General features: G+C 32.6%; 7 protein-coding genes and 1 long non-coding RNA gene across 11 annotated transcripts; 3 read left to right on the top strand and 5 right to left on the bottom strand.

Moving 5' to 3' along the window:
* Positions 1–5305: 5305 nt before the first annotated feature.
* LOC7466006 (transcription repressor OFP13) lies at positions 5306–6444 on the top strand. The gene has a single exon (XM_002309361.3). The coding sequence runs from the start codon at positions 5587–5589 to the stop codon at positions 6421–6423; it is 837 nt and encodes a 278-aa protein (XP_002309397.1). The 5' UTR covers positions 5306–5586; the 3' UTR covers positions 6424–6444.
* Positions 6445–18554: 12110 nt separating this feature from the next.
* Positions 18555–19630, bottom strand: LOC7485295 (transcription repressor OFP6). Its single transcript, XM_024603581.2, has one exon. The coding sequence runs from the start codon at positions 19415–19417 to the stop codon at positions 18809–18811; it is 609 nt and encodes a 202-aa protein (XP_024459349.2). The 5' UTR covers positions 19418–19630; the 3' UTR covers positions 18555–18808.
* A 5996-nt stretch (positions 19631–25626) lies between these two features.
* LOC7466005 (putative HVA22-like protein g) lies at positions 25627–29437 on the top strand. 3 transcript variants are annotated; one of them, XM_052453489.1, is made up of 8 exons: positions 25627–25783; positions 25869–25967; positions 26105–26178; positions 26346–26444; positions 26884–26940; positions 27025–27088; positions 27182–27394; positions 28061–29437. In XM_052453489.1, the coding sequence occupies exons 3-8, from the start codon at positions 26147–26149 to the stop codon at positions 28358–28360; spliced, it is 765 nt and encodes a 254-aa protein (XP_052309449.1). In that variant the 5' UTR covers positions 25627–25783; positions 25869–25967; positions 26105–26146; the 3' UTR covers positions 28361–29437. The 3 variants fall into 3 exon arrangements, with proteins under 3 accessions (XP_052309449.1, XP_024458865.2, XP_052309448.1); XM_024603097.2 differs by having other exon boundaries at positions 25869–25986; positions 26114–26178; XM_052453488.1 differs by having other exon boundaries at positions 25869–25986.
* Positions 27374–28165, bottom strand: LOC18100614 (uncharacterized). The gene is made up of 2 exons (XR_002982363.2): positions 28016–28165; positions 27374–27811 (listed from the first exon to the last, which is right to left on the bottom strand). It is a non-coding gene; the product is annotated as an uncharacterized LOC18100614 (long non-coding RNA).
* A 6052-nt stretch (positions 29438–35489) lies between the features above and the next one.
* Positions 35490–41091, bottom strand: LOC7466004 (transcription factor E2FA). Of its 2 annotated transcripts, none has more exons than XM_024602539.2 (14): positions 40696–41091; positions 38958–39150; positions 38704–38757; positions 38518–38603; positions 38356–38444; positions 38190–38244; positions 37876–37928; positions 37739–37789; positions 37590–37638; positions 37420–37485; positions 37258–37334; positions 36921–37149; positions 36273–36339; positions 35490–36188 (listed from the first exon to the last, which is right to left on the bottom strand). In XM_024602539.2, exons 1-14 carry the CDS (start codon positions 40888–40890, stop codon positions 36091–36093), a joined length of 1362 nt encoding a protein of 453 aa, XP_024458307.1. In that variant the 5' UTR covers positions 40891–41091; the 3' UTR covers positions 35490–36090. The 2 variants fall into 2 exon arrangements, with proteins under 2 accessions (XP_024458307.1, XP_002308444.3); XM_002308408.4 differs by having other exon boundaries at positions 40684–41090.
* A 1277-nt stretch (positions 41092–42368) lies between these two features.
* Positions 42369–45073, bottom strand: LOC18109089 (transcription termination factor MTEF1, chloroplastic). Its single transcript, XM_052453649.1, has 2 exons — positions 44328–45073; positions 42369–43068 (listed from the first exon to the last, which is right to left on the bottom strand). The coding sequence occupies exons 1-2, from the start codon at positions 44943–44945 to the stop codon at positions 43030–43032; spliced, it is 657 nt and encodes a 218-aa protein (XP_052309609.1). The 5' UTR covers positions 44946–45073; the 3' UTR covers positions 42369–43029.
* Positions 45074–46556: 1483 nt separating this feature from the next.
* LOC7466003 (2-Cys peroxiredoxin BAS1, chloroplastic) lies at positions 46557–49917 on the top strand. Its single transcript, XM_002309359.4, has 7 exons — positions 46557–46926; positions 47075–47149; positions 47505–47586; positions 47681–47760; positions 48598–48723; positions 49300–49413; positions 49578–49917. The coding sequence occupies exons 1-7, from the start codon at positions 46729–46731 to the stop codon at positions 49692–49694; spliced, it is 792 nt and encodes a 263-aa protein (XP_002309395.3). The 5' UTR covers positions 46557–46728; the 3' UTR covers positions 49695–49917.
* A 2763-nt stretch (positions 49918–52680) lies between these two features.
* LOC7485293 (cytokinin riboside 5'-monophosphate phosphoribohydrolase LOG7) lies at positions 52681–57893 on the bottom strand. Its single transcript, XM_002308406.4, has 7 exons — positions 57697–57893; positions 56481–56578; positions 55529–55559; positions 55081–55180; positions 54826–54896; positions 53367–53510; positions 52681–53049 (listed from the first exon to the last, which is right to left on the bottom strand). Exons 1-7 carry the CDS (start codon positions 57802–57804, stop codon positions 52954–52956), a joined length of 648 nt encoding a protein of 215 aa, XP_002308442.1. The 5' UTR covers positions 57805–57893; the 3' UTR covers positions 52681–52953.
* Positions 57894–71524: the final 13631 nt, after the last annotated feature.

Genomic DNA, 71524 nt, shown 5'->3' with positions numbered 1-71524 from the left:
CCAAAATATATTGGTCACTAAAAAGCTCATTTATGGTAGATAGAGGACTCTTAAATACTAAGCTCTTCCCCAAAGATGAGCTCATAAAGGTCGAGCTCTTCCCAAGGTTAAGCTCATGGGGGTTGAGCCTGGGCACATTGCTTGAGATCGTGGGTTTTGGGGCATTTAAAGGGATTTCAGGCTTGTTAAGTTTAGTTTATCAGTAGCCTCCAAATCTTTATGATATTTATATGCAAAGACTTTGTAAAAATATTTGATACGATGAATTTGTCGAATTCTCTTCATATGAGAAGAAGGGTGGAAACCCTGGGTAATATACTAAAGAGCCCATGTGTATAGGCATACACCATAGTTAAAAATGAATTTCTAAGCATGTATGTAGAGGGGAACCATGGAGGAACTCATACTGATCAGAAAAGTTTTATAATGGGCGGGGAAACCCAATGAGAAGGACCCTATACTTAGAAAAAATTTTAAGAGGCGGAAGGGATAGACCCATGTCGACGCCTATACTTAGAAAAAAATTTCGGAAAACCTAAAAAGAGTTAACCTATGCTTAGAAAATTCTCTAAGAGGTTGAAGGGAACCCTATAAAGATGAGCCTTATACTTAGAAAATTTCTAAGTGGCTGAAGGGAACCCATCATGACACCCATACTTACAAAATTTCTAAGGGATGGAGGGCATGAGCCTATTTCTACACCCATACTTTGAAAAATTTCTAAGGGGCGGAGGGGGCGAACCTATAGAGAGTTATGCAATTGCACTAGGAAGGCTTCAAATCCATCCATTCCAATAAGAGCTACGTGATTGCACTAGGGAGGCTTCAAATGCATCCATTTCAAGGAGAGTTGTGCTATCACACCAGTGAAGCTTCAGATTCATCTCTTCTAAAGAGAATTGTGCTATCACACTAGGGAGACTTTAGATTCATCCCTTCCAAAGAGAGTTATGTTATCACACTAGGGAGACTTCAAATCCATCATTTTTAAGGAGAGTTGTTGTGTCTATCCTATCATTGGAGAGTTGTGCAATCACATTAGGGTGGTCAATCTCTTCCTAGGTAAATTGTACAATTGCACTATGATGATTAAGTCAATCTCTTCCAAGGTAAATTGTGCAATTGCACTGGGGAGACCATGACGACCCCTTCCAAGGTAAATTGTGTAATGACATTAGGAAGACTAAGTCAATCCCATCCTTAGAAGGTTGTGGGGCTATTGCCCAAGTCAGTTCTTTCTTTAGGAAGTTGATAAGAGGCCATTAGACATCAATTGAAAAAAATAAAAAGTAATTTTGAATAAGTCATTCATATACAAGAAACTTACATTCTTGTTCCTATTAGCTATGATAAATTTTCATTTGATCAGAGTGTCAGATGTAAGGTAGACTTTTTCTTTTTTGTTGGATGGTTGCTAAAGATACTTGAGATGTTTTACGGTTTAAACCAACATTCCATCTATACTTGTTGAAAGCTTTTCAAAATCTTGAGGCTCTAATTACATTCATGAAGTTGGCAAACACATAGCCTAAATTTGCTTGTCTTACTAAGTCCATGGGCAAGTAAAAACAAGTCATACTCTGACTTAGGACAATCAAATTATTGTATAGCCTTTCCTACTCCTTATTAAAGAGTTGATAAAGCTCTGATGGAGCATATATGCCAATAACTATAGGGAGATCCGTGACACATTCTATTCTAGTAGTGTCTTGATTATTTATCTTTGATGGTGTTTGGGGATGACAATAAAATAGTTTTGAAAGAATAATCAATGATTTTTTTTTTAATCATTTTTCCATAGACAACGCCAATTGATGAGGTCTCAAAAAATCCAAGTAGCTTAGAAGCAAGATTTATGTGTTGGATAATCGATTAATCTTTTGGTTATAGCAATATGATTTATTTTCCATAACTAAAGTGGTTGCTGCCTGGTACTTGGAGCCTGGTTTCTAGTTCTTGCAAAATATCCTATTTGGTAATTTTTTTTTTGAAAACTCTTAGATGCTTAAGTATATTTTAAAAGAGAGGCTGCAGTGATATTTTAGAGAGGGGTGCTCTAAAAATATATATGCAATAGAAAATAAAGATTTTGAACCCTTTACCTAGCGGTTCAAGAGGTATATATAGCCCCTGAACCTTGTCATGTTTCTTGAATTGAGGGGTTAGAGTATCATTTGCTCCTGATAACATATATAAGGGATAAATATCCCTTACACAATGTTAATATTAATAGAAATATGATAAGCTCTTAGAAGACTTTTATATACCTAGAGGTATGAGTATATGATTCAAGATGTATTGGGTTAGTAAAAAGGTTCCATATGATAGATATAAAATTCTTAGATGTTGTGCTCTTTTTCAAGATTGAGCCCATGAAAGCTGGGTTATTCCCAAGATTGAGTCTTCCTTAAGGCTAAGTCCATAGGATCTGGACCCGAGCATGTTGCTTGAGACTGTGAGTTTTTGGATATTCAAAGAATTTTTTAGACCTATTAAATTTAAATTTTTCAATAGATTTTTTTATTGCATAAATTGAGGTATACTAGGATTATTTCATTAAAGAATGGTCCCCTTGAACATGGGAGTAAGGGATAAGGTCCCCTACCATTCCGTAAAAGACAATAATCTTTTAAATTATATTATACACCATTCCCACCCCTGAAATACATTTCGTTCCCTTGAATTAAAGTAAGAAAAACTACTAGGTTACATATTTGCCTCACAAGTCACAACGGTTCAGCTTCATTTAATGTTTAAAACAATACACAAAATTAATATCCCATATCTGTATCCCAACCAGATTTTATAAGCGAACACGGACACAATCTCATCTAGTGCACGAGAAACAAATTAGCAGAGTTCATATGCATGCATGAACTACAAAACATTCTGTGTGAAGCGAAGTGGGGCAGAATGCCGCTCTGTATTTGTTGGGTTGCCATGTGGTTGTAACCTTATACCTAAAATTCTGAGGGCGACTTATGTGTGTAAGATTTTGAACATCAAAATGACTAAGGAAATAATGTTGATAGCACTGGATAACACAAGGGACCACCATAAGATTAAATACAACATGGTCCCCGTACGTGATGCATTATGTGGGCAGTGTTTACGTATACTTTAATGTATTGTACAATTAATAAATTAGGGGGAAAATATCGGTTTGCTCAAAGTCATTTTGATTCACGTATCACACATGTGATGAACAACCACAATTTACGTAATTAGCTAGCGGATACCCCTTAAAAAACACTGCAATATTCGTTTTAAATTTGAAGCTTAAGAACATAATTCACCAAAAGGAACGTTCAAGGTTTAAGCTGTAGCATTGGAATATCTTAAAACTTGTAGCCATTATAATCGCTAAACAGCATTAGGGCAAGCCAAGCTGCAAAAACCATCGAGTAGAATTGTTTTTTAATCCCTGGCTTTGAATGTGATCATAACTTGGTCCTTCATATTTGGAACACCATAATTTAATCCTTGAAACCAATGCCTTATGAAAACATACAATTGTTTTTCCTGTCGATCCCCCAATGTACCATTTAACGATATAATTTCTTGGAGAAAAACCATCGTACTGGGGTTTAAAGGAAAATCAATAGGTATGAATTTTAATAAGATAATGGTTACATTGCATTCAAAATTCAAGGGCTAAAGAATAATCTACTGAAAAACCAGTTGATGCAAAAACCAAGAAACAAGTTGGGTTCTCTCTGTCGGAGGCGCCATATACTGAGAACACAAAAGCTCGCCAATCTATCAAATGGGCGAAGAAACAAAATAACTCTGTCACTCTCAAGTCTCAATCTATTCCCTGGAACGCATATGGAGAGCACGTGAAATATTAGTGTTATTTGTTACAGCACTTGCAAACGATTTTAATCCCTACGAGCTCCGTTTGTTAATTGTTTTTGTTTTGTACTGCCTTTTCTTTTCTTTCAACTTAATTTTGCTTCCCTTCGTACTTAAATTTCTTCTTTCGAGTTATTTTAGTTAACATAAATACACACTCGAGAATCAAATAGTTTTTTAAAAAAATTATAAAAGAAGGTTTGAAAATAGAATACACATTATATTCACAGAATCAATCGAACTACAAATGACTTCTAGAAAGAAATATATTTAGAAACTACTTTCACTATCAAAAAAGTTGTCTAATTGCAATGGAATTATCAAACGAAAGTTTTTTGTTTGTACTTTCCGATGCTAATAACGATAAAATATTTCTGTCAAAAATTTATGATGTAATTACTGACAGATCTAAAATTCTTCACAAGACACTAGCTTACAAAATATATTTTTTTAGTAAATTGATCGGTGATAAGCACAACTTTAACATCGACGAAAAATTTGGTTTATGCAAATCAATTTTCTAGTGGTGTTCAAGGGATCGTTATAAGCAAATGCATATCAAATATTTAGAAAATTATTCAATGAAGTATGTATGTCTCTGATGTTTCTCTCTTCTTTTACACTTAATTTCATGTGAAGTTCATTGTAAAAAAAAAAAAACAAAAAAAAGGGGGTTTGAATTCGATATATTTTATAAAAAGATGCAATGCTAATTTTAAGGGTAATCACACCTTCTTGCAATTATCCCATTTTGATTATTTGGGTTCCACGCACGATAACAAGGTCTCTAATGCATATGGGCAACGAGGCAGGTACTACAAACATGGCTACACAGAGCTGTTCTCTAAAAATTACTATCTATAAAAAAAATCCCTCACGAATATGAGAGAAAACGACCGCACTGTACGAAGTAAATAAATTGTCCCTCTATTTCATGTAAACAGCTGGAGTTAATTTCTTGACACTGCGTCAATGTGAAGGTTGTATGCTGAACCAGCTAGTCGAAAGCCATTGGTTTCGGCGTCAACATTGGGACGGATATGATATTGTTCTAGCTTATTAGTTTCTGCAATCTATGGTTTTGGTTTGAGGAGTTCATGATTTCTTCTTGTGGAATTGATAATTAAGATTCCCTCTTAATTAATAATTAACTACCCGCATAGGGAATAAATGGAAATTTATACTGCTCACCAGCAATTATGAACTTAATGATTGATTGTCAAAAGCTTATTAGATCATTTGAAAAGTTTCAACACTCAAATATATTCAAAATCTTTCACAAGAAAACAGCAAAGCTTAGCTAGGTCACGTAATTGAACTACAAAGGCTGGAAAGACAGGACGATTGTGTAAAAGGAAAAGAGATATGGTAGTAGATAACTCTATTTAATGAGAAAAGGTGCCATAATTTTCAATGGCTTCAACTGAAAGACATTTACTTCAAAAGCTCAAAATTTAATACACAACCAAGAAAATGTACATGTCCCCACCAGCCTCCCCTACTCGGCTAGTCCCCTTTCCCTCCCTCCCTCTCCCTCCTCTCTGCATTTCTTATTCACCACTTGTTTAAAATCTGCTCTCATAACCCAGCTGCCTCTATGAATTACAAACCCATAAAGAAGCTCTACAAAGTTTTTCATTTCTCACCGCCGCCAAAGATCATTTAAACCAAACTTACATTTCTCTCTTAAAGCACATCGATCTTAGGCAAAAATTTAAAACAAACCAGCTGATGGGCAAGAAAATGAAGCTCCCTTTTCTCTCCAAGATTAATACAAACACAGATCAATCAAAAAGGCCTTTATGGCCTTGGCCTACTTATTGTCACCAACCAAGAACCCTCTCTTTTAGTTTTAGAACAAGTGATGGCATGTTCAAGACCATCAACTCAGCTTTCTTAGATGCTACTAACAATGATGTGGTGGACAGCACACCTGAGTCATGGTTCACCAAATCTTGTGAATCAGCTAGCTTCTCAACAGCATCAGATGATCAGTCAGGAGCTATTGACCCTATAGAGACAGTAATCAGAGGTTTAAGGTCAGAGAGGCTGTTCTTTGAACCAGGAGAGACTAATTCAATCTTGGAAGAAGCTAAGGCAGGTGATGAGTTTCCATTTAAAGAAACTGTGGTGCTGTCAATGGAATCTCAAGACCCTTATTTGGATTTCAAGAAGTCAATGGAGGAGATGGTTGAGGCTCATGGTTTAACAGACTGGGAAGGCCTTGAAGAGCTTTTGTCTTGCTACTTGAAAGTGAATGGAGAGAGCAATCATGGGTACATCGTTAGTGCTTTTGTAGATTTGCTTGTTGGTCTTGCTTTTGCTTCTTCTTCTTCCTCCTCTTCTTCTATTACTAGTACTAGCACTACTCAACATCATCATGATTTTTGTTCTTCTTCTCATCATTCTCCTTCTTCTCCTTTGTCTTTATACACTTCTTCTACATCTGATGATGATTCTTCTTCTACTCCTTGCTGTGTATCCTCATTAGAAAATGGGGCTGATATAATTAGTCCCTGTTTAACTTCATTAGAAGCTGAAAATGGGATTAAAAATATTAATCAATAGATGATGCTTCTTAATTACTTACTTCTCTGTTCCATTTCTTTTGCTAAATTTGCACATGGCAGTTAATGTAAGAAAATAAATTTGTATATGGTAAATTTTTATTTTTACGATTTCCCTCCCTCTCTCTGGTAAGGTGCAAATGAGTAGGAAACTTGCACGAGCCTTCATGGAAACGTACTGTTAGGGTTGACATCACGTTCCTTTCGGTGCATTAGAGAATTAGACAAGGGAAATGATCCATGGAAATATATATTCTAATAATTACGATCTTGCTATTTATGGAAAAATCTTACTTGCTACTTTTTTATAGCATGAACCCTGCTAAAAATATGAGAAAAAATTTTTTTTTATTTATTTATAAACAATAGTATTATATTATTGGAGCTATCTTCAAAGGCACAGTGTTATAAATGAGTTGTTATTCTATGGCCATGAGAGCTAGGTGAAACCATGCAACACAATTCACAGACACGCAAGTGTAACCGCTTTGATGGAGCAAAATCGACCATTCAAAGCACTGACAAGATGGGGTTAATCACAATTGACAGCCGTTGGTTTTAAATAAGATAGCCATAGTCATTTTCAATTGATGGGTGCAATTCCAGCACATAATTTGGCGTGTTTCTTTCACTCATATCCTTGCCATCTGCAGCATTTTCCTCCCTAACAAGTCCACAAGCTTTGAACATATATACTATATTTTCAAATTTCCTTGTATTTAATATATGCTCTCATGTGATTTTCTTCTTTACAAAGCTATTTCTCTAATAATATTTATGCCAACAATATTGTTTAATTACAGTAGACAGCCAAGTGATTAAGGACTTCAAGTTGAGATTATATATGTGCATGTGGGAGATAAATAAAATGGAAGAGGATTTTAAAATTTTACATTTGTTGTTGTTGTTGTCGTCGAGAGCTTAGAGTTAAATCTAAGAGTTTTAATCGATATCCATCGTCACACTCTATATATTTCAAAAACTTCATCGAAAATTACGTAGTGCTAACACCGGTGCCTTTGCCTCCTCGGTTTCTTAATTAATTGATTAACATGTAAACCCTGTTTTAAATTCTTAATCAAAGAGACTAAGTAGTAGAGATCAAAATATTCATTTCCCCATCATAACAAGTCAGTATTTAAAGCAACAGATGCTAGTCAAATATCATGCTATTAGAAACATTTTGGATCTCATCGAACATGAAATATATCTGTGCTTCCATATATATATATATATGAATAGTTTGAGAATCGGATAATTGGAAACAGCTTTTAAAAGAGAACACAAAAGAGGGAAAAAAAAAAAAAACTGCCTGCGCAATTCAGCTTTTGTAATGAGGTTAAATAGATTCAGGTAAAAACAAATTAAAAGTTCTTCATGATTTGAAAATACTGAACGAATTTTGTGGGCATGCATACACACCTTATCATAAGAAGATACTGCCTGTAAGATTTTGAATCTCCACCCTCTCAAGAAGACAAAATGTTGAAAGAAAAAACAAGAGGAGGGCATCGTCTTACTCAACTGTGTAAGAGACAGTGTCATTACTGCCAGAGAGGTATTAAGCGGTGCAAAAGGGACCATTGACATATTAAAACTTGCTTATAGGATTTTCCACTAAAAGTCTAAATCAGCTTGGTTTAATTAACTTGCACTAATAATTGAGAGAATTATGATTTATTTAGTTATTCTCTTAACTTCTTTATATACTACCTGAAGAAAAATAATTAATATTTATATATAAATTATAATTATAATTACTTAGACTGTGGAAGCATGTTACTTGTTAGACCAGAATTAGTGCAAGTTAATTAGAAGAAATCGATCAATCTTGATCCAATGCACAAACAGGTGGCCTAACTTTTCTTTTACCAGCAATTGACACGTACTGTTAATTGTGTTTTAATTAACTCTGATTTATTTAAAAGTCCATGGAGATTGAGTTTGACTCGCCTCTTTGTACGCTGATCACCACACATTAGTTTAATCAAAACCATAAAGTTAATTGATTCCCATTGCACTCTTAATCAATTGCTTCTCAAAGCTTATGTTATAGAACACATGATCTCATACATATAATATACAAGGAAGAAAAACCCCTACAGTTGTCAACAATCGATGTTTGAGATTAGAAAAACCTTAGCTTTAATCTCCGAGCTTAAGATTACTGTCTCAGTGATGAAGCTTCTAGTCCTTGTGCCATGGCTATTTAAACATCATTTCACGACAAACAATGTGGAGATAATGCTAATTTAATGCTGGCTGGGTAAGCTCTTACGTTAATAATAATAATATGATGATTCTAATACAGTTGTTAAGAATTTCTTTAGCACCAATGGACACACATCACGAAATTATAATAAGTTTGATAATGATCATGTTGGAAATAGCAAAATGAATGAAAAATTATTTATTTACGAACCCATTTTGTTCGTCTTGCTATGTCTTGTAATTAATACGATTCATCCAAAAGGGTCCAAGATTTCTTGCCATGTTTTCCTCTCCGAAGTTTCGAAATCCCATATTATTAAAATTGCAGTTCTCAAGGAAAATTTCCCATTACCTAAGGAAATGTTGTTCGTCGTCCAAAATGATCAGATACCGAACTTAATTAATTGCTACAAAATTAATATCTATGAATCGGAAATTGAAACTAGTTGTACATCTGATCTTGTTCTTGATTGTTAGGAGAGTTTTCGGTAAACAATCTCCATCGCTAGAGCTGGTGCCAATCAAATAGACATTTGCATTTCAGTCGAGATAAAACACTATCAACCCGATCATCTGTATATATGTACACAAGTTTAGAACTAATATTTGATAGAGGTAAACTTTGGCTTTATTTTCCCAGTCTTGTACTCGTATCGCCCTTTTCTTGCTTGATGAAAGAGAGAACAGGTTCCACCAAGTATTTTACGAAGGCACATTCGTGAAAAAAGAGGAAGAAGCATATTTTTTTTGCTTTCTTTTTAAGGGAAAGCACATTTGATTTAATGTTAAGGTAGGAACCTGGCCCAGGTACCCAAAAACACAAAAAGAGGTGATTACTACTTTCATGAAAAATCTAAACTATTAATGTTATTTTTTTATGCTGCATAGTATGAGCTTGGTCATGTGCACAACGATTGTAGCTAGCACTCAAAAGTCAAAATAGTATTTTAAAATAAACAAGGCTAGCTCCGCTGGATTATATTTTTTGTCTTAGACAAACAAACAAACCCTATAGCCGTTTACTCCGCAGGCTTTTACCTGTCAAAACCTTGGAAGAAACCATTACATATTTCTTAGGCGAAAACAACTAAACTTTGGCATGGTAATTAGTGAGATAATTAATGACTTCATTTCACGAGAGAGATATTAATTTTCACTAATTTCTTGACCAGACAGTATAGAAGTTGGTGTCTTAATTTCTATTTCAATTTTGCTTCGGCATTAATTGCCCCTTGTGCATGAGCCGATGTACAAAAAAACAATTTTAATTACGATATGGTAAACAGGTTGCTTTGACATTCACGGTGAAACCCAGTCATCCAATGATTTATTTATATATAAAACTACATGAGTCATTCAAGTTAGTGTATTGGATAGGTCACGGACATACCAAACTTTTTTCACCACTAAAAAAACATATTCAAGATCAACTTAAAGTAATTTAACAAACTCATAAAATTAAATATAAGATTAGGATAAATTATTTTTTTCAAAAGTAAGACTTAATAAAAAAAATCAAAGTTCAGTAAAAACATCTAAAAACCCCAAACTAATCTGGATTAACTTCACCAACCCACTCTCGGAATAATCAAATAGAAAGAAAAGTGAAAAATAATAAATCTCAAAAGAAAATAATTTAATACTGAAATTGAAAAAAGAAGGTCATAAAAAAATTGAGAAAAAAAATTCTGAGTAAACTCGGGTTAACTAGACTAACCCGTCACTCACGACATTAGATTGAGATAAGAAAAACATTAGACTTCAAAAAAAAAACCTAACAAAAAAGACCCAATTTAAATTAAAAAAAAAAATTATGAAAGAAAATACAAGTTGACCCGGGTTAGCTTGACCCACCCGCTCTCGAAATAACAAAACAGAAAGAGAAGCAAAAAAATGACAAAGCTCAAGGGCGAATAATTTAATGTAAAATGATGAAATTGAAAACAAATAATTAAATTCATAAACAAAAAATGAGGAAAAAAACCAACTTGATTAACCCGTCACTCGTGACATGAGATCGGGATAAAAAAATAGAATTATAGAAGAAGGAGCAAGCAAAAAAGGCCGAAGTTAAATAAAAAAACATTGAGTAAGAAAATACAAGTTAACTCGGGTTAACTTGACAAACATGCACTCAGGATAACCTAACAAAACAAAAGTGAAAAAAATCATATAGCATAAGGGCCAATAATTTAACGCTAAACTATGAAATTGTAAGAAAATATCAATTTCATTAAAAAATGAGGAAAAAATATATGAGGCAATCATGATAACTCAACAAAAATAAAAGTACAACAAACAATGAAGCTAAGAGCTTAATAATCAAATGTCAAATGATGAATTTGAAAAAAAATTAACAAAAAACTACCCTGTTGGAAGGCAACCGCAAAAATATAACAAAAAAAATCAACTATAAAACTATTTAAAACCCAAACAATGCAAACCAAATATGGTATAAAAACAAAGTGAAAGAAAACAATTAGGGGCTAACTTGAAGGAAAAAAACTAAGAAAATGATTTTAAAAAAAAATAATAATTGAAAGAATGAGGACAAAAACTGAATAAAAAATTAAATGTTAAGAAAAAAAAATAATTAAAAATGATTGGAGCCAACCCGGTCCAACCTTCATAACTTATGAAACGGATCATGAGGCTGAATCACAACATAAAAGGCAAGCCTAAAAAAATAACAATGTAAAATTCTCAACCAACCAAAATAATTAGGGATAAACTTGAAAAAAAAAATTGAAAAAATGATTGAAAAAATATAGATTTAAAAAGAAAGAGAATCAAAGTTGACACAAAAAAAATCAAATCATAAGGGATAAAATTGAAAAACAATTTCAATTAATAAAAGGATAAGAACAACTAAAAAAACCAATCAAAAGAATAAGGATCATATCTGAAATAAAAATTAAATGTCAATGGATGAAATTGAAAGACAAATTAATTCAATAAAGTATTCAAAACCAAATACATCACAATTAAAAGAACGAGGACCAAATCTAATATAAAAATTAGGTGTAAAAGGATGAAATTGAAAAAACAATTCACTCAATAAATGATTGAAGACCAAACATATCGCAATTAAAAGACCAAATCTAATATATAAATCAATTGTCTAGGAATGAAATTAAAAACAAATTAACTCAATAAATGATACAAGATCAAATACATTGCAATAAAAAAAATGAGGATCTAATTTAACATAACAAACAAATGGCTATACATTTTTTTTTTGTTGCAATAGCCAACATGTTTTTCTAGAAGGGAAGAGAGGGGAAAACTCTTGGTCGGAGCTCCGCCGCGTGCCAGATGCAAACACGCGCCTCACCACCGTGATAAGGGCGATGAGGTGCATCGAATGCCGCCAAGGAAGGCAGCATTCAATGTTGTTTCGGTATCGTATGTGTTAGACATTTTTTTTAATTAAAATAGTAATTTATAGATATATATTAAAAGACCTAATTGTCTTTGACCCAACATGAGAATTGCAAAACAAATCATAGAAAAATACCTAAAGTTCCCTTGCATTCATAGATAAGAAAGATTAATTTTTAAAGGCATTTAAGTAATTAACAAAAAAGTATTTTTACTATACATTTAAAAAATTAGATGTCAAAATTGTCCCCAATCAATTGACAAATTATATTCGAATCCCCTAGAAAAGATGAATTTACCCTCGCTACCAAGGCAATCGTTAAGTGCAATGAAGGAAACAATGACCAATACATTGTCTGAATCCGCAATGTTTCTGCTCATAATGTACAGTAAATAGCTGAGCCCTTTTAGTTTTTTTTTCTCCAATATGCCTTGTAGCCAATCAGTTAGTTACATGTGACATTGGGTTTGTTTATGTAAATGCTATCAAAAAATTGACAAATACAAACAGAAATACCGACGGAAACAATTATATTGGTAAATTGCGATGAACTAAACTCTTCGCTAATATCTATCGGTGAATCTGTTGATAGTTTTTAAGTTATAACCTAGCAATTGATCCCTTCTCTCCCCCTCCCTCATTTCTTTATCTTCTTCCATTTTTTCTAGAAAAAACAGCAATAGATCACTAGCTACTTGCTCAATTTGTGTGAACCTGAAAAGGAAGGAAGCTGAAATTTTTTTTCTACTAGCTGGCCTAGTCATTTAACTAGAAATTAAGTAACCAAGATTTCCTATTTTTTGTTTTAACTCATTTTAAAAATGTAAATTTTTCTTTTGCATTTTTATTTAGTATATTTAGTTTGATTTTGTGTTTACTTATTTTATAACTTTTGCTTATGAAAATTTATTGTATGAATGCATGATTTGTATATGTTAAGGTTTGTTAAAGATTTTAAAAAATTGCATTTGTTTGTAGTTTGATGAAATTGATTTTGATGTTGTAACTTAGATATTTTTATATTGAAATAAATAATTGCTTATTTAATTAGTGTGTTTTATATTTTATCAATTTTATTGTTAAGTTGAAAATCTCAATAAATATGGAGCAATTTGATTTTTCACAGAAAATTAATAATGATTTAGGGGTACTATCAAAATAGATTGAATAAGTTTAAGTTAAATCAATGTTAGCTAATTTATTTAGTTCATAAAATTTATTAAAACATGTTGCCATTAATATTCTATATAGGTTTGATATAAGTAAATGATGATTATTCTTGGATGTATCGAGTTTCACTCGAAGGGCTACGCATGATGGATTATTGTAGTGGGGTTAAATGTTTTATTAATTACGCACTATTTAATCTAAGAAATAATAGTAGAGGCGGTATTAAATATCCATGTAAGACATGTAAAAATAAAAAAAATTTCAATTCGAATATTGTAACGATGCATCTTCTATAAAAATAGTTAATGAAAAAAATACTTGTGCATTTTGGCTTCGCCTCCAGTTTTGGTAAGAAGCATGATACTCTCTCTTAGCATGCACGTGGCCTCGTATGGCTGTTAGTGTGGTGGTGCCAGCCCCTTCTTTTCTTGTTAAAACTCCTTGGTGTCGCTGGACCCTTTATGTGGATTGACTTTTGTTTAAGCTTGTAGGAATGGGCTGTGATATAGGTTAGGTCCGGGTTTGGTTTCCTTTGCTCTAGCGTTGCTAGGTTTGGGCGTTTGTTTCACATGGGCGTCCTTTCTTATTCCTGGTCCCATGGGCTGAGAAAGATAGGCCATGTTTTGTGTCTGTAACTATGCATATGTACTCGCTTTGGGTTTACGAGTTTAGGCTCGGTCGTTTTATCCTTGTCTTGGGTTATTTTCAATATAAATACATAATAATAAAAAATGAAGAAAAAAATAAAATAAAAAAATCAATTTGAGTTCATATTTTAAAATGGCTAAGTTATTTAAAAAAAATTCATCGTCGCAAACCCTAGCATTGCGAGAATAAAAAAGAAAGAAAATAAAATCTATATTTTGCTCACAAAAACAAAAATTCAAAAAACAAAAAAACAATTTAGTAAAAAATTTATTAAGTTTATTAAAACTTGGCTTAAATTAAAAGGCCTACTAGAGTCAACATACCCGAATTCCAATAAACACAAATATTGGTTTTCCAAAACCAAATATTTTGTTATTCATTTTTAATACTTAGAAAAAATGTATTCATAACAAGCCAATATCTTGAGTGGCATATCCTCCTAATTTCTTTTATAAAAAAAAATATTCTAGTTTAATATTCATTAGCATTAGAATTATGAATATTAAAACTTTCTTATAAAATTCACCAATACAATAATTGATAATATTAGTTTCAGTCTAATATTTACTTACGTTAGAGACTTAGAATTAGAAGTATTGAGTTCCTATAAGACGATTGAATTTCATTAAAGCTCCTTCCATGAACCCCTCCTAGAGTCTAGGTTGGGTTCAATGAGCCAAACTTAGACCTGATGGTTCATTCACTAACATGACTATGGTTATGATCAAGAGTCACTTATTTTAGACTTGTTAATTCACCAAATAATTAGAAGAAGTAAAATAAACCAGATCTAAGAACAAACAGGTTAGAATCATCAACCATGTGTTTAACTCATCCTGGTAAACCTATTATCAACTTATATATAGATCACTAGTATAACACAATAAATTATTAGCAATCCAAGACAAGACCAACAATGTAATCTACCTCAGATATGATGCTTTAGGGGTGATAACATCTTCCATTTAGTGTAATGAGCCCCTTGTTATAGAATCTTTACTAACTAGTTAGGATTTCCAGTAACCATAATATTAAGTGACGACTTCACTTCACAAGATTATAACTTTCCCCTTTGAAAACCAAATAATTTGTTCTTCTTTTTAGTTGTTGTGATCTTGGGTAGCGACACTAGGCTGAGGAAATCTTATCATTTCAGGTTAATTTTTTATTTTTCAACCCATATTTGGGTTATTTGATGTCATAACATCTATGCAGGTTTTTAAATGTTTTTGAGTAAAAAATAGCTGAAAAATAGATTTTTTGATCCAAATATATCTCTCTTGATTTTCTAGCTAAGTCTATGGTGGTTTGATTATGAAAAGAGAACGAATGCAAGCACAATTTACTTTGCTTTTTATAGTTAGGATTAGAGGAAAGACGAGGTGCTCTGACCTTGTATTCCAATGGTTGCAAGAGTAAACTAATCTTTATCACAAGTGGAGATCAGTTATGTTTCAGCTACCATGCATCAAGACTCCCTTGCTTTGGTTCATTGATTTGATTCTTTCTTGAAAGCACACCGCACCACACAGCTACATTATTTAAGAAATGAAAGGAAGGTAGAAATCGACGAACACAGCAATTAATGCCGCTGTGGATGGCATAGTCAAGTGGTTCTGAACTCGACCATTCATTGTTCAGTCTCTATCTCCTTTAACTTGGATTGGATGAATTCGACTGAGATGGCTAATATTTATAGGAGTAGATACAATTAATTACCAATTAACAACAAGGAGGAGTAGGCGGTTTTAGTGTAACCCTCTCTCTTCTTTTGATTTTTTTTAATTTTAATTTTATTTTTCATAATTAATTTTATTAAATATTAAACTTTATAATTTTTTTATAATTCATTTTTTATTAACAAAAGAACTAAAGGAGACCATTTTAGTGTAACCCTCCTAGTAATGTTATTTTGGTGTAGGTATAATGACTTGTTTCAATTTATTTTTTATTGAATTATCTTGATTTTATGACTTAGGTTATGAGTTTGACAAGATAATTTAGTTGACTCGGGTTATATTTTAATCATTTTCTTAATTGATTTTTTTTAATTTCATCTTTTAACACTAAATCTATTGAAAATTAAGATTCATAATTTGTTTTGATTTACTTTATACGAGATAGACATAGTCTTATAACTTAGCATGTAGATTGACAAGTTAATCCGGATAAACCTAAATCTATCTAATATATTGTTATATCAGTATTTATATATAAAAAATCATTTTAAATATTTATCTTGAGTCAAACTATTTTTTTATTAAATATCTAGGTTATCTGTGGGCCCATTAAGAAGATCGGGTTATATCAAATCAATTTGCATATAATTTATTTTAAAAAAATATTAATAATATCTAGATATTATTTTTATATTAAAAAAATAATTTGATATTACCGGCACCACAATGATCTAGTAATTAGCTATTTTTCCACTTAAATAGGTGCTGGCATTTCCTTTGGCCCATTTATAACCATATTTTAGCAAATGATCTAGTATAATCACAACTCCTCGTACAATTTATAGCATTAACCCAACAAGGCCCAAGTTGTTAATTTGGCAGGCTCAACCTGTTTTTTCACAATTTTTTTTTTGAAGTTCTTACTTGAGATAAAAAAAAATTGAAAGGGAAAAAAAACATTTTACTAGATATCTTGATGCGCGCGCGCATATATATATATATATATATATATATATATATATATATATATATATATATATATATAAATTAAGCTTTTTTTCTAAAGTCTATTTTAATATTATAATATGAATAATACTAATATAACGATAGAAGAAGAGGCTATACTCACGGATTTTAGAACCTGTTTGGTTACGTAGAAGCGTCCACGTTTCTTGCGGTTCTATTGTTTCAAGCTGTTTGGTTAACAGCTACCCACATTTTCAAACTCCATGGGACCCACACAAATTGCGTTCCAAACGCAGGATAAGCAAAAGCAACTCGCAGTTGCTTTTGCCATGGCTGCTGTTCAGAAAACACTGCAACCTTTACCAAGAAATTAATTAGCCTTATCTGTCCTCAACATCACGGTCGTTTTTCTTGTGTTTATACTTTATATGCTTGTAAATAATCTTCGTTCATAGGTCTCATAGTGACATATAAGCTTTCTTTTGTAGAATATAAACTGAAGGTTTTCTTTGTCTAAACTTCTGCCAACTGTAATGCTCTATACATCATTATCTTCTAGCATCACATATTAATATATTATCATTATCTTCATTGGCATTAAAATTGAAAAAAATATTTGTAATACTAGGCAATGCAAACATTGGCTTGCATTCGTGATTGCATTAAAGTTATTGCATTCAACAAGTTTGATAGTCATCTTGATTTCGTTCTTTTAGATACTTTTCCTGATGTCGTTCCACAATCACAAACAACTGGACACCAGAGAGCGTCGCGTATGGATTATATTCGTGATGGCATTGCAAATAGTTTGATGGGACAATAATATTTAATTGTAATAACAAATCACGCTTTTATTATTTTACCGGTATTTATGTGGACAAAATGTTTTATTTTCTCTTAATACAAATAATTATTTTATTTATGTCATTTTTCGTCATTTTGAGTACAAAAATAACCGCAATCACAGGTTTAACCAAACATGTTTTTAACAATAATAAAGTCAAACTACACTTTTAACCAAACACTCAAAATATATACACAAATCACAGAGAAAATACCTTTTTTAAAAATCATTTTTTTCCAACCGCAAACACAACAATTACAGTAAAAACAAACACACTCTTAGTAGCCGCCCGAGCAAATTATGCATATAGGTTCCACAAATGGCATGCCATAGAGAGTAGAATTGAAAATCACACAATGAACGGATTTAAAATCTAGTTTTTAAGTTTTCAGGCCAAAATGGACTTGAGATGGCAATATTTGAATCTTCAATTTAGTTAGTTGGTCGTCGTTCGGAGTCATCTTCAACAATTCACAGATCATTATTACTCTTGGAAAAGAGAGCCTGCATCAAGTCAATTCCAGACATAGCCATAAAACTCCATAAATGATACTAAAATCTCTGGAACTCTGTAGGGATAAATAATTATCAGATTTCATTTTAATGGCAGTATTGGGAAATACACAAAGTCAAGTCACAAGAAAATAATATATAAGATTCCTAATTTATTTCCCACTGAAAATGCATTAAACCAACTGTCTCCCTCTTCTTCCAACTTACTAATGTATTTCAAATCCCAACGTCAATGGCCTGCACCTATCTTTCCCCACCATGGACGCTCTCTTCTCGAAACCTGGCATTGATTCTGACCAACTCCGCCATCCCAATCCAGTGTCATGAATAGCTGTGCCGCTCTACGTCTAGCCTCTCTACATAGTGAGTCACCGTGTCAAAATTATAAATAATAAATAATCTTAAAAAAATAAAAAATTTCATACTTTGTTCAAGGAAGGAATGCCTTTTGGCTAATATGCTGCCTTGTGCCTGGCTATGCGAGGGTGTTTAACATAATCTGAAGTGTTCACTCATAATCTGAAGTGTTACAAAGTGATACAACAACAAACACGAAAATTAGTAAACAATGCCATGTACTTATGCTGGACGCATAGATTTATTCACAGCTTGCAGCTCATTCATTTGATCAAAAGAGGAAACATGAAATATTAACAGTTTGATTTTATTATCCCAAAGTAAATTTTCATTAAAAGCATAGATGGATAAGATTCTACAACTCTAATATTTGTACTTTTGCCATTACATAAACCAACAAATGTACAAAAGTTAAAAATGTCGCTCAGACATTTTTTGCCATTACATGAACAAAAAACCAAACTATGCATAAACTAACTTATAAAATTTCATGTCAACAAGAAAAAAAAAAGACTTCCACTTTATTAAGCAACCATTCATTCTACACAGGAATATTTTGTGCTCAGACAGAACTTTCACGTGCAGAACAGCAAGAACCATTTCATAAATCACGTGACTAGCAACCATAGTAATAATGTAGTTGCTTCTCGGAACCTGTACTAGTGGTGTCGGTCCTCATAGAGAAGACTCCATTCCAGATCTCAGTGAAAGCTCTAATAATAACCCCATGATAGTAAGGCGAATTTAGTTGCAAGAAACAATCAAGAAGCTGTCTAAGATCATCTTTCGAGTAAATCTCCTTCTCCAATATCATCTGCAACATTGAGTGTCTAAAATCCAAATAAGGGTCATCAGAATCTTTCTCAACAGCAACACTTTCACCTCCAACGCGACCGAATCCTCGTACAGCTGTTGAACACTTCATGTTGTTGCCTGTGTCAGAGAAGAAATGGGGTGGTGTGTCCATTGCTGGAGAAAATGTGTTCGGGGTGTCATGATTTTCATGGCCATTTGGAGATTGGTTTGTTGTTATTTTTGATGAAGAGGTTGAAGAAGAGGAGCAGTAGAGATCTTTTTTGTGTTTTTGGTAAGTCGGGGTTTGGAGTTTTGGTTTTGGTTTTGGTTTTGGCTGGCATATGTTGGAAAGTTTTGGTTTCTTGCAGCTGCTACAGCCTAAGTTCAGTGAGACTGTGTTGAGAAGGAACGTTTTCTTGTTAGTGGACATTGTTGATTGCTAAAAGATGCGCGTAAGAGACAGGGAGAAGAAAGGAGTCTGTTGGGATTTTCCTTGAAGAGTGCCCGAGGAAGTGGATGAGTAGAGATGAGGCATTTGACTGAGTCTGGGGGAGGTGAGGGTTCTCTATAAATCCTGCATGAGTTAAGATGGGTCCATGCTCTGCCCCTGAATGATGTTATGACTCGCCTGTTGATATTTATTTATCACATCATGTTCTTGACCGTACACTAATTATTCTTTATCAGATAATTATTTTTATTTTTCCTGGTGTGAGATCAGATAAATATTGTCATATTGGGATTGTGTAAATCAAATGTTTGACTTGGTTCTAAAGGCCATCTGATAAGCTGCATCTTTTATGAAGAAAGTAGTTTAGTAACGTCACCATTGTTTTCTTCTTTCTAGTTTAATCCAAGGAGGTACTATGCCATGCTTTGAAGACAACTGTAACGAAGCTGGAATCATAAATTAATTATGAAAATATGCTTGAAGATGATTAATGGCCTTTTTCCATGTACAGGTCAGACTTCGAATGTAAGGGAACTAATACTGCATAAGAAAGCTTGAGCATCGTATTTAATTAAGCAGGCATTTCACTCTTATAAAAGATAATACAACAGTCCCAGTGCCAAACTTCTAACTTTTGGCACTTGACATGTTCATAAAATAATCAACTTTTACAGACGTCATCAATTAAGATGGTAAAATTTAATTTTACCTGCCAAACGACGATCAAGTTCTGTTTATGATAAGAGGACTAGGTTAAAGAAGAAAAGGGACAAAACTAGGCTAATCTCTGCCGTTGACAATGCTTCTTTGGCAAATGAAACAATATAACAACATACACTGAAATCTATGAAGAACTCGAATATGTTTTAGCATGGAACATTTTCTTTTTAAGTAAACTCCCTGGGTTAGTGTAGGGAATGGTGAAAAACTATTTTCACTCAATAAAATGTGAAAGTTATTTTAATGGAAGCACACATAATCCTGATACTTTCATCTCTACCCTTACAATGCCAGCAATACCCACCAACCTGTAGAAAATTTTGCTTTCCAGCCTAACACTCTGGTCAATCTATGAATACTTAAGAGATTCGGTTTAACGTATTGGAGAAAGTAGAAAATCCCCCATTTTCAAGAAATATATGAAGTTATGATTATGAAAGATTCAGAATCGTACAAACTTCGCAATAGATTAAAGTAAAGGTTTGCTGCTCTGCTTTTGCCCTGGACCAATGCAAATGGCTCGGCCTTTAAGGTTCATTTCTAAAAACTTGGCCTGGCAGTATCCAGCTCGAATTTACCACAAAGAGGAGTTAATTTTGAGAGTTCTTGTTAGTCAAGTCTGATAAGTGAGACATAGAGCAAGGGCGGTAGAGACAAAATTGGGTTCCAAACCTGTCCTAGTCTTAAATCATAGGCACACAGTACCTAGCGGTAAAAAAATAGTGCATGAAAAAAATGACAGAAGAAACAAAAGAAGAAGAAGAAGAAGAAGAAGTGAGCTAACTGCATTTATAGCTGGAAGAGTGGTAGAGAAATGGGGTTACAATGGATTTGTTAGTTAACCGAGAGTTTTGTTTGCTGGTGTGATTCTCAATTTACTTTTAAATATTCCATTGATCAGATAAATAAATAAATAAATAGATGGGAATTAAGAAGTTAGGGTTTGAGTGCACGCTTTTTTCATTGAAGTATCAAATCTGATGCAGCGGGAACTAAGCATTAATTATTCATGTGCTGAAACTAATGCTCACAGCAATGCCAATTCAGTAAACAAAGCAGAGCACATAAGCATGTATTTTATCAGAAATGTGATTATATCAAATAAACAACTGTGAGAACATATATAGAACTGCTCATTCCACTTGCACATTCGCTTTGTCCATATTGGTGGTGGCTTTTAGTTGGAAACGTGTTTTTGCTGGTATGAAGACAAAATTGGGTATTTCATTTCGTGAAAATCAAAGTCCTTTCGGCGCACAAAATACAAATAAATGATGAAATAACAAACAATCAAAAAAATATTAGCAAAATATAATAGTTTAAAGATGTTGTGGTTCAAAACCGTAATATTTAATTATATATCGTGGTTTAGAACCACAACATTTGAATATATATATTGCGGTTGTGAAGCACGGCATTGCGATATTTATAAACACCTTGATGACACTTGTTCGGCTGCTCCTAACACGAAAAATTCTTATAGAAACACTTTTTTTCTACAACTGGCCCAACAAAGAAGGCAACTAGCCTGGCAAAAAGAATCAATTTAACTGGATTGACCTTGTCTAAAGGGCCTCCTAAGCTATTTCAGTTGTAGATTGATGAGGAATACTAGACAAGAGATAAGGTACAAGGGACTGCGGGAAAGTACATAATCATGCAACATTTGACAAACTTCATGATGTAGCTCTTGACTTCTTATTTCCTACACAAGTAGGTTTCCAAACAATAAGATATGAAGTCATATCAAAATTTAATTGATGTTGTAGTTATGAATCGCGATATCAATTAAAATTTTATATGTTACGGTTCACAACCACGATATTTAAACAAATATCACGTTTTGAAAACCAGATTTAGCTTATGCATTGACTATTGTTAGTCAATTTATGTATAATCTAATAACGCAATATATGAATGTAGTTTTGAGTATTTTGAGATATCTGAAAGTTGCAACTAAAAAAGAGAATTTTATTTATTAAAAATATAAATTGTCAAAGCATAGATGCATATACTAATCCTGACAAGGCTGGAGTAGTAAATAATAGGTAGTCTATTTCTAGTTATTTATCTTTATAGGTGGTAACCTCGTTACATAGAGAAGCAATAATCTAAGTGTTATAGCTTGCTTAAATATAGAAGCTGAATTTAGAGGTATGACTCTTCGACTTTATAAAGCATTGTGGTTAAGAATTCTATTGTAAGATTTTATAATATAGGATTTTGGTTATTCATCCCGTCAACTTATTCAACTATTTATGACAATAAAGCAGCATGTGTTATTACTTATAATCCAATTCAACATGATTATATAAAATATATAAAGGTAGATAGATTCTTTATTAAGAAGAAAATTGGATAAAAAAATTATGGAGTATCCTAATATTAGATTAAGGATCAATTTCTCATCTAAGTAGTTTTAAATCAAGTTTTTTAAAGATTTTTAAACAAGTTAGGTATGTGTGACATTTATGTATCAACTTGAGAATAATGTTAGATTTCTTGTAAATTTTATAAAGATTGTATAGTTAGGACATAATATTTAGTTTCAAGATTAGCAAATTTTCTATATATTCTTTTATATATATTGTACACTTTACTTTCTTTAGAATAATATTAAAAGAAAACTAAAACTAGAAGGGAAATTACTATGCACCTAGACTCGAAACATTATTTATTGAAATAATATTATGATAAAATTGCCCTTATGCCATTAAACTTTTAACTAGGCATTGAGGTCACTAAGGTCTTTTCATCATGAATCAATTATCATTTTTAAATTGTGTGGGGGCAGAATAGTCTTTTTACTTTTTTGCATAGTAAAATAACTTGACTACCCCTCAAATCAAAAAATATTAAATCTGACATTCAGGGCCTTTTTGGTTTTTTCAATTATTTTAGCACAATATGATTACTTAATTATCCTTTAAGAGAAAAATCTATTAAACTATCTTCCAAGAACTTTTTAATATTTTCATTGTGGTTTTATGGTTAATATTAAGTTGACTTATGGGCATTTTTGTATTTGATCAAATATTAAATATTAATAAAAAAAACTGTTGGTGCGTGTGAGGTTGTTCAGTGACCAAATGTTGCCTTCCGCAGTGGTGTTTGAATCGTCTTAGCATCCCCTCTATGATGAGACTACACATGTGGCAATGTCCTTTGACTTAATGTCGACGACCTTTTTTTTCTTCTTCTTTTCTCTCTAATCCTCAATTTTAATATTTACCATTTCAAAATGTTAAAGTAGCCCTTCATTTTATTATTTTTTTATATTTAATCCATATTCTTTTGATTGCTATTTTTTTATTTAGAATAATTTATAAAAATAGATTTTCTTTTCAGTTTCATCCCCCTTCAATTTTTTATATTTCAAATTTAGTCTTATTTTTTTATTGTTATTTGTTTTATTTGAAATAGTTTTTTTAATTTTATGTAAATAAATTTCATACTTCTTATGTTTTTTCTTATCAAATTTGTTTCATATTCTTTTGATTGCTATTTTTTTTATTGTGACAGCTTTTTTTAATTGATTTGTTTTTCAATTTCATCCTTCAACATTAAATTGGTTAGGAATTGAGGTTTTTTATTGAGTCCGGGTCTAGGATTTTATGGGTTACGAGTTTTAGAGATTAACCGAAATTTAGGAGGTTTGCCTGAGTTTGCCTAGTTTTTTTTTTTCGCCTTTTTTAAAACTCATGTTTTTTTAGTTTTATCATTCAACATTTATTCAATTGGAGATTGGGCTATGTTATTTTATTTATTTTCTTTCTATAGATTTTTTTATAAATTTTGAAAATTACTCGGGCTATCTTGGTTATTTTTATTTGTCATTATTCTTTGTTAAATTTACTTTGGTAAATTTTTTAAATTAATTTTTTTTTTCTGATTTTATCATTCAATATTAGATCGGTTGGAAATTAATTTTCTTTTTAAGTTTCATCCTTCAAGGTTGGAGTTTTTTGGTATTGGGCTTCGTGATTCCCTTTAATTCCTTTCTATTCATTTATCATAGTTCCATCACTTAGACTGTGAGTTTGGAAGGTTAGCTCGGGTTGACTCAGATATATTTTAGAATTTTTTTAATTTAATAGTTGTTACATTTCATCCTTCAGCATTGAGTTGTTTTGGAATTGAGCTTCGTAATCTTTACCGGCTTGCTTTCTATTTTCATTCACATTATCTAATTAAGTGCCTGGTTTGTTAGTTGTTTTTCTATCTTTTTTTAAATCAATTTTTTTTCAAGTTCACCCCTCTATATTTTGTTTGGAATTGGAGTTAAACTAACCTAAACCACCTCTAGCTAAACTTGAAGATCATGACCAGACTAGGTTTTTTTTCCCTCATATATAAAAAATGAAATAAAGAACTTCGTGGTATTTCCTAAAATCCTAGCTAGTGACATTGCCAATACGTTGACTGGAGTGTGGACTTATTTCAAAATGTATTCTGTCTGTTTTTTTTTTTATCATTTTAGACCGTTTAGTTGGTTATTTGACAGTATTTTATAGCATTTGACAGTAAATAGAGAATTGAAGATAAAACAATTGATGCTTATGTAGTTGTGGAAAGAGGTAAGAATTGAAAATATGGAGGTTGGTTTGTTTTCCTGATTGGCTCTCCATGCCGCTTGGAATTGGATATGGCATCGATCAACTTTTGGCATACAACAACACACTAAAGTACGATCGAGTAGATCTCCTATGTTTTTTTACCTGTCAACTACCTGAATTAAGGTCTCATGTTTCCAAAGTCAATGCCTGTTAATGTAGTTTCTCTGTTGCTCGGCTTTTTTGTGGTAAGAAATCTGTAAGAGTATACATTAAAATGCTGACATACTTTTGCACGTTTGATTCGGGGGCGCGCACACACACATATATATGGGACGTGATTCCACGTTTGACTTGCATGTTTGTTTTCCAGCTAGCTCTAGAACAAGGATGCATGGCTTTGATCTCTTAATTTCTTGCACGAGAATATTTTATTAATATCTGAAATGATAATTTGCCACCCATTTAAGTAGATAAATCTAACAACTAATCCATCTATTTTCGGTTGTTGTTATCTGAAAATGAGATTGAGGGAATTAAAGAGATGAAATTAGTGATACAAACTTATAAATATATTCTTTCTTTCAATTAAAGAGATGAAAAACAATGTTCACATACAATTAACCAATTATGGAGAAAAGAGGAAGAATTTATTATATGGCTTAGGAAGCAAATTACATGGAGATTGCCCTAAACTGGAGCTTTACCAAAACTGCCTCCATTTCTTATGGTCCTGAACTAAATGACAGAGACACCCTCAGGAAACAGGAAACTTTAACTGCCAAACGGTGAATCCGTTGGCAGAATCCCAAAACAATCCCCTCTTTCCCTCCACTTAAAAAATATTAGAGAGGCGTCCATTGCAAGAAATCCCTCCCTTCTCCATTTTTTTCTCCTTTCCCCCTCGCTATTCTCTTCTTTAATTAACTACAGGGCTGCTGCCCTTTTTCCTATATATAGACACACACATTAATTCTGTTTTTTATAAAGAATTTTTGTCTGTCCTCTGCTCTCACGTCTCTGCGGATTTTCTTGCCATTATTCGCAGAAACAGAGATCCCTCTCTCAAAAGGTTTAAACCCCATTTCTCTTCTAAAGAATCTATAATCACTGTACTAATCCCATGTTTGGTTGATTTATATCTTTCTATAATGCAGAGCTTGAAGAATTCTTCACGTGAAAGCTTCTTCAAGAGTTTGTTTCTTTGCACAAGTTGATCATTGCAAGTTCATTGGTGTTGGTAGTCTCTTCTTTTGGTAATTCATTTATTTACAGGTGCTTTATCTTCTTCTTCTTCTTCTTCTTCTTCTTCTTCTTTGGATGTCAACTTTTGTCTTTTGGTTTACCGTTCTTTTTCGCATATTGATTGAATGTTGAGAATTTTCTCTTAAAGGTGTTTCAGTAATTTTGGAGAGTGTATGATCAGAGATTAAGGATGGTAGGAGATTTCATCATCAGATTTCTTGTGTACGTTATTCAACAATATTCCTTCATCTTCCCCCCCCCCCCCCCCCCCCTTTTGTTTCGTTTGTTTCTGTTGTTTCACTATGATTTTTATCTTTGTTGCTCTTTCCTTTTCTTTTTTGAATGACGTTTCTTGAAATTGAATATTGTGTTTTTTTGGATGATGCCAGGTTGCTTTTTGGATATGCATACCCAGCATTTGAATGTTTCAAATCTGTGGAGAAGAACAACGTGGATATTGAAGAAATTAGATTCTGGTGTCAATATTGGTAAGTCCCCATATGTTCATTCAACCCAGCAGACATGGTCTTCATTTTTATGTCGAAATTGATTCTATTCAAGGTCTCCTCAGAAAGTTTAGTTTGATGTTCTTTCGCGATAGCAAGGTGAATAATCCATTCTTTTTCAGAAATTATTAGAAAAAGGAAAGAAATGGAGAAAGAAAAAAGAAAAGAAAAATTGAGATTTTGAGTTAGAATGGAGAACAGCCAAATCTTTACTGGTGGTGATGGGGATCATGTGTTGGGTTCTCTATTCCCTGATCCATCCTGGTGTAACTTCTTAAAAGCAGTAGTAACACTGCATAAATCATCATTGCTTAAATTAAAAGGGTGTTCCAGTTCCATTCGTCGTCTTTATACATGAATTTTCTTTTATCTTTATGCTCTGCAATTGAATTATTAGTGTAATTCTTATTAAACCTTGCAGGATCATTATTGCACTTGTAACGGTTTGTGAGAGGATAGGAGACATATTTCTTTCATGGTAAGCAGGGTTCTGAGGTTCTTATTTACATTCCCAGCAGCACCGTTTTGTGGTGTCTGATTTTATTCTCATTTTATGGTGAAGGTTGCCAATGTATGGTGAAGTGAAGCTGGCATTTTTTATCTACTTATGGCATCCAAAAACAAAGGTAAAGAGAGAAGATGGTTAAAAGAGACTGGGGAAGGAATTTTGTTCACCAAGTTCAGCAAATCATATAACGTTAAACCTTTGCTCAATGCAGGGAACTGGCTATATCTATGACACCTTGTTGAGACCTTTGGTAGCAAGGCATGAAACGGGTATCGAAAGGAAGCTACAGGAGATGAAGGCTAGAGGTTGGGACTTTGCCATCTACTACTGGAATAACTACACAGAACTGGGGCAAACTAAATTCTTTGAAGCTCTGCAATACTTGGCGAGTCAGTCAGGAAAGTTTACAAACAACAACAGTGAGGTAGATTATTTTTCCTTCAAAACAAGCCATCGAATCAGTAAAATGATTCCAAAAGTGGACGCACAAGTAATTACTAGCTAGAAGCAACCACTTTCACCTCCACAAGCAAAATAGAACTTGCCATGTTGGACAATGATGCTAGTTGCATTTGTTGTTCCTTCTTGCCTTGCCCCTGCCCTGCCAATATTCTTTATTGCTTAGCATATCTGCATCCCACAAATTCCACTCTTTCTTCAAAGGGTATCTAGCTTGTAAAAAACCTGACGACTTTATCACTCTCCAACCCTCAAAGTATTTATGCTCAAATTCAAACTCCCATCACACACTATCGTTACCAACCTAACAGTTCATAAAAAGCTCTCGTCCCCATAGGCTATAGCTTTGTAATGGACTGCCCAGATCTTCAGGAAGAAACATCTGTCATTAAACACACTACAGGCTTTAGAACTAGTGAATTGGATCCAACTTCAGAATCAACAGGTTAAGCACATTGTATTTGTAAATAGAGCAGATTGACAATTTTGGTATTCATTAATAAACAGACACGCACATGCATTCACAACTTTGGTTTCTTTGATATTATATATAATCACAGCTCTTAATATACATAAAAACACTAACCTTGATCAACTAAACTAGCTGTGATTTCTCGAACCAACCTTGCAGAAGAGCAATGGCGATGAACCTAGTGCTACGTCTCCAAATGAGTTACCATCATTGGCCAAGAATACAAGCAAGAACTCCAAGTCGCCACCAAGACCACCGACAACGCCTGGCAGCAGCACAATCAACCGAGAAGTTGCAGGATCACAAAAATCCAAACGAGTACAAGTCCACCTCAATGAGGAAACAGAATCTGTTACCGCAATGGACACGGACAACTCAACTAACCTTGATCCTAATGTCAATGAAAAGCTCCACCAATTTCGTACGAGGCTACGAAGATCAAAACCAACTCAACAATGAAAGAAAAATGTATTAAAAGAAAAACTGTACTAAAAAACAAACTTGCGAAAAAAAAAGATAGGAAGAATTAAAAAAAAAAAAAAAAAAAACTTTAGACGTCCTTCTTTTCTTCATTTCCAAATTGAATCCCAATTATTCTTTCATTTTCTTGTATATACATGATTTTTTCTTTCTTTTCTTTCTACATTATTTCTGGGTCATATAACTCAGATACGCATTGAAACTGAAATTGAGACTGAGTTACTGCAATTTGTTAACGTGGACTCGAATGGCATGGAGGATCCGATCAAAAGCACTTGTTATGCTCGGAATAACATGACCACTAAGGAACCGAAAACATGCAGTGATGGGATTCTTGGTGGAGAACCGAAGCCAGACGCGTCGGAGGAAGTGGCCAGACGAATCAGCAGAGGGGGACATGGGCTGGAGGTAAGCCCAGGCAGCATGTTTGACAAGGCGGTTGCGAATGGAAATTTCATACGGGGATGTGGTGGTGGAATTCGAAGATGTCGGAGAGTTAACGGTGGCGGAAGGGAGAAGGTCTTTAAGAGAAGTGTAGGATGAAGAGGATTTTAGAGAAAGGAGGGAGATGTCAAGGGGAGAAAGTGTGGTGCCATTTAAGTGTGATGGAGGGAGGATGGAGGAGGGGTGGAGGGAGAGCTTTGTTGGGATAACTAATGACATGGCTATTGAGTTTCTCCGGCGAAGGGTGGCTGTTTGTGAGGGCTCTTGGTTCATCGTGAGGGAAAGAGAGAGGGGAGAGGGGGGGATGGAATTTCAGAGTCTACTTGGGAATATGGCGGCTTTTTGTATCGCGTTGTGGGTGGGTGGTTCGTTGGGTCAGTGATGGCTGAGGACTAAAGGGCTACTGCCTGCCATTCTTTTGACGGCAACATTTTTTGACATGACGTCGTTAATGTTATCTTTTCCGATGTCATTGGTGGGTGCTCTTTTGTCGTTTTATCGATAGTTATTCAGCTCCGCTGGTCCTACCTGATCTGAGTTGAGTTATAAGTGTTCACGTATGTACGCTTCTTAGTTCTTTCTATTCAAATCTAAACATTTATTAATTTTAAATTATATGAAATAAACTCTAAACATAATTTTCAGATTTAAAATATTTTTAAATAATCGACCACCAATACTAAAATAACTACAATTTAAAATAATTCAACACAAATAAAATATCAAAATATTATAAAAATAAAAAGTTTTAATTCAAAAAATAAACATAAATCAAACATCATTCACATCATTAATATAAAAATAAAAATCTTAATTTTATGTAATAACATGTAAAAAAAATCATCATCTAGATATTCTAACTAATTATTATTTTTATTAATTTCATCCACTAAAGTTAAAATAGACAAAAATATCTCAATTATCTCTCAATTTAAATTATTTCCTTCAAAAAAACTATATTATTTACTTATTCAATAAATTAATATTATCATGACTAATAGGAGGATCTAAAGCATTTTTTGTTTTGCTAAAATTCTTACAAAGTACAAACATGAATATAAATCATATATATTAGTAATAAATTTAATTTTAAAAACTCAATAATAATTTTAATGAAAATAGTAATAAGTTTTTTTAATATTATTATTAATATAATAATATTAATTTTTTACCTTTGTTGAACCCTTAAATTGTAACAAATAAATACCAAATCACTTTAATTTTATCAAATTTTTATCTGGAATAGAAAGGACAAAGTAAACCCGGAACATCTTTGATGGAATTGAGTGAGAAATCTAGAATGACCGGAGATCCTACACGAAATAAAATTTATTCTATTTTTTTTTAAATGGTATGAAATATAACGGCTGGAATATAACGAAATTAGTAATCTTGATTTAAAGTATATTTTTGAAAAATATATAAAAATAAATTTGCAAGATGGACTCTTTAATTTTCCACCTACATCTACTCCTAATGATCTCCTCAGCTGCTGCTGAAACTTTTCCACTGGCAAAGCTTGTGTAAAGATGTACTCTTTAATTTTCCACCAGTAATTAAAACTTATTTCTTTAATTTTCCAGTTAACCAAGCTATTTGCTTCTTCTTTTTTAGGTTAATATGGATGTTTAAGCAAGCTTACTCGGATCTCGACTAATTTTATGGGCCTTGAAGTTAACGATCATGTAAACCTCCAGTAACCCTGAGATTTGTAGGATTCGAATTGGTGGTCTCTAGAAAGCAAACTCAGGATCTGATTAGTTGAACTACATCTTTCTAGGTTAACTATTTTCTTTTTCATTATTACCCATGTGGATATATTTAGAATGCATTGAGAGAAGATTTAATTTGGGGACCAAAATTTGAGATTATATCAATAATTTAACTCGTAATCTATTTTTCACTTCACTTGAAAGTTGGATATAATATAAATCCATGGAAACTATCCGAAAATACCACCAAAATACTACAAAATATGGAAAAGAAAAACTAAAATGATATTTCATGACGTTATTTCGAATAAAAGGGATCGTATCCTACAAGAAACGCCAGCAACATTAATATTAATATGCATATGAGCAATGCCATGTATGTGGTATTATAACTCGTAATTATTTCTTAGAACTTTAACACACATCTTCACTTGTATAATTAATTAAATCCACTGTAATGTCCATTAATTGATCCATAGTCCATGTGATGATATGAAATTATGAATATTAATTTATTTATTTTTTCATATAGTTGTATTAACCTTTTCTTTTCTGGTAAAAAAAAAAAACAATTGAAAGTAAAGGATAACAGAGTTAAATAAAACTTTCTTATAAAAGCATGATATAAAGAATATTGTTTTATATAATGATTTAAATATTATTTTTTAGAATTTTTCATGACAAATGAAATTTGTATTTTTTAAGTGTTAACTATTGAAACAATCTATGAAACATTAATAAAACAAATATCAAAAATAAAAAATAATAATTAAATACATGCAAAAATTTAATTTCTTAAATATTAAATATGAGCTTATCATTCTATAGAAAATATAATAAAACTTTTTATTTTTTTCATTAAAAGTAAAGTCATTTGTAATTTTCAATAATGATAATTGGTATGCATTAAAATATATAATAATATATTCAAAAAAATATTTTTAGTATTTTCTTAATAATAATATTTAGTGTGCATTAAAATATATATGATTTTATTCAAATCTTATTCTTACATAATATTTGATTGGATTTTAAACCCTTGCAAATTCTTTTCATTTTCTTAAAATTAATTTTAACGTTTTTATTAATATATATGCAACGTTTGTGTTAAAAATACTAATAAATTAACTACTATACTTAGAAAAGTTGGGGTTTGCCCTGCCACTTTCACTGTTCATCTAGATAGTAAAGGAGATAGCCCTTTTTTTCTTTTTCTTTTTCTTTTTAAATATATCTTCCATTTTTTCCTATTAAATGTTTTTTGGCTTTTTTCTCTTTCAATTTTAAAAATATTTAAATACATTTTTTTAAAGTAAATTTTGTTGTTTTTGTAAAAAAAAAATGATTTATTTAATATCATAAAAGTACTTTGTATGGAAATTATAATTCCAAATACTAAATACGAGAGGATAAAAAAAAAATAGAGAACTCAAAAATTAATTGCAAAATAATCTTTCAAAACTTTAAAAATTTATTAAAATTAAATTAAGGTGATGTTTAGAAAAAACCTATAAAAATAAATACATGGCTTGAAAATTTTATTGGAACTCGTTTGTCAAACAAACCTTATTGACACAAAAATTGCAAGTATTTTTGATAAATTTCTATCAAGCCAAACATGGCCTTACACGCCTTGTAGGCTCAACTCAAACCCTACGGGTTGGGCTTCTTAACACAAAACCAAGCTTGGTTAAAATGGGCTAAAAGAGAGAATGACCCAACCTTCTTTTTTCTTTAAAAGCAAAGGAGATTAAAAGCCCAAATCCATAAATAAAGAAACAAGAAAGCCCACCATGCTTTAAAGATCAACCTAATAATTGTATGCAACACCTTCTTATTTCCAAAACATTTAAACATGCTAAAACCTTATCTGTTACACACATTATTTCTTGACCAAACAAGAGCATTAAGCTGTTATATGCAAATAACTACCATGACTGCAACAGTGCAACTTCAACAAAACAAAACAAAAAGGATATACCTCACTAACTCTGCCGCACCGGTTTTGGGAGAGTTCTACGCTGCTGCAACTGCTGGAGCTAGACTGTGATGCTGCTGGAGCTGGTGCACGCTGCTACTGCTGGTTCTTCCTCGAAATACTGTTGTTTGAGGGTGTACGATGGACTGCTCACGGTGTTGCACCAGGGTTTATAAGTAAATGGGATCTTAACCTTTAATGTTAGAGAATAGATACCAACTATATATTTATTGAAGTTAGTGACAAAAGCTTGTTCTATTTTACAATTAACAAAGGGACATAAGGCTGTTTTTGCAAGCAGCGTTGTGCTTGGTAGTGTTTTTGGGAGAGTATTTACGAGTTTATTTGATATAAAATTTGTGTTGTATGGTAAAAGGATGAGGGAGAAATTAGTTCTGAAATGTAAGCATTTGCGCATCGTTTTTCTTTTGTTTTAGGGGAAGGAGACCATGAATAGTAAAATTATGATCTTTTTTAATTTGGTCCTTAAACTTGTAGTACTTTGCAATGGAGCTCTCAATCAGCCCTAATATTTTAGATTCCTAGCAATTTCACCCTTAGCCAGCTTTTTCGATTAAATCCTCAAATTTCAGAACTATTTATAAAATGGTCAATGGTTCTGGATTTCTTCAATGTGATCCTCAATTGAACTTTATATTTTAAATTTATTTCAATTAAGTCCTTGATTGCACTAATTTAGCCTTTTAAAATTTTAATTGTGTCCCTAATCTTTCAATCTTTGCAGATTGATCCAAATTAGGCCTTCAAAGTTGATTTTTCTTCAATTAAGTCCTCGATTGAATCCTCCAAAACCATTAGAAGTTTAATTAAGTTTTTAAACTTAATTAATTCTTTTAATTTTGTTCAAATCAGATTTCAACCTTAAACTTTATTTAAATCATTTTTCAGCCCATCTTGTCAACATACCTTAATCTAACTATTTTTCTGGTATTTTAATTTTTTTGCAACTCAAAGGTTTATTCCTGAAAATATTTTTAAATTTTAAATTTCTGATATTATTGGGTTTTTGAATAAAAAAAATATTTTTTATAAAAACAATTTTTAGAATCCAAAATTAAATTGTAACAGCGACAACCATTAAATTATGTTATTTCCCCACTACTTTTTCGAGTTGTGTTATTTCACTATAATTTAAATATTTTTGTGCTAATAGCACAAAATAGCTTAATTTGAGTGGCGTCAGCCTTTTCCTGTATGTGTGTGTCCTTCCTTGTCCATGATTTCTTGTGTTTTATCATAATGTGTCAACTGTCAATAACAATTTATTTCTGAAAGAAGGTCAACGAGGATGAAACTCACATACTGGCTTTTGCTACCTTAATTACGTGTAAAAAGTTCATTGTTCGTCCCTAGCATGCTTTACCTCGTATTGGGCTGTTTTTTTTTTTTTTTCTATTCAGGAGTTGCTAATATTTTTTTTAAAAAAATTCAATGAGATGGTTTGATTTAATGACAATAAATGAATAGAACTTAGAAAGAAAAGGTGATAACGGTTAAAAAAAATTATGTAGCACAATTCCAAAACAATCTAAATGTTGAAAATAAAATAAAAAAATAATAATCTTAATCAACCCGAGTTAACATGGAAAACTTGAGACATGGGCCATGAGGTCGGGTTAACCTCATAGAAAGAAAAAAAAATATTGATGCCCAATTACCATCAGTCCAAATGTAGAATAATAATAATAATAATAAAAAATAAGTCAACAAAAAAACCCCGAAAAAATAAAACATCAACGAACTCAAGTAAGGCCTCTGAACCTTGCAAGCCAAATCATGTGAACGAAAGAATCTAATTGAAAGCAAATAACAAGAATTATGAAGCCCAATTCCAAAAAAAAATGTAAAAAGGTGGAGCTGGAAAAATATTTAATTTTAAAAAATGACCAAAAACAAATGGAGCTAAATTGGGCAAACCCACTAGGCACTCAACCTAATTTATGAGAGCGAGATAATCTTATAAAAATAAAAATAATAAAAATCACGAAGCTTAATTTTTAAAAAATTCAATATTGAATGATAAAAAAAAAAATCGGTGTAAAAAAGATAATAAAAAAAGACTGATATCAATCTGAGTTAGCATTTCATACCTGTGACTCGGGTCATGAGACTGAGATCACCACACCAGAAAAAACATGAAGCTCAATTTTCAACCAATCTAATATTAAATGATAAAATTAAAAAAACAATCAATTTTAAAAATGATTAAAAGCAAAAAAAAAAAAAAGTGTAGTAATTAAAATAATGAAGATCAAGCTTGACATAAAAATAAAATGAAATAAAATGTTGAGGGATGAAATTAAAAATAAAAATCAATAAAAAAAACAAATAACAATATTTGATGTAAAAATCAAATGAAATCAAATAATAAGGGATAAAATTAAAAATAATCAATAAAAAATTATTCAAAACAAAATAAAATTATTCAGAAGAAAAAACACAGGATGCAAGGCAAAACGGAGGACCCATTAACCTGGTATCTGACGTGGAGCTTGTTAAGGTCACGTGGTGCTGAGCTGGACTGCAGATGGTAACACAGAATATACATGCATCGTGATGCAACGCTTCTTATTCATCTGTTTTGAGAGGTTTTCTTCCGGTGTGATTTTGATTGAACAAAAAAAAAATCGTATGAGACTTATTTATCCAACGAAAACAAATTGCCAATAACTTGTGTGAACAGTGAACTGTTCTTCATTTATACTGGTGGGATAACATATACATCCGTCATAACGGAAAATGATAATTTCACCGGTGACACTCACTCATTCACTGTCCGATGATTGAAAGGTTTTTCCTTGAAGGATCATTGAGAATTTGGACCCCAATTTTCTGAAACAGCAACTGTTGGAGGGAGGGAGGGGTTCAAGGAAAGAACGAACAATTCCATGGAAACATGACTGGTTTGTCTAAGTTCATCCAACCATCACGTGAGATTTTTTCAAGTATGAAATTATGGTGAAGCTGTAGGGAGAAACTTACGGCCACAAAGGCAGCATGATTCCATCCCAATGAAATATGACATTGATGTTTACAACTTAGTCCACAAAATTAAATATGTAACTAGCCCTCGGCTGGAAACCAATGCTGCCCCAAATATTATCCTGGTTCCCGTGCAACATTCTTATAGCATGCCGCCACTATAATGGCGGCTGGCCAGATCTGTTGCCTTCCAACGCTAGACAAACTACAGCACCAGCTATAGCAACAACAACATGTACATGTATGATGGAATAATAAATGTTAAATCAATTGTGTTGTGCGTGCCCTAACATCATCAGATACACCACTACTAAGTTCCATCATGAACGTCCACCATTGCAAACAAAATTCCCTTCCCTTGTTATCCTTTGATTTGCTTGCAAATAGACCACGAGGTCAATTTCTACCATGTAACATTAACCATGGATTATCATCTGCCAACTTCTAACACTTTCCTGGTTTGTCTTTCTTAAGCCAACTCATAATTGACGAGCATAGAAGGATGCAGATTGGTACAGGAAAAGAATCTCCTCAATGCATTGGATAAGTCAATATTTACCTCCGGATAGGGTTTAAACACCAGGAGGCACTTCAGTAATCCCATGCAATGGAGTTTGTGTCCTGGGAGTTTGGACATCGGTCACCCCAAAATCAGCCCATTCAATATTTGCTGTTGCCTGGGTCAAGGATTGATTATTGAACTCTTACATGGTCCGGGGAGGGGGGTATAAATGAAAAATAATTTCAAGGATACAGTCTGTCTTCCACATATCTGTAATACTTATGCCTGCGTCTGAAAGAAGCCAGTAATCTGAATCATCCTGCAACAGCAACAAGAATCAGACAGTCAGACACAGCTTACACATTTGAATACGGCTATCAGTTTTAAGTCATCCAAGCAGTTGCAAAATCTTTGGTATGAAATGACAACTTTGCACGTCTCATTTGTTTTATACATGCCATATACGAAACAATTTGGGGTTGGAAACCATCAACATACAGGTTTCACAGATGGCATTTACATGAATTAAGATGATTGAGTAAAGTCTCATAATTTGACACCTTGCTGCTTGAAAGAATTTTGGAAAAAAACAGCATTTTAATCTATTTGTACTATATAACGAAGTCATGATTGTCTTCCTAATAAATTATATTAATGTGGATTATCTCGGCTTTGTATTTATGAAACTGATACTGTATCAGGCAATCAGCAAATGGGCTTGAAACCAAAGCTTGAAATCATTGGTCAGACAAAGACGCAAGCATTTCACATACCCATCATTATCTGAACTTGTAAGTACCTTTGCTGAAGTCAAAACTATTATCCATAGAATATTTGTAAGACTCTTTCACAAGTAGTTAATTGCTAATAAGAACAAAAACAATGTACAGCTACACTTACATGTATATCAGAAGGAACAATCTTCATCATTCCCCCTAACTCCTGAGTAGTATTAGGATCAGAGAACATAGTTTGTGCCTGTTGTGCCAGAGATCCACTTCTTCCCTGGGTTCTCACATCAGTGGTCATCTCTGTCATTGGGTTTCCATGGGATGCTGAAATAGAAGCAAGTGGAATGCTCACAGATGCCTCAACGTTATTCATCTCCTCAAAATTCTCCTCGAATTGACTGGAAAAATAAACAGAAAGCTTAAATATGAGAAGAGAAGCAAGAAAAAAAATCAATAACCTGATTCACAAAAGACACCAGTGCACCATCTAGAAAGGGGCCACACACCTCACAAGGTAGACATCAATAGGACCCATAGAGCTTCTAAGGATTATCCTGTATCTCCTTTGTGGATAGTCAACAGCCTGTCATATACGGAAGCAATACCACTTTGGCATCAAGCACATGACATAAAGCACAAATAAGATAAATCTTCTTTTGTCAACTTACCTCATCAGGATCAGGGACTTCTAGAGTAGTTCCATGGGGAGCTTTAATTGCTATGAGGGTTTCATTCTGGAACAAGCAACGATAGAAAGTCAACAAAACCATCAGACAGATCAGTGTCCAAACTGGAAAACTATTATGGCTCATATAAAGTTTGAACAGAATAAACTGACCAGGAAACAAGGCAGACTCTTGATATCTTCTTCAGTCACAAAAAGCCTCCTGTAATTGTGAGAAGATGGATAAGGGTTATTATGGTTAGCAAATAAAACACCTGGTAAAATTAATTTTAAGTACATAGGGTTTGCAAAGAGGATTTTACTTCTGATTGTTCTCATCCTCACTCAGATCTCTCAATCGTTCCTGCATTTCTCTGCAGCAATTTGACAGCATCAGCATTATCCAAGCGATTCAAGATTGCAAGATTAACAGCTGTAACAAGGGAATCAACCATGTAACCTTATTTGATCATCTAGTGCGTGCTCTTCCATAGTAAGCTTTGCAATTTCTGCCTGCAGGAAAAGAAGCACAAGATAAGCCTCCTACATAGGAAAGCCAATATGTAATTTGTTTTCATCCTTCCCCTTTTCAGTTCCATGTCATCATTTGAATAGCTTCATAAAAAATGGACTATGGGGTAACGTGAACAAATTATCAGTGAGCAGTCACAAATCAAGATAAAAAGATATAGAACAATCAGACCTACGACAAATTGCAGAATATAAATTTAGTCAGGCTTGTGGAACAAACATACAATATCCACTTCCATTTACCTGTAACAAAGTTGCATCACCTTCTACCTGCCCTGGCCTTGAAGCATCAATACCCCTGGCCAACCATTCAATCAAATTAATCCTCACATGAGTTCCCACGTGGTTCAATCAAACATAGAAACAAAATAGTATGAATTTTCCAGAAAGTTTGTTATCATCAACTTACTTCCAACGTATTCTGTTCTTGAGTGTTTTTTCTATGAGACCAATTCCTTCCAAGACATTTGTTATGTCGTATATCCGTCTCTTTTGTACCTGTTCCAGTGAAAAAACTTTTAAGTATGATCCATTATCCTCAATGTAAATATACAATCAGAAACATGATCACCTCCAAGGTTTCGGCTGCGTTGTTTAGGTCAAGAATTCCATCATCAGCATGTTTAAATAGATCGACAAACCTTTTTGTCAAAAGACCTGAAAACATCAGTAAAATAAATATGAAAGCTTTCACAGCTATACAAGACAATCAAAATAGATATGAAATCATCTTGAGTGCCAATATTTGAAAAAATACCAAGGGAACTATCATAACGACAGCTGCCAGCTGGAGTAAGAGGAGAAGCACAATCTGCAAGTTCACATATAATATTCATTAGGTTCCTCTTATGTTGGTGATGCTTGGACAATAAAGATTTGTGCAAACCCTACTCAAAGGATGAAAAGACATAATCTATATACGAACAAGCTTACCTACAAAGGCTAAGCAATCTTAAAGCATGAAAAAGGGATGCAAAAGAACTTGCAAAGTTGATAAATACATCTCCTCACCAGCCTTTGACACCGGGGTTTGAGGTCCTGCTCCACTGCCCTTTGAGGCCTTGGATTTGTTGTATGTCCTTCCTCCTTTTGCTGATACAGGTGTCCTTAAGGAAATATTAGATATGCTAGTGGATCCAGGACTGCTAGCACGATTGCTGGGGCCAACTCCATTATCATCCAATGCACTCTTCCGTTTTAATTGCTGAGAGATGCCAAAAATTACAACTTTGTGTTAAATGACTGGGAGAAGTAAAGCAAACTGTAACACCTCTTAAGAACATAAGGTTATAAGCTGTTACTTTTACAATACATTCCAATCCAAAAATTGTCATAATAAAACACTAGGCAATTCAGTTTCAATTGGCAGAAATAATAAAACAAGACCACAGCCAAATAAACTTTAGGACCCGTCACAAACATGTTAGCTGCTAAGATCACAGAAAAAGTGATTTCATGCATGATCATCAAGATTCATCGGAAGTTCTTATACCATTCCTTCAAACTCCATCACCACTACAGCTACAATAAAAAAATTATATGAAACTATGAGCACAAGTAACCCCTTCTTGAATAGCCAAGAAGGCAACACGCCTACTACCAATATAATTGTCCTTAAGAATTATACAAAGCAACTAATGCAGTAACTGGAAATGGTGACCAGGTACGGAAAAAAAAGGCTATGCAGCTTTTCAGTGAAGGATTTCAACAAAAGGGACGTGTATGGCTGATTAACAGAGTAAGCACTTGAATGAATGTTTACATAAGTAGATTATTGCTAAACCAAAACCCATACCTAAAAACAAAAGCAGAGAATAGGGATAGAAAACAAGTTAGCATCCTGTTATAGTATGTTTAGACTAGATAAGGGGAGGAAAAGAAGGGTAAGTAAAAGTGGCGTAGCAACCCTCCCCTTGTTTGCATGTATCAGAGGGGAAAGGAGAGTGGCATACCTTCTCCTTGTTGGGTTAAAGGAGCAAGGGGGTTTAAATTAAAAAAAAAAAAGAGTAAAATAATTCTTTATTGTTACAGTGTGAAGGGATCATAACAGACGCTGTGGGTTTTCTTAGAAGAGGAGTTACGTTGTAGTAATCCTTTCAATCCCCTCCCTACCCTAAAATAAAAACTTATAAATCCTGGACCATTTGAAGGATTCGATACCCTCTCTTATCTTCCTTTCCATTTGAAGTCTTCCTGCCCAAACATGGTTTGGGTAATGAGACACAATTCTTATTCCCTAAACATGAAAAACTCACTTGAACATCAGCGTGAGAATTTTTACGGACAATGGGCTTCCATCAAACACTAATATATTTATACCAAATAGAACAAATTACAAAATTCAACACCAAATCCAAAATTATCAGCAATAAAATAAGTCAAATGGGAATTCAAATTTCAAATAAACATCCATTCAGATTCTGCAAAAATAATAACCATTATAGTATAACTGTCAATCTCACAGCAGCCAAAAAAAACCCTCAATTTCTTTTCAAATTCCAAATTTTCCCTTCCTTTCCCACAATTTCTCAGCAACCAAACACACCACAACCAAAACAAAAAAAAAAAACGCATTTAAAACACAATTTAACTTTCATTGACATCAAATACTCACACATACAATCCCTAAAAAACACATTAAACACCGGCATGAAAAACACAAAAATTAATTAAAAAAATTCAAATGTTCATGAATATCTCCATACGAATATAACAGCAGAGAGAAATTGAAACGCACAGGAGATCTCACAACAATAGCCTCGGCATCCCGGTCGGCGGTGACTCTACTAGTACTCGGTGAAGAAAATCGGTGATAATCATCAGGAGGAACAAACGATGGCTTCATCGTAGCAAATGCAAGCTGCCGCGTTAAAGGAGGCTGGATCGGTCCTGATGGAGGCGGCGCCGCAGCCGGTCTGGTTGAGGCTTTAGCGCCGCCGGACATAATAAATGAAACCTAAAATAAAAAATCGGAGTAAAAGAGAGAAGAAATTATTTGATTGGTAAAAAAGATAATTAGTTAATTTGAAGGCTAGAGAGAGAAAATGTGTTTAGAGAGAGAATGCAGGAGTGGGGAAAGTGGGGGTTAAGAGAGACAGCAGAAACCGAGGGAAGGAGGGAATTTTTTGTTTCGGATTTAGGTGGAGGGAAGATAATTATCTTTCTTTTATATTTTGGACCGTATATTTGTATTTTATTATTTTTTGACCCCATAACTCTTGGGGATTTTTTGGTGTTTTGAGCGTTGGGGGATGTGATTTGAAATTATTTATTTCTTATTTTTGGCAACATGTTGAGGAATTCACAATTTGTACCCGAAGAGTGACAGAATCTTTCATTATGGATCTTGCTAAGCTAGCTTATGAGATGTCTTTCTAACAATCTTGGACATTTGTGGAGCAATTCGTGAGCCTTTTTATTTAAGAAAAAACATATATCCTGAGGATCGCACATAGACGGCGTCATGATAATCATTTTTTTATACGGCATCATGATAATAATCTTTTTATACTAAAATTTTTATGGTGACATGGGAGGAAAATAAAAAATTCTTAAAATACAAAATTGCTACCTAATATTTTAATTATTAAAAACTCTAACTAATTTAAAAATCTGGATAAAAAAACTAATTACACAAATAAAAGATATTAATACCCCTAGTACGTCTTATTTAAAATAAGTTGTATTGTTTATTTGTTTGATATAAACTAAATTAATGTTGTGTTTCTTAATTGTTAATTTGTCTAATTATTAAAGTTGATTTATAACAGTAGAGTGGACTGTAGTTTTAGGGTTCAAATCTAGCCATTTTAGAGTTAAAATATAAATAAAAAAATTATATTTTTTATTTAATATCGAGAATATATTTTATGTATAAGTTCATAATCTTGTATATTACAAGAAATAAAATAATGTTTTAGTGTTTTTGAAATGTAGACTGAATTCTAATGAATAATCATAAACTGATTATGATAGTTATTGAGTAATTTTTATATTTTTCAAAGTGTAATAAAAAAAATAATTTTTATTCTTCATAAAAATACGTATGAAGATTTTTAGAATTTGGTCGTATACACACAAACAAAAATATTTTTTTATATTTTTTAAATTGGGGAAAAATTAATTTTTTATTTTTTAAAAAAAATTCAGAGAAAAAAAAATTTTAAATATTGAATTTGTATCTTACCATAAGAGTCTACAACTCGATATTAAATGAAATTGTTGGAAAAACACATAAGAATTCATAAAATAATTTTAAAATAATCCTTGAATTTTTTTGTTAGAGTTTTTTTTGGTCCTGTTCGATAAAAACACAAAAATATCAATAGCCCTCTTAACTAAAAATTAGATGCTTAAAATTTGTATATGACTGTTCGGCAAGGTTATTTGACAATTAGCTAATTTGGTCACAATTTTACATTTTTCTTTCTTGACAAGCATCATCAGTTAACGTTTTTTTCACCATCTTCATGTGCATTCACCCTCGTTAATTACGTCGGCGGTTTCCTAAGTATTGTTTCAGAAACAAAAGCATTTGCCTTCAAGAATGCAGTGACATTGTTCTGCTTCGTTGTCTATTGAATGGGAGTTTTAAAGCGGCAATTGCTTGGAGTTATGCCAAATCGAAAGTCTCATCAACCTAAGAAACCTCTTCTTAAACAAGCAACTACCCGTAATAAAACAGAGGCAATTCAGTTTCAATCAGCTAGAACCGATTTCTTTTTGCTTATGGTTTGATGGGTGGGCACAGTTGAACGAGGATTACGGGGAGGAAAGAGAGAATTCACTGACGATTAGCAGGCTCATCGTTGGTTAGCTCAGCCGTGCATTGATTTGAGTTAAGCCATGAAGGGGTTGTGATGCCATGGGGGCAAAGGACCGGCAACACTGATCCAAGTGTCTTCAGGGTTTGTTCTGGAACAGGCTGATTCTATCTCACAAAAAACCCATACCTGGGAGGAATAATCAGTGGAACATATCAACGGAACAAATAGCAAATCAAGTTATCCTGCGCAGCCAGTTGCCTAGGACTCGTGCAAAAGACGGGTAGATTTCGATTTCGAAATGCCAAGATGCATGGCGACTAAATTGCAAACTGAAAAGAGCTCGATCCACCTTGGCCCTGCAAAGAACATGTCATTTAACAAATTGAATTCCTATCTCGACGCCATACAAGTAAAGAAGTCTAAACCTTGAAGGGAAAACCATCCGCGAAAGTCCAACAAAACTCTCATATGTCAACAAATAACCACGCAAGTTTTCTCCTTGAAAAAAACCACATGCTGCAAAAGCATAGTCGCTTACCATGGCTGAAAACTAAAAACACAACTAATGAAAAGTCATAACTGTGAAAACTAGGCCCTCTCATTGTTTACCACCAACTCCTATACCAGTGTCCTCTCCTTTCTCTCCACAGACATGACACATACCTTGCTTCTTTCTTTTTTTATATATAGAAAGAGCAAAGAACTCAAATTTCATAGGGATTCCATCTTAAGTTTCAAGGCATACAATACCAAAAAAAAACCCCCTGATAACATTGCTTACTGGCAATTCAAATTTGACAACATACAGCTAGATTGAAAAGGCCAAAGTCGCCACAAGCATGTAGATTGACAAGCAAATTAAGGTTAGTCCAGTATAATACACTAGATTATATGTGCAATGTAAGAAAGAAGACACTATTTCAATTGCATTACATTTATCAAACTTATTCTAATAAAAGGCTCCTAATAGAAAAAACTAAATGGCATAGATAACATAAAGATGCAAATTCACAGCCAGAAAAGTTCTGATATTTTCATCGAAAACGGCGGCCAAACACCTTCTTACGTAAAATCTATGGGATTGACGATTTTTGTCACAGCTGACAGTAACATACCGGCAGTGACACCATCTAGCCACACAGCAATCCAAGGATACATCCACCATACAAATATAAATTTACTCTGTGCTGGTAGAAGAATCAATGTCACAATTTACAGAATACAAAGGAGAACTTCTCAAAGGAACTGAAGAATTACAACAAGCATCAATCCTACTTACAAATTGCGCCTCTCTTGTCTTTAACAATGTATGTAGAGGAAAATACAAACCTTTCTCAACACAGCATTGATGTCGAGGCTTAATTCTATTCTCTAAACTAAAAGAAAAATACTGTGGAAATTCTTTTAATTCCTTCAGATCCCTTCCCATCTCCACAACAAAATAATTCAACTTGGGCTCAATATTATTCTTAATGCTGAAATTAAACAGCTGTGGAAATCTCCTAAAGATGGAAACAGCATCTTCATGAGAGAACCCAATTTTCTCAAAGTATTGGATTCTCGGTAAAAGTTTCGTTTCAACACTACAAGACAGTAGATACGTGTGTCTTTTTACCTCTTCAAGGCCAATGTTTTTTAGGAAATAGAGAGCGGGGCGCAAGCAATGCTTGACGCTGGATACGAGCAATCTGGGCCGTCGGTTTATGACATGTTTTAAATCGGAGCCGCTGACGCGGGCTTCGCGGAGTAGGAAGGTGATGATTGGGGTGATAGTGGAAGGAGTGGAGTTGAGGATTTCCGGGCACATGGAGATGATTCGGCGGAACTCTCGTGGAGTGAAGTTCTTGGAGGTCAGTAAATCAATGATGGATTTGATGTTTGGTAAGGAGGCTGTGAGGATGATCGGACGGTGGTTGTTTATGAGGGAGAATATGTCTAGGCCTATTGAGTCAAGGTAGAGCATTTTTTCTTGAAATTCAGAATTGGATGGTGGTGGAGGAGTATGGTGTGAGGATATGGAGGGGATTTCTGGTGTTTTGAGGGGCTTAAGAGGAAGGGAAATGGTGTTTGTTTTGAAGGAAAGAGAGGGAAAATGGAGGTTTCTTGGGCAAGAAAGCGGGGAGAAATAATCATGGAAGGACGATGAGGGAAAATTGTGTGGTTTGGGAAAAGGAAATGGGGAGGATTTGTTGCTGGTGTTGTTGGAGAGGAAATGGAGGAGTGTGTCTTGCATCGTGTCGGGTTACATTACATGGCTGATTGTGAGGGATGGTAATGCTAGTGTTTTTCTTTGGTTCAAGGGAGTGGAGGAAATGGTGGTGGATAAGGCTCAAGAAATTTTGATAAAATGACTTGGAGATGAAGAACAAGAGCTGCTACTATCTGGATGAAATCAGAAGAATTGGGACTAGAGGCTTGTCCCATGAAGAACAGAGACAGGCCTAGCACCATGGACTGGGTCATTTGAGTTGTGCCAATTGTACGTTGCTGGTTTCGGGTCCATAAACTGGCTGGACCTGGGCCATGTTTTTTCTTTTGCCTTGCGTCATGACACCCATTTTGGAGTGTTTAATGATGATTAACCATGTTAAAAAAAATGTTGTTAATTAAAAAAATTCAAAATAAAAAAATAAGAAACATGGAATTTCAACTTAAGAAATACATTTTCCTCTGTAAAATTTAATTTTTTAAAAAATTTATGAATATTTATTTTTATTAATATATAATTAAATAAAAAATAATCTTAAAAATTTCCTTCAGGTATCATGTGAGCGTAAAATATAAAATAAAAATAAAGTGAGAATTTGATTTGTAAGAAATAGATGGACATAAATATATTTTATAAGTGCATACTACATAGAGTCCTGATAATTAACATTAACATATGTACAATAAATTGTGAAATAGAGGAAAAAACAAAAGTAATAGTTTTTATTTCCAAAACAAATCCATAAAAATTGACAGACGAGTGTTTATCATACAGTAATGTTCTATTTTGTTCTGAGCAGGAGTTATTGTGCTTAACATGCTTATGATTTTTTAATAGATTTTTGAAAGCTTACCTTGGCTGGTGGTTGATAAATGAGGTTTTTTTTTTTTTAACGTTATTATTTAATTAGGGTTTTATAAAAAGCTCGGAAACTATTTGCTTCGTGAAGTTGAAAACTGGTTTAACAGTATCTGAATTTGTTTTTAAATAATAATAATAATAAAAAGGGGAGAATAAAATGAAAAAAAGTTAAATATATGAAAGATGAGATGACAAAATTAGATAGTGTATGTATTACGGTAGTAATTGTTTTTTAAAATATTTTTTATTTATATATTAAAATAATAATTTTTTATTTTTTAAAATGTATTTTTCATATCAGCATATCAAAATAATTCAAAATTAAATAAAAAAAATTAATTAAAAAAATTAAAAATTTTCAAAAATATTTTTTAAACTTAATAAAAAACACACTTTTAAAATAGATTTTACACCAACAAGAACCATTGCTCGCATTATATATACCGTCCTTGTTTGAAAGTGCGACTCAAATAAAGGTTGGTTAAATTTTATTTTTTTTATATAAAATTAATTTTTTTATATATTTTTAAAATTATTTTAATATAATAACATTAAAAATAAATTTTTAAAAATAAAAAAAATATTATTTTAAAAAAATTACAAATAAAAAAATAAAATAAATAATTTTTATCACACCTCTAAATACTTTCTGCATTTCAGATGGCCCAAAATGTATGGAACGGGTAACCCACTTGCCCTACCCTGTACAGTCCACAATGTACATAATAATAATAATAATAATAATAATAAATAGTATCTATTATTCCTTTGGGTTTACTCTCTCATCTCATCTCTATACTATGACTTGGTTTTAGTTTTTATCAAATCACTCATATCATTTTTCCAGCTTATACTTGCTTGCTGCTACCCGCACCCAGACACCACGTACAACTACAAGAGAAGGAGCCCTCTGCTCTGCTCCGCTCCCTCCACCCCGGAAAAAAAAATGGCCTGCTCGGCAACTTCTACCTCTTTCATCTCCTCTATCGCCGCCGCCAAATCCATGGCCACTCCTCTCTCTAAAACCCTAACTCTCCCCAACTCCTTCTCTGGTACACGGAAATCTATCCAATCTCCCGTCCTCCGTTCCATTTCCCTGACCCGCGGCTCTCATTCTGCAAAGTCCTTCGTTGTCAAAGCCTCTGTAAGTTCAAACATAAATAAATAATTCAGATTGGATCGATGATTTTTATGCCTTCAATTTGCGTTTCTATAGTAATTCTTTGTAAATGCTTCTCTTGTGTTTGATAATTAGTCTCTAACTAGGTTTGCTTTCGTTTTCATCTGTGTAGAGTGAACTTCCATTGGTTGGAAACGTAGCACCGGATTTCGAGGCTGAGGCTGTTTTCGATCAAGAGTTTATTAAGGTAGTTTGTGCTTACAATGCTGTTGAATATAAGGAGTTATTTTCATTCCTTTTTTAACCGACTTTTTTAATTAAATTTCTTAATGTACATTGAAGTATTGTTTGGTGAAATTTGGACTTGAAAAAACAGTTAATTGCTGCTTTGATCGTTGTAAAATCTTAACTGGTTAATTGTTAACTTGATTAACGATGATAATGTGTCAATCAAGCTAGTTGAGATATGTTTTATTCAGGTTTCTTTGTGAAAATTGTATTCTTTTAATGAATGTGAATTGATTTTGTTACCACCTTGCAATTGCGGTCATGTTTTGTTGTTTATTTTAAACTCTAGTTTGATTTGGTAATTTTGGTTTCAGGTTAAACTATCTGAATATATCGGGAACAAATATGTGGTTCTATTTTTCTATCCATTGGACTTCACATTTGTTTGTCCCACAGGTTTGTTTTGAACTCAGCAAATGTAATTTGAAGTTTCAATGAGTTGTGGATGCTAATTGTTCTTCAATTTTTTTTTTGACCCACTTGTGTGCAGAAATCACTGCTTTTAGTGACCGTTATGAGGAATTCAAGCAGATAAACACAGAAGTATTGGGTGTTTCAGTTGACAGTGTGGTATGTTCTTTTGTTTTTTGAAAATCAAGAAACAAAATCCTAGGAGTTGTATGAATCCGGCCTGAAACTTTGGTGGTTTTTAAGTCTTCACTTGAAGTTTTCAACTTTATTTGATGATCTGGCTCTCACACAACACACGCATTTAGATAATGTCTCTAGATAATCTCATTGGAAACTTTTGTTTCTGTGAGGTGGGGGGAAGGATTCTTGTAGCCAACCTAAGCTTGCTTGGATTAAAGCTTGGTTGCGGTGATTTGCATGTATGTATATATGTATTAGTTTCATTAACAGAAATAATGCGGGCCTTGCTTGCTAGAACAACTGAGAAAATTGCATGGCCTTTGCATGTATTTTGAAACTGTATGACTCAAATCACAGCATTCTGTGTTGCTCAGCTGAAGTGAATATTGTGATGGACAAAGCTTGGACTTGGTTGAAGAAGAAAATAGGAACTGATAATTAGTGTAAAGAATCTCAATTTTGGTTCCTGTCATAAATCTATTGAATTTGGCTGTAGAAGTTATAATCTTCATATAATGCAATTGCAACCTTTTTGGTAGCAAGTTAGGTCATTACTGCTCAGTGGCTACTATTCCATAAGCTTTTGTCTGTTCTAGTAATACATAAACATTTGCGTTAATAACTGGAATTGTTTATTGATATTGATTACAGCTGATTTTCTGGACAAAATTAGCTTCTAAGTTTGTTTATTGATATTGATCACAGCGAATGGAAGTATCCACTATCCATTTGCTGTATCACAGCTGATTTTGGTCTTGGACTAAAAATCAGAAATTGTTTATTGATATTGATTATGTCATGATACTCTTTGTGCAGTTCTCGCACCTTGCCTGGGTCCAAACAGATAGAAAGTCTGGTGGGCTTGGAGATTTGAAGTATCCTTTGATTTCTGATGTCACCAAATCCATTTCAAAATCTTATGGAGTGTTAATCCCTGATCAGGTATGAGGAGCTCTTTTTTTTTTTTTTATTGTCATTCTAAAAGAACACAATAATCCCCTTCGATTCTTTTAATGTGTGTACATGCACACATCCATGCATTAGTTGTCTTCTATTTATTACTGGCATGAATCAGTATGAAGCTAAACTATTGTGACTTAGGTCTAATGCACATTTAGTTCTCTATTGAACGGGAATCAGACTGTCTTGTTCATTCTCTTAGTGGTCCTATGGATCCTGAAGTTAATGCAGTGCGTAACTACATGCATGTACATGCACACATCCATGCATTAGTTGTCTTCTGTTTATTACTGGCACGATTCAGTACGAAGCTAAACTATTGTGACATAGGTCTCATGCACATTTAGTTCTCTAATGAATATTGAATGGGAATCAGACTGTCTTCTTCATACTCGTAGTGGTCGTATGGATCCTGAAGTCAATGCCCATTGTCTGATAATGTTGGGAAAAGGGTTCTCATATTAAACACCATGGCCACTCAGCCTCTGCACGCTGCTTGGAGGAGGAGCCCTGGCCTCTGCATTCCTTTTATTTATTTAGTTATGGTTTTAATTTCAGGGAGTTGCTCTGAGAGGACTTTTTATCATTGATAAAGAAGGAGTCATCCAACACTCCACCATTAACAACCTTGCCATTGGGCGTAGTGTTGACGAGACAAAGAGAACACTCCAGGTGATTTCACAAATACAGGGCAACAATATTCTAAAATCAGAAGATTTTGTAAATTAAGACTTGGTTTTATTGTAGATCTAAAGTGCCTTTGGGCATGCATATGTTCTCCTTCCATTCTGATTGATTTCTGTTTAATCGTTTTTTGCTTTTGCATTTTCGTGCAGGCCTTGCAGTATGTGCAAGAAAATCCAGATGAAGTTTGCCCAGCTGGGTGGAAGCCTGGTGACAAGTCCATGAAACCTGACCCAAGACAGAGCAAGGATTACTTTGCCGCATTGTAGAGGGGGTAGCATTTGCATTGCGAATTTCGTATCACTGTGAAGTGTGAATTAGGGAGATGTAAACGATTTTTATATATCATGTAATGTCTTTTAAGACATGCGAGTTTTGAGTATCAATTTTCGGAATAAGCGCACTGGACAGGAATCTCTCTCTCTCTCAGTTCTTCTTTTTCCTTGTAATGGAATGATATTGCAAAAACAATGGCATCATTTCAATCCCCAATTCTAGTGTGCTTGGGCAGTATAATCAGCTTCTATCTCAATTCAACACACAATCACAACAGAATGAATCACAAAAGCATCAAGAATGGGGATGCTTTTCAGTGGGTTGAGATTTGGTTGTGCATGAGCTGACCCGCCGAACTCCAAAAACTCCGTTGGTTTTCATTTTCAGTCGACTGAGATTTGGGTGGGCTTAGCCAGCTTGCCATTGCCGAAGTCCTTTGCAAGTTGCAACAGCCTTGGCAAACTTTGGAATAAAATATGGTTTTGAGTTCATCGCTCAAATTTCATAATAGCTCAAAGGAATCTGCATGGAAACACACCTCAAGGCAATGCCATTTTTGTAATCTGGGTGTTATGTGTTAGGTTTTCTCCATGTTATCATCGCAATGTCACCATCAATTGTTGATAGCCGGGCTGTGATCCATCAATTGTTGCTTGGTTGATTGTCTATTTTTCATTGTCTGTCCTCTGTAATTAACAATACCAAGTGCCTTCAATTAGGTGGCCATACAATGGTTGACTGCTAGTGTTTGGAAATCTGCTATACTTGTTTTTAAAAATGATTTTTTAAAAAAATATATTAAAATAATATTTTCTTTTTTATTTTTTTTAATATCAATATATTATAATGATTTGGAAATATAAAAGAAAAAATAATTTAAAATAAAAACATTAATTTTTTTAAAAAAAATTTTAAATTTGTTTTTGAAATGTAAAAACAAGAAGATAATGTGTCTCTCACCTGTAGACACAAGCTTGAATCACGGCTTCCTTAAAATATGGTTCTTTAGCTTTCAATCCCACAAAAACGGAGGGAACTACTCCTTAATTTCCATGCTTAACTGAAATTAAAGAGAAATTGGGAATATTATTTAATCCAAATTTCAAGTGTTAGCTTAAGCTGAGAGTGAATTTAATTGCACCTCATTATATATCATTTCGATTTCAAATCCAAATATATATATATATTGCAAAGAAGACTTGGAGTCTTAAAATGGGTTTCGTGTTATGAAGGATGTTGTATTTTTTAAATGGCTGTTAAAAAAAGATGGAAAACTCCATGAACAAGAAGCCGTTCCCTCTCAGACATTATTTGGTTTATCATGACCTAAAAGATCAAATATTCTAAAAGATACTCTGATAATGTGTCACTTAACGTCTTCAAATAATCCGAATCATTCTAGAGGATTGTTAATTGTTGGGAGAAACTCTTGGATAGTAGTAAATTAATGCCCATACATGAAGACATGCGAGATGCACTGCCTTACAGAAAACTTCAAATTAGTCTCCCTTGTGTCGTAATGTTCTGATCTTCCACAAACTGATTATAAAATGAAAGAGAATACTTTATCAAAGATATTGAATTCTGGTTGGGAACTAAGGAGGGGGTGTTTCAACTATTTAAACTTTGATGATTCCATGTGATATAAACTAAATCATAGGAGAAGAAGAAAATTAGTTGCAGAAGCAATCGGATGTAGTCGGGCTAGTGATAACAGGTGATTTTGAGCAGTTAGGTGTGAGTCTACTATAATTAGATGAGGATCTGTCCCAGACATATTACGTGGATGGTCTGCCAAATGTATTTATGAACCAGTAGGACATGTCTAAGCCAATGAGAAGGTCTGGTCGCGCTAGACAAAAATAATAGCTCAAAAAAATCATAACATTTTATTTGACCGTTGAATTGCGCTCAAATTTTTATAGAAGTTTCGAGAAATCGTTTTCCTTATAGCAACCACTGTATTACTATGCATACCATCAAATATTTAGATATTAAAAATCTTGCTGAGGCCTCCAATTTTAACAGTTTTTGTGATTTTTTTTTTATTTTTAGATTTTATATTTCTTTTATTTGTAATTCTAGATTAACTCGGTCACGAGTTTCTGGTCTATTTAAAACATTGAAAATCTCATAAAGAGACAAATATTTTTATTATTATTTAGAGAGAATAAAGTTATGAATTTGGGGCTTATATTTATAGCCTATTTGCCTATAAAAAATACATGTTTTTTTTTTAATTGTTATTTTTAACTTTAACCAGAATCATGAATACTAATCAGTGATCGGGATTGCATCCTTTCTTATGTGGGACAAAGGCTATATACATATAAGCCTTGGAAGAGAGAAGAAAACAATTGTTCACCAACATGGGACAAATCTTTATGATTGAATTTTGGTTTTTTCCCCAACTCCATCAAAGAATTCTTAAGATTAATTTTGTATTCATTCATAATTGATTTTATAAATTTTAACATTTTAATGTATAGCACTCATCTAGAAAAGAATATTTTTCAACAAAGTGTTTAACTTAAAATAAATAAATCTTATTTTTAATTAGTCCCTGAACATGCACCAATTATTTTCAACGTCACCTAATTCCCTCCGCAAAATAGTAGTCTTGTTCCTTTTAGTCATGTCTAATATCAGGAGCCGCATGCATTTGCTCATAAAACCTGAAGCATTATAGTGGAAAACGTGGGGTGGCGAGGAAAAAAGGTTCAGATAATCTGGTCACTTGGATGCCAGAAGCACTAGCCATTTGAGGGACCTTGATCCGATGCTTAAAAATGGTTAAGACGTGATCGTCCGTGTTCTGTTAAATTTACTTTACGAACAGGAACACAAATTGTATTGGTTCAGCTTTAATGGATTCTACTGTAGATAAAATGGCTTTTTTTCTTCTTCTAATTACTCGATCTGGTCACTTTGACTACATAAACTACATAATACCATCCTTCTCGTCTGAAGATGGAAACAGAATTATAAAAAAGCCTGAATTGATTCCATTTCTTCCTTCCAAGTTTTCACAAAAGGGCAAAAGGGGAGGAGCTCCTTTTCCATTACATTATATATATTGGACTTCGAGACATCAGAGCTGACTCAATGTCAAAAAGAAACCCAAAAAGCTCTTCTTCTCAAAGCTTGTTGACTTGTTGTCTACGGTATACAAGACCGTATATACCTGTATCACACCGAGCAAGCATGCAAAACCGAAGTCCATGTTGTATATACCCCCAAGCAAAGAGATTACTAGGCAACCCCAGATTCAGGCACGCAGGTCAGTCTATCATCAACCTCCCCCCACACCAACTTGGCTGTTATTTCATCATGTTCTGGCACATAATCCTGAAGTAACAAAAAAGTTACCCAAAAAACAATGAGATATGTATACGGAATCAGGTTATGTGAATCCACCAGGTAATAAAAAATTACAGTGCCATTTATTTATTCATTTATCATATATATAGCACCCATTCTCGCGCACAAGGGGCACCCTACCTCCCTTTCTTTTTTTTCTTTCTTTCTTAAGATGTGATTTGAGTGGAACTTGACTCCTAAGACAGCAAATCACACATGAACAAATATATATTGGAATGTTCAAGGAAGTCATCCTTCTGAATTGTCATGCAAAAAACCATGTTTTATGCAAGAGAAGCATTTACCTCTAGCTGTCTGAACAATTGTTTAGCTGTGGACGCAGACACGATAATGCGACGTGCGGCAGGCGATATAAAGCCTTCATCAACGGCCTTGTCAATGAAAGACAGCAGCGAATTATAGTATCCATCTACATTCAAGAGGCCCACCTGCAAAAATAACATGAAAGACCCACCTGCTTAATTCCCTAATAAACTACATTTCACGATACCGAAACATCTTAATTTAAATACCAAATTAACCTAACCTACTATTAAAGAACCCTTGTTTTGACCATCAGACCTTCACATTTTTTTATGTCTCTATTGGGAACTTTCTCCCATTCAGACGGACATCCTACCAACGAACACGCCATACAAAATTATATTGCTTGAAGATGGCATATCTTAAGCTAATCTTCCCATGTGAATCCATTGAAGGGCCACATGATTTGATTCAAAGCTACATTACTTCTCTATCACAATCCATAACATTTATTGACCAAGATGGCGTCAGGTTAGCTTTAGAAGCATATGCAACAACCAAACAGCCGTGAACTCGAGAAACTTGACATATCTGACACCTTCCAAGCTTCCAGGCGAGCTAAAATATTTTAAGATATACAAAGAGTTGTAGAACTGGAAACATGACAACATGTGACGCAACAATAACGGCTGCTGCTATGTTATGGGGAAATGATCTAAAGAATAAGAGAGAGTTGCTGGTCAGGGCATACTACCATCTTAAATTCCCATCATTTTAGTTTGATAATTTTCTAGTAATTACATAAAAGTACAGCACCTTGAACTCCTTTCTTCATAAACAAGATATCTTTACGTTGTGGTTCATTTAAACGAATTCTATGAATTTTTAATCCTTCTTTATGCTGCACAAATATTAAATGGATTATCATGCTTGTTCATTGTTAACGAAGCTACCCAACAAAGTTCTAAGAATTCTTTTTTATCCCTTGTTAAAAAGACACATGCCGCGCAGATGTTGGATACTTTCTGAAAATAGCCATCTAAATGTCCAATAAAAGCTAATGAACCTGACACATGGGCGATAATCATAGCATGTCATCTTAAACTGCGAATCAATGATTGTTCTAGTAAAATTCAGTTTGTTACCCATCCTTTTGTCTCTGCTAGTTTCTTAATCAAGCAACGAAAAATGTTAATAAAAGCAATTAAAGATGAAAACAGTGCATATACTTTTAGTTAGGTTTTTCTTGTAAGAGACAATTGCTAATAAAATGGAATCATTTAAATTTTGATGCCTTTGGAAAAGCATAATTGTAGCTCGCGCGTGTTAATCATTGTTGTTCTTGGATAAGAGAGTGTTGATCATTTTAACTAATCTTTTCTTCATAATGATTTCATGGTTTGACTTTCTGTTATGCAACGACACAGGACGTTAATTATTTGGATCCGTCCCCGCAAATGATCATTCTCTATAAAAAAAAAGTAGGAGAAAAATTCTTACAGGTTTGTGATGGATATTAAGTTGAGCCCATGTAATTACTTCAAGTAATTCTTCTAGTGTCCCATAGCCCCCTGGCATTAACAAAGATCACAGTTAAGGACATTGTGAAAAATTACTGTAATGCATGAACATATACAAGTCCAATTGCATGGGAATTCTGTCTTGATGCTTGATTTGTGACTGTGAGAACCTCTTAACACATTGCATATACTGTTCATCACATCCCATAAAATAGTCTACGTATCAAATCCTTACCAGGGAGGGCAATGAAGGCATCGGCTTGGCGAGCCATTTCAGCTTTCCTTTGATGCATATCAGATACAGCTCTAACCTCCCCGACAGGCTCTCCTGTTACCTGCAAAAAGATTGTATATATTACAAAATATTTAATACTTGTCATTAATCAATGCCTCGTTTAGTTTCACAGTACTGTTAGACTTCTTTTAAAAGCCAACAAACACACATCTACTTCTTAATATTTAAGTGTGTTAATAAACAACTGAGGAGCTTGGCTGAATGGACAGATGGGTCACGAAATGCAAAGACAGTGGCAGAACAAAACATACTAAATGTATCCAATGACATCATATTGTCTTATCATTGCATAATTTTACTGCCATTAATGTAGACAAAGCACATGATCATGTAAAACAAAACTGAGGTTTTGCTTTATACTAGGGTGTTTTAGTGTTTGTTTACATACCTCTCTGGGCATTAGGGACCTTGGGATAACTCTGCAAGATGAAAACAATCCAAAAAATGCAAGTCAGGAACAATATCCAAGCAACACAGGTTCAAAGAGAATAATGCATGTGAAGATTTTTTTGAAGGTCAGTGAGTTTTATTGATCTTAAGGAAGCAATTTAGTTGCCCCCAGGCAAGGTCATTTGACAACCTAAACAGGCCTTCAATCTTGTGACACTACTTACTACAGGGGTAGCGAGGTCTTTCTAAGAATCAAAATTGCAACTGCTTTCCTATTCATGAAAAAGAAGGGTGCTCCAATCACTGCCTTAAAGTTTGCATACTTTCTACCAACCTTTTCAGTCTCTTTCTCTCTAACAGGAAGACATGGTAGCATTACACTGACATTGCAAGGACCAAAACAGATCCACTTTATCCAACTCATGATCAAGGCTGCTCAAAAGGCTTCCCAAACATTAGTTAAACACTCGCTTTTACCATAGAACTCTAGCCATGGTCATAATAAGCACAAACCAATAATAATAAATTCAGTACCACGTCCACAGTTACTAGCTACAAAATTAACGTGTTCGAAACACAACTTTTTCATTCAAAAGAAGAAATTAAGAAAAGAAATTGTTAAATTCCTCATTTCTGTCTGGACCAGCATTTGATCCCATGATGTCTGGCTTTGAGTAGGTTTGAGAAATGGGAATTCCAATTCATTGGAAATTAGGAAATCTGCATGGCTCAAGAGGAAAAACTGACAGTAATAAACAAATAAGCAAAAGAATGTCTGTCAAACCCCATTTCAATGTACCAAAGGGGAAGGTAACTATTATAATGAGAAAAAATGATGCTTGTCTTGTGAAGCAGACTTCTTTTACTTGACATCCAAAGATGTAAAGATCGAGTAGAGAGAGAGAGAGAGAGAGAGAGAGAGAGAGAGGGATGGAGAGGGAGGGACTAACCCTAGAACATGGCGCCCACCATCATGAACCGCCTGAGAAACAAGGCCCATTAACCCCACGCTCCCACCTCCATAGACCAAATCAATTCTTCTCTCAACCTTCAAGACTCATAGAAAACCAAACCCAGTTAACACGTGTCACAAATAACAATCATCAACACCACAAGATATTCATTAGTATGATTCAATAAATTAACCATGGAATTCATTATATGACAATAATAATCATAAGCTTCTAGTGGAACAAATAAAAACTATAAAGACCAGTGAGTGAAAAAAAAATACTGGCAGGGAACCCCATAAACAAAAATCATGGAGTTTGAGTTTGTGAAGTAGTGCCCAAAGGGAACACGCTTAAAAGAGTCATGATATCAAGGCAGCACGTTTGGTTCCCCAGGGGATTAACCAAAGAATATTCATCTTGTTTTTATTTAGATTTTAATATTTTCTTTTTCTTGAAATTAAATTTACAGAACCAAAAAAAAACAAAAACAAAGGATCATGCAAGAAGGCTGCTCAACTGACAGGCAGGTTACAGCTAGCAGTCTCTCATGCCTAACATAAACCCTAAACCTTCTCTCCCCCAGCTAACTTCTCTAACAATCATAAGCCCACGTTGAAAGCTTGTTTTGTGGCAACTTGCAAACACACCACCACCACCACCACTCCCACACCCAGTACTTGAAGAAGGGGAAAAAAACAAAGAAGTATATTTGCAGAAACATGAAGCAAAATCATTCAGGCTAATGGAATGAATAAATATACAAACTTTTTTTTCAAAAACAAAAGAAATAGACGATGAAAATATTGAAGAATCTAAAAAGAGGGTGTCTTGTTGCGCACTAAAAGCCAAAACCAAGACCATAAAAAAAGATAATAACTTTAACCAAATTGCGCGTTGAATGAAGGATTAACATTGAAATATTTTTATATATTCACCCAAAAGATTGAAGGAAAATTTTAGAATCTCTCCTTCAATGAGCAAAGTTGAATTTCTAAGACCCAGAAAGAGATAAGGGCGAAAAAAGAACACAAAAAAGAGGTGCAAAAACGAAGAAATTGTCCCAAGTTGGGAATGGTCTAAAGAAAAGCTATTCGAAAGAAATGTTGAATGGTAGGGATGAATATGTGAAAAGAACCAGGAGAAATCCATTGTATCTGTGAGCTGATATGAAGTGTGTGTGTGTGTGTGTGTATACATATATAAATACAATTACCAGTTCCTTGGCCAACTCAACAGCAGCTTCCTGGTAGCTGGCTTTCTTGCCTGAACTACTCCCACAAAACACGCAAACCCTCTTAAACTTGGATTCAGTATCCTCCATCTCCCTCCCTCTCTCTCTCTCTCTCTCTCTGAGCTCTGGCTTTCTTAGTTTTCTCTCTCTCAATGATGGTGTGTTTGAAGAATGAGAGGGTTGAGAACGAGAACAAAGTGAATATTTGTTTAAATATAGAAAATTCCTCCCAAACTCACGTTAACCCCTTTGGCCGTGTTATTGGTAGGTATTTTTATTTTTATAATTTTCTTCTTGGAGAATAGGGAAAATTATATACTTGTAAGGGGTTATTTATTTGTTTAGCGAAATTTACAACTCGTATACCTTCTTCTTTCTTAATTTTAATATTGTTGTGTTTCTTTTAGATTATGACGATTCATAGTTATTTATTTAAATTCAATGATATAGATTAGGTAAAAAAACTAAATAATAAAAAATAAATTATTACCTATATATTTATTTAATTTTAATTTAATAATTTATATTTCATAAAAATGATTATTAGATTTATTAAAAAAAAACATGAGAGGATACAAAAATATTAATTGTCAAGAGGTTTTGAATTGTAGAATAACGTATGAAAAAATCATATCGGTTGGGGGTCAATATGTCTATCTATATTCTATACTTCCATTCATGTTAAAAATGAGATTTCCTTTTTTATCATTTATATTTAAAAATTGTTAAAATTATTTTCAATCATTTCAAGTTTTTATGTTCATTTCCTTTCCAAAGTTGGTTTTTCTAGTGTTAATAAATAAAAAAAAAGGGAAAGACTTGATATATCCAAAATAATATCAACTTCTCTATAACACAAAGAATACTAAGGACTTAGATGTGTCTTAATATATGCGCACCTAAAACATAAAATAATTAAGTAAATAGATAAATATTTGTTTTAAAAAAATCGATGGACAATTCCAAGTTCAAAGTAAAAATAATAATAAAAAAAAACTATAATACAAGCAAAATTGCATGATTTTCTTTCCAGCAATCTACGGGTAGCTTTACAATGAACTTCAAGAAAACCCTCGTCTAATTGAACTTTTTCGTGCAACAAGTTTTTACTATACAACACAAAAAATTAAACATTGAAGAACCCCATGAAAATATAAAACAAACAAAAATAAGCATTGAATGAAAACAATGCTCAAAACTGTATAAACATTAGATAAACTAAAAAACATGAAAAAAAAACACATTTATTATTGCAGATACTAAATCTAGAATAATAAAATCATAATAGATAAATAAATAATCTTTTGGTTAATAAAAAATTATTTGCTGATAAAAAAACACTCTTGTACGAAAGCGGACTAGGTTTTATTTATAAAATGTATTAATATTAACAAAACATTAAAAGATGTTGCTAAATCACTATAATTATACCCACAAAATATTATTTATTGAAATATTTTTCTGCTTTTTTGTTTTTTAATTTATTCCTTCAATAACTCAATTTTTTATATATTAAATTTCACCCTTCAATATTAGATTATTTTGGGAATTGTATTTTATATATATATTTTTTATTTTTTTTCTATTAAGTTATATATTAGTCACATGAGTTTAGTTTTTTTTTTCTCTCAATTTCAGCATTTAACATTAGATTTGTTGGAAGTTGGGTCTTATAATTTTTTTATTTGCTTTTTATGAATTTATCCTGATATCATTACCCAGATTGTGGGTTTAATAGGTTAACTTGAGATGACCCGGGATGACTTATGTTGTTGTTTTTTTGCTGCCTTTTCTAATTAATTTTTTTTTAATTCATCCTTCAGTATTGAGTTTGTTGGAAATTGAACTTACTATTTTTTTTTTATTTCTATAGAATTATTATGATCTCATGACTCAATTCACATGTTTGACAAGTTGATCTTGATTATTTTTTGGTTATTTTTTAATTAAATATTTTTTAATTGGGCTTCACAATTTTTTTCAATTTTCTTTTCATAAAGTTTTCTTGATTTCATGAATCGGGTCACGGGTTTAGAAGGTTGACCCGGGTAGAGTCGGTTTATTTTTTTTATCATTTTGTAATTGAATATATTTTTTTAATCAATTTCATCCTCTAACAACTCAATTTTTTTATTTATTTATTTAGTTTTTCTTTAATTTTATCTTTTAATATTAGGTTATATAGGGATTGAGCTTCATAATTGTTTTTTCAATTGCTTTATATAGAGATATCTTGGTCTCATAATTTTTTTTTCCTCTAATTCAAATTCATTTATAATCCATGCTAAACCTAAAAAAATATCATTAGTAAATATGAGCAAATAATTTCTTTTGTTTCTATAAAAAAATAAAACTTTCTATTTTTTACCATTGTTATATATTAAATGCAAGATAAGAAAATGCAAGTAAAGGATAATGGATATCTACTCCATTAATTAATTGCTCACTTACAATTAACTATAAATTAGAAGAGGAGGTTTTATTATTCCTCTCATCACAAAATATTATTCATTGTAATATACTTTGTTTTGCTTTTTTTATTTTTATTTATTTTTTCAATGAATATATGTTTTTTAAATTTTATTTTTTAATTATCTATAAACTAAAAAAAAGAGGTTTTAGTGTAACCCTCTTCACAAAGCACTATTTATTGGAATAATGTTTTACTTTTTTTTAATTTTTCTACTTTAATTAGTTTTTTTATTAATGTTTTTTATTTCATTTTTTAAAATTGTATTTATTTTTTATTAAGTAATCACACTCACATGATACGAATTGCGGGTTTGATGGATTAACCCGACTAGCTCAAGTTTTTTTTTTCTTAATTAACTTTTCTTTTTCCTATTTCATCTTTAATATTGGGTTGATTGGGGTTTTACTGAATCCCTACTCACCAAACATTATTTTATTGAAATAGTGCTTTGCTTTTTTGTTTTTCTTCTCTGATTTTTTTTCAATCAATGTGTTTTTTTTAATTTCATCCTTAAATATTAGATTTTTTTTATTGAATTATCATACTTTCATGATACAAGTCATGAGTTTGACGAATTAACTTGATTGATTCAAGTTTCATTTCTTTTTTCTTAATTAACTTTTTTTCTTCAATTTTATCTATTATTATTGAGTTGTTTGAGAATTAGACTTCATGATTTGTTTTGTGTACTTTCTATTATGTTATTTCAGCCTCGTGACTTGAGAATAATGCTTAACGGGTTAACTCAAGTTGGCTCGAGTTATTTCTTGTGTTTTTTTTTTATTGATTTTTTTTCAATTTTATCATTCAACACTATGTCGATTGGTAATTGAGCTTCATTATTTATTTTGATATGCTTTCTATGGGATATCTTGATCTCACGATCAAGGTCGTTGATTTTGGTCTTTTAACCTCAGTTAAATCAAGTTTTTTTTTTATTTTTTTCTAAGAGGTTATCTTGGTCTCATGACCCGGGTTACGAGTTTGACGGGTTAACCTAATTGACTTAGTTTTTTTTCTTAATTGACTCTTTTCCCCCAATTTCATCATTTAATATTGTGTTTGGTTGTGAATTAGACTTCACAATTTATTTTAATTTACTTTATATTAGATTATCTCAGCTTCATAATCTGGGAATAATGCTAAATGGGTTAACCTAGGTTGACTTGACTCATTTTTTATTTAAACTTTTACAAATTTCACCGTTCAACATTAAGTCCGACATAGGTAATTGAGAATTGAGTTTCATAATTTATTTTGAATTACTCTTTATGGGTTATCTCGTTTCATGATGAAATCATGAATTTGACAGGTTAACTTAAGTTAAATCAAGTCATTTTTTATAAGGTTATATTAGTTTGATGACTCGAGTCATGAGTTTAATGGATTGACTCAGGTCATTTTTATGTTATTTTTTAATTGATTTTTTTAAAATCTCATCCTTTAATATTGGGCTGATTGAGGATTGAAATTCATAATTTATTTTGATTTGCTTTTCATTGGGTTATCTCTGTTTTATGACCAGGATCGTGATTTTGACAGGTAAACTCGGATCGCTTTTTTAGGTTTTTTTTAATTAGTTTTATTTTTCAATTTCATCTTTCAATACTAGGTTGATTGAAAATTAGACTTCATAATTTAATTTGATTTGTTTTCTATTAGATTATCATAATCTCACAACCCGAGTCATGGTTTTGATATATTAATCCATGTTAATCAAATTCAATCAAATATGTTATTATTTTAATATTAGAAAAAGATATCATCTTAAAATTATTTTTAATCAAATTATTTTTTTACAGGTCGTGTGAGTTGTTTTTGGTCCCATAAAATCAATCAGGTTATATGAGACCAATCTTCATATGATTTAATTTTTTTTGCTAGAAAAAATATTAATAATATCTGAATATTGTTTATATTTTTTAAAAAATTTAATCCAACCCACGGCATATCACAAATCAATAATATAGATGATTACTAAATAAAAGAAAATTTCTAAAACAACAATCCCACTTCTATGGGGTGCTACCCACGAAGCTGAAAATATTGTTGATGGAGATCACCCCGTAAATAAATGGTTAATTTCCACGCGGCAAGTAAAAAAAGTTTCCTCATTGGATGAACCATCCACGTGATTGCGAGTCAACTTCTACCCCGACAAGTGGCTTATAATGGACCTGAGGTCTAAAAACAATGTCCGGAGACAATTTTAATTATATTTGTCTCTCCTCCATGTAAACGCAAAATGAATTCAAAGAATTACAAACAAATCTTTCTCTGATATCTTGATACCATTTATTTTCTTTTAAATTGTGGCCCTACCTCCATTATTTTAAACACACACAAGAACATGCTTTTTATAAAGATTATGTACCTGGTAATTGTTTTTAATAATTATAATGTAACGTGGATAGTTTTTTTTTTTTCCTCCAATTATAAGGGTGTTTTCAAATCAATTTACAATTTCAATTGAAACTAAATACATCTTACACATTGATGTAATGCATTTTAAAAAATTTAATAAACTTTGGTGGAGAATTATCTCAAGATTTGAATTCATAAAAAAATGGAGCAAAATTCCTTGGTCACAAACAACCTTTTAAAATTCCTTAAGCATTTAAAAAGTGTTTTTAAAAATTTTTAATTTTTAATTTTTTTTATGATTTTGAATAATTTTGATGTACTTATATTAAAAATAAATTTTAAAAAATATTATTTTAAAGTATTTTCAAACAAAAAACACATTAAAAAACAATCTCTACCACAATTTCAAAAACTATCTATATAAACACAAAACCTTTAGTTGAATATTTTGATTTTTAATAAATACATTTTCCAGGACATCCTAGTTCCTCTTTTTATATTGGCACTGATTATCCAGCTTGAATTTGAACGGTCATATTTGCTACTTAAATTGTTTGATTGGCAAATAAAATTCAATCCTTCACTGAAAGTTTCAGCATTTTACCTTCTTTTACGCAAAACTTTAGAAAACAAAGCACAGAAAGGCGTTTAAACAATTCTCTAGCCTTCGCCGCTTGTCTTATTTACAAAGCATGCTGCTCACGTGTAAACTCCAGTTTTTCTGGGTTCGCCTACCACTTGATGAAAGCTTGCAAAATAAAATAAACCACTAGGCTTTAAAATTGTTATAATATGAGTCACTATTGAACGAAAAAACATTGTTGTTGTTACGCTATTTTTGACCCAATGTTTGATAAATTTTTTTTTTTTAAAAAAAAAGAAACAATGAGGGTTTTTTTTCAAAAAAAGGAGCGACCATTTTCAAAGAAGATAGATTTTTAGGGTTCCTTCTTTTTTCTTTAGCCGAGTCATGGCTAGGCCGAGTTTCAAAACACCGTTATCTACCATAGTTTTTCAATTTATGTGTTGATAAAAATTGGACGAAAGCTTTTCGATAGAGATAGAAAAGAAAACAGAAAAAAATTAAACTTTTATAAAGACAACTAGATTATTGCAACCATCTACCTCCTTCTGTTTTGAATATTGAAATAAAATTGAAAGGAAAAAAGATGAAGGTTAACCATTCAACTAGATTTTTGGTAAAAATGAAAAGAAAGATATGGATTCGAAGAATTAGAAATTTTAAGAAAGTAAGGATATGAGATATTCTTTCTATCACTTCTTGGATCAATCCCTCAATCCTTGCATGCTGAGAGTTCTTTCAATATGCTATATTGATGATTTATTTTCAGGCATTAATTTACATTAAACAAGGGAATTAAGTTGAAATGTTTTAAATTATTTCATGAGTAAATATCAATAGTTATATATTTGATTTACCATTAACATCTATAAATGTGAAGAAAAAAATCGAATTGCTTATTTATTCAGTTCACTATAATATTGCAATTCAATGACATTTTCTAATTTCTCATAGCAGTCAACTTCAAACTCATTAGAAATCAATATCTTAACACAAACTCAATGTTATATATTTTTCTACCCTGACCATACTCTTCAATATAAAATACATGTCCATTTATAAAATACTTGTTATAGCACTTCACCTTTCTTTTAGAATCTAAACTTAGTAAATTCAAAGTAACACTAGCATTCTCTTTCAATTGATAAACTTGATACATAAATTACAACTATTAACATTTAATGAGAAATGTATAACAAAATTAAGTATCCCAAGTGATAAGAATAATTAAACAGTCTTTACAAGTATTCTAAACCACGTGAAAAATTGTTTATTTTATAATTGAAAGATTTGAGTTTCAGTTAGTTATGAGTTTTTGAACAGTAAAAATTGATGATGTTGCCAATAAAGAATTCAACAACCTATTAGTTTATTATAGTATAAGAGATAAATTTTTCGAAAGAAATGACATGTTAAGTATTATACTCATTGAATAAAAAGTCTCAGTTCATCGCAGTTAAATAACACATAATTATGTGCTTGTATGGATTTTATTTCTATCAAACATCTTTCACTCATAATATTTTTTAGGTACCGGTCATCGAGGATGGGAGAATATTGACAAGTTCTTGCTCGAAGGCACTTCCCCACTGTCATCATGCCTTAGAACGCTGTTAATTCTTATTCTTAAGTGAGGCTTAAAATAGTATAATATAAATGTTGAGATCTCTTCAACAATATAAGCTTTACATATCGAAACCTCAACATGTGTCTTGAGTTTTACTTTTCTCTTAAGATTGAACAAGTACTTGTATAGAATTAAATAAATGTTTTGAATTAAAAAAAAGATAGAATTTCAATTACGATGCATGTATAATCTCTAATCTCTTGAATGGATACATATATCTATATTGGGTCGGGCCTTCAACTTTTTTCTCAAATGATAAATGTATAAGTAGATGCTTCATTGAGTTGAAAAACAATGGAGGGAATATCATTTTAAGTTTGCAGATTGTCTGGAATATATTTCTTTCAAGCCTCTCTATGTGTTGTGTTTGTAACTTGTTGGAGCATATATCTCTAAAGAAATGATCGATCTCCGTGAGTGCACCCCATATCCCCTTTGGTAATAAATCCCGGTAAGATAATGGAATGAATGTTTGTATAAATAAATGACAGTCATGGCTCTTCATTCCATACAATCTGCAATCCTCTAAACTCACCAATCTAGATATGTTCGAAGCATGTCCATCAGTAAAACACAAACTCTTAAGCCATCGGTAGACAAGTAATTGTGCATTCTTGTCTAAGGACAAACTTGCTTTGAGCTTTGTAATCCATGACCCATCATAAACCAACTCCATGTTTTTATAATGACAAAACATATATCCATCCATTCTAGCCTTCATGTTATCCTTTGACTTCCCTTTCATGTTTATAACCATGTTAAAAATGTTTTCAAACACGTTCTTTTCAATGTGCATGACATCAAGGTTATGACGAAGAAGATTGGTATTCCAATAAAAAAGTTTCCTGAAAATTCTTCACTTTATCCAATTACGAGTTAAACCAAAACCAGGAAACTTCTGCTTACCAGATTGAAAACCAAACACAATGTCATCATATTATGACACCACGTCATACAATTCTTCACTAAATAGTAGCGATGGTGCATCATTTCTTTCAACTCTACCAACAAAAAAGTTATTTTTATACTTGTGACCTATTGGTAAGAATCGTCGGTGGCAATAAAAAAAGATATTTTACCACCATTTGTTATTGTGAAGGCCTTGTTGTTTTCTATACAGTATGAACATGCTAATTTTTCATGCGTGATCCAACTAGAAATCGTTCCATACACAGGAAAATCATTAATAGTTGACATTAAAGTTGCCTTCATCTGAAAATTATGTTTCCTCGATACATCATAAGTAAAAACCTCGCATGCTTACAACTGCTTCCAACTCATTAATCAACAATCATAGACAAACATCTATATTCCAACCCAAACTATTAGGACTGGGTATGACCATAAGTAAAAACATAAACTTCAGCCTTATACAATTCCTAGTGGCAAGTTGTAAATCGTAAGTATTGTCAGCCAATAAGAATAGGAAGCATTAAATGACTCGAATGGATTGAACTTATCTGTACATAACTCAAGACGCACGTTCCTAGATTCCACTGAAAACCAATGATGCAACCTATTTAAATGTTCCTAAACTTCATCACTATGAGGGTACACCGTCACTTCATCCACCACATCATGTGAATGATGTCATGTCATGTATTCAACAATCTTTGGAGACATGAATAACCTTTGTAGTCTATGTGTGATTGGGAAGTATCTAATTTTTTATGTGCAACAAGAATCATTCTCCTACTAGTTCTGGGTTTATAACAAGTATGCCTACATATTCTATACTCGGTCAACTCTGTATTTTCAAGGCAGTACAACATGCAGAAGTTAGACACATGTTAATTTTTGGGTATCCTAGGTCAAGGGGTTTCATCGTGGATATAACAGTATAAAAGTTCTTTTTTAGCCTATTCCTTTAAGGTAAAATACTTTTCTCTCATTTCACAATTCTATCATAACCAGTCTCACTTAACTTATGATCTGACTTGATGATGAACACCTATGCAACGATCGATAATTTACTGTGATTTGGCACCCATCCCATAATGGTTCGTCAAAATATTTTAAAAGATTAAAAACATGGTAGAGTCTACATTAGGTTCTTTATCTGTGATTGGATATTCATCGGCACGACCCTGATTCATTCTCATCATATCCATAGTCATATTCCTATAAGAATTACGATTGTCATCTACAACTTCATGCATGTTTCTAGAACTAGAAGTTGACCTAGTCATCATTTCTACTATGGTCTCGTAAGGAACATATGGTTCTCTATGTGCAAACCAACACAAATATTTCTGCATGAACTTTTTTATAGAAGATGCATCATTACAACATCTGGATTGAGAAACTTTTTATTTTTACACCTCTTACATGGACATCTAATACCGCCACCACTAATATTTCAAGGATTAAATAGTACGTGATTAATAAAACCCTGAATCCCATTACAATAATCCATCTTAATCAACCCTTTAGGTAAATCTCGATACATCCATGAACAATCATCCATTACTTATATCAAATTAAACCTATATAAAATATTGATGACAACATGTATTAATGAATTATGTAAACTAAATAAATTAGCTAACATTGATTTAACTCAAACTTATTCAATATATTTTAATAGTACTTTTAATTCATTATCAATTATCCACATAAATTCAAATTTCTATATATTTACCAAATTCCTGAACTCAATAATAAAATTGACAAAATATAAAACATACTTGTTAAATAAGTCATTATTTATTTCATCATAAAAGACCTAAGTCACAAATTTGAAATAAATTTCAGCATTTTACAAACAAATATAATATTACAAAATCTCAAACAAACCCTAACATTTATAAATCATACATTTATACAACAAACTTCTATGATAAAAAGTTATAAAATAAGTAAACACTAAAACAAAATACATATATTACAAAAATATACAATAAAAATTAACATTTCAAAATGGAGTTCAAATAAAAAATTGGTAGTTTTTCTTACTTGAAGTGGAGAATCCTCAATAAAATTTGAACCAAAACAAGGATGCTGACAAACTAAGTGTTGGGGTGACCGAATTTATGGTGAGAGGTTGTTTTGTGATAAAATTAGAAGGGCAGGGGGTGCTATTTGTTTGTTGCAAAGCTGGGATGAAAAAGAAAAAAAGGGGGATCGGGAGAGTAGGGTCGCTCTCTAGATCATAAATTAAATATTATAGATAGATTTACCGATGAACTTCACCGACAAGTTAATTTTGTTGGTCATTATATCCGTCAAAATAACATGTCATTGTATATTGTTTTTTTTATTCTTTTTTTTTTCATTCTAATTCTCTTGATATATACTGATGAAATATTTTTATCGGTCTTTACCAATGGATACAGTAAAAAAATATAGTGTGAGTAAAGTTCAATGTAATCTACCGACAAAATTTTTCTGTTGATGTTTCTGTTTGTATCTGTCAATTTTGTGGTAGTGTTATTTATGTTAACTCTCTTCTTTTTTATATTTTTTAATTTTATTTCTGACTATATTTTATTTTTTATATAGAGTAAATAATGAAAAATATTTTCAGAATACTTTAAAATTTCTCAATTAAGCTTAATTTATTTACAAATTCATAAATTAATCTAAATTTCTAAAAGATAGAGAGACCCACGGTATCAAAGGGGTGTCATCTAATCACTCGCACGGGGCGTCTTGAAAGAGCAAAATGAAGGTGAATTCTTTTTGCTGGCGAAACTATCAAGTTGTAAAGATTGCAGGCTCAGGACAGATATTTGCAGAGGAAAACGCAAATGCTTCTTCGAGATAGATATGGGTTTTTTCCGCGTGACATTATAATCATTACCCTTTTGCTTGAATTATGCATTTTGATTGATTGACGTGCTCTTTTTTTTGTTTTGAAAAAAATATGAATTAATTTAATCAATAGCAAATAATGTCAGTAGTTGTTGATTTCATTTTTTTTCAAATAAAAAAATGCAAAATATACAAGTTTTGTATTTCTGTTTGTTAAAATTCTAAAGTAGAAACTGAAAATGATATCACGCTCTTTGGTATTCTAATATTGTTTACAAAACTACAAAATTTAAGCTATGAGTAGGCTATTTGATATGGTTCCGGTTAAAAAAAACCGATCTTAGTATAATAAATTTTATTTGACAAAAGAAAATTCATTAAGGTATCTTGAGGCTTTCATTTGGGTAAAAAAACGTAAATCAAGGTTAAAAGAGTTTTTTTTTCTAGTTTGACTTTTTGTTTTTTGAACCAATTTAGAAATATTTAAGTTGAAAGATGAGTTTGTTGACATGATAAAAATATTTATTAGATAATTTTAGATGAATAAATTCAAAAATAAATTTTTTAATTCAAAAAACTTCTACTCGAATTTCCACATACATCTTCATTGATTGAAATTTGGGTAAGCAGATTACTCATCATTAGCCTTTTAAGTGTGTCATTTTCCACAACTATATTGAATGGTTATATACATTTTGTACGCCAAACAAACGTGTCAATAAAAGAGAGAAAAAAACCCTTCAAAGGATTGAAGAAGGAAAAAAAAAACCTCCAAAATACATTAATTGCGACGGTGGTTCTCAAACATCACACGATCCCACGTCAAGAAGCATTTGGAGAGGTGAAACCAAGAGATCATGTCTTTCGAAAGCAGAAGAAAAGACGACATGTGGGGTCTCGCTCTCGCGCATCGCCCCTAGCCAAAATCTTGACTTGGGGCAAAACGAAAGATTGATTGGCTGTTTTAGTAGAATTGACTGTCCTTGTTCACTTGCTTCTAATTAAACCATGGCGGTTTTCCCATGGCATAATATGCTTGATCACACATATATATATCCATTGTACCGAGATTTTCATCTGAAAATGATTAGCACACGTCGACAAATACAACTCCTAAATCCTCATATACTCAATAATTTTCCATATCTCATGAATATAGTCGCACTCAACTCTCCCCCTTTTAGCACGGATCCACGCATGTAAAACACCAACTGACCATCATTATGTAGTAGCCTGGTTATAATTTATTACAGGACTCTATATTAAAACAAAAATGTAACCTAACTAACTAATTACGTACGTATAGAATCGAAATTGAGAATCAGCACAAAACTTTAAATGAATTCCGAACCCAAATAATAAATTTAATATAACAACATAATTTTTCAATAATAATCTTGAAGACCAACAATTCCACGACCTTAAGCGATGAGATGCAAATAAAGAGTAAAATCATGGAAGCCAGACTTTCTCATGCGTGAGATTTAATACAAAAAACGTGCCTGAATTTCTCTACTCAAGAATGCTGAATGCTGCTCTTCTTTGTTAACACCAGACGCAGGAGGAGAAATAAAGTCTGAGCTTTTATTGATGTGATGAGCAACTCCGACAATTGCATACAAAGGATCACGTCCAGGGCCTGAGCTCTTATCCTGTTTACTAGCTTTATTGCCGACACTGGCCCTTCAAGGACTGCCACGTTTGATCCTTAATCAAAACCATCAGCGACGTGGAGAAATCTTTATCGTTTGATTGCATGAGGGCATTTTAATTGAGGGGGGAAAAAGAACGTGAAAAATAAAGATACGTGGGGCCCGAAGTGAAGTGGACACACGTGCGACCAGCCGCCGGCAAAATAACCGACGTGACCAGTGAGGGCCACCAGAGAATGCGTGTGAGAGTGTTGTCATTTTGTGGATCCTCTCGAAATTTAGGTTTTTAACGAGTAGAGTTGAAGATATTGAGTATTTTCTTTTGCTCCACCGCAGCAGTAGCGGACATATCATAAACAGAAAAGTCCTGTCTGAAATTTTATTATTATTGTTGATGTGTCAGTGTCATTGTGTTGTGTCTGTCAATTTCTCATATCTTTTTTTGATGGATGATCTCGAGATCTTCAATATCTTGGAACCTGACAGCTCCATCTTGACGGTTTAGGCGGTTGAAGTTTGAACACTTCTCTCTCTTACCTTGCCAGATCAGAATTAGAGGCTGAAGGACTCTGCTTTGTGGAGACTGCCAGACTGGAGTAACAAATATATAGCATTAATGCTCTTTTTTTCTCTTTATCAAATAAATTAGTAAATTCCCTCCCGTTCTTGCGCAAATGTTTGGAAAATTTTATGGTGAAAATGAGCTTTACTGTGATATTTTATTAGTTTTTTTAGATTTATTTTGAAGAAAGAAATTGATATAAATAAAGGAGAGAAAATAAAATCTTTTATAAAAAATAATAAAAATATATTCATTTAAAATTTTTCACTCTTAATTGTATTTATTTAAAAAAAATAATGAGTCTAGAAAATAACTAATATTACACTAACATCGTAAAGTTTATATACTTGTTTATCAACTTTTGCTATTTTGTAATTAAGAGGTGTTGACAACTTATCTATGTAAAAGTATCAAAGTTAGTGATAAATTAGTCTTGATTCCTGCGCGTTGTTATGGAGCCAGACTATTTTTTTTTTTTTTTTTGTAAAATATTATACTCACATACTAAAATGTGGTAAAAAGTTAAAAAAAACATTAAAAAAATTAGTCATTAAAAACCTATAACCACGATAATCATGACTACGTCAATCCAAGATATCTTATCAAACTTATAGTCCAGATCATAATATTAAAATAACTCGATAGAAAAAAATAATAATTATACAACTTTTTTTTTTTTAACTTTTCAAACCCCTCACCCGAGTTACTTGACTCAATGCACTAAATATGAACAAATCATGATATTCAATTCTCAATCAATTAAATATTGAAGGATGAAATTATAAAAATAATTTCA

The sequence above is a fragment of the Populus trichocarpa genome, chromosome 6 (genome assembly GCF_000002775.5).
Source record: "Populus trichocarpa isolate Nisqually-1 chromosome 6, P.trichocarpa_v4.1, whole genome shotgun sequence".
Classification (NCBI taxonomy): domain Eukaryota; kingdom Viridiplantae; phylum Streptophyta; class Magnoliopsida; order Malpighiales; family Salicaceae; genus Populus; species Populus trichocarpa.
This window is presented reverse-complemented; position numbering and strand designations above follow the sequence as displayed.

Coding starts and splice junctions, on each gene's coding strand:
- LOC7466006 (XM_002309361.3), top strand. CDS start 5,587: ATGGGCAAGAAAATGAAGCTCCCTTTTCTCTCCAAGATTAATACAAAC.
- LOC7485295 (XM_024603581.2), bottom strand. CDS start 19,417: ATGTCCACTAACAAGAAAACGTTCCTTCTCAACACAGTCTCACTGAAC.
- LOC7466005 (XM_052453489.1), top strand. CDS start 26,147: ATGGTAGGAGATTTCATCATCAGATTTCTTGT. Junction 26,179..26,345: donor TTCATCATCAGATTTCTTGT/GTACGTTATTCA, acceptor GGATGATGCCAG/GTTGCTTTTTGGATATGCAT. Junction 27,395..28,060: donor TTACAAACAACAACAGTGAG/GTAGATTATTTT, acceptor CCAACCTTGCAG/AAGAGCAATGGCGATGAACC.
- LOC7466004 (XM_002308408.4), bottom strand. CDS start 40,890: ATGTCCGGCGGCGCTAAAGCCTCAACCAGACCGGCTGCGGCGCCGCCT. Junction 38,445..38,517: donor ACGCAGCCGAAACCTTGGAG/GTGATCATGTTT, acceptor TCACTGGAACAG/GTACAAAAGAGACGGATATA. Junction 36,340..36,920: donor TTGTTCCTTCTGATATACAT/GTAAGTGTAGCT, acceptor TTGCTGTTGCAG/GATGATTCAGATTACTGGCT.
- LOC18109089 (XM_052453649.1), bottom strand. CDS start 44,945: ATGCAAGACACACTCCTCCATTTCCTCTCCAACAACACCAGCAACAAA. Junction 43,069..44,327: donor AAAACATTGGCCTTGAAGAG/GTAAAAAGACAC, acceptor TGTTCTTTGCAG/GGCCAAGGTGGATCGAGCTC.
- LOC7466003 (XM_002309359.4), top strand. CDS start 46,729: ATGGCCTGCTCGGCAACTTCTACCTCTTTCATCTCCTCTATCGCCGCC. Junction 46,927..47,074: donor CCTTCGTTGTCAAAGCCTCT/GTAAGTTCAAAC, acceptor TCATCTGTGTAG/AGTGAACTTCCATTGGTTGG. Junction 47,150..47,504: donor TCGATCAAGAGTTTATTAAG/GTAGTTTGTGCT, acceptor TTTTGGTTTCAG/GTTAAACTATCTGAATATAT.
- LOC7485293 (XM_002308406.4), bottom strand. CDS start 57,804: ATGGAGGATACTGAATCCAAGTTTAAGAGGGTTTGCGTGTTTTGTGGG. Junction 55,560..56,480: donor GGTGGGCGCCATGTTCTAGG/GTTAGTCCCTCC, acceptor TTCATCTTGCAG/AGTTATCCCAAGGTCCCTAA. Junction 55,181..55,528: donor GGTCCCTAATGCCCAGAGAG/GTATGTAAACAA, acceptor ATCTTTTTGCAG/GTAACAGGAGAGCCTGTCGG.